The sequence below is a fragment of the Etheostoma spectabile genome, chromosome 12, assembly GCF_008692095.1.
Source record: "Etheostoma spectabile isolate EspeVRDwgs_2016 chromosome 12, UIUC_Espe_1.0, whole genome shotgun sequence".
Taxonomy (NCBI): domain Eukaryota; kingdom Metazoa; phylum Chordata; class Actinopteri; order Perciformes; family Percidae; genus Etheostoma; species Etheostoma spectabile.
Window position 1 is genome coordinate 22,423,125 of NC_045744.1, and position 72,089 is coordinate 22,495,213.

The 72,089-nt window shown below is 40.8% G+C and overlaps 1 protein-coding gene across 1 annotated transcript; it reads right to left on the bottom strand.

The window, feature by feature from the left end:
* Positions 1-203: 203 nt before the first annotated feature.
* LOC116699633 (cadherin-12) lies at positions 204-55,748 on the bottom strand. Its single transcript, XM_032532312.1, has 13 exons — positions 55,559-55,748; positions 39,607-40,285; positions 34,420-34,544; positions 33,177-33,346; positions 30,939-31,058; positions 29,171-29,338; positions 28,625-28,812; positions 21,240-21,493; positions 18,858-18,994; positions 15,629-15,750; positions 14,664-14,778; positions 13,233-13,484; positions 204-1,129 (listed from the first exon to the last, which is right to left on the bottom strand). The coding sequence occupies exons 2-13, from the start codon at positions 39,910-39,912 to the stop codon at positions 516-518; spliced, it is 2,571 nt and encodes an 856-aa protein (XP_032388203.1). The 5' UTR covers positions 39,913-40,285; positions 55,559-55,748; the 3' UTR covers positions 204-515.
* Positions 55,749-72,089: the final 16,341 nt, after the last annotated feature.

Genomic DNA, 72,089 nt, shown 5'->3' on the forward strand with positions numbered 1-72,089 from the left:
TCCAAAAATAACTGTAACAATAAAGTTAGTAACTTCGTGTTAAGTTGTTGAAAACGTCAAAAAAGTGACAAACATTGAAAAAAGTGTTGAAAAAGGTACAACCCCCCCCCCCCCCCAAAAAAAAAAAAAACATTGATTTTTGTTGTATTTCAATTTTGATGGGAAGACAACCCAAGTTTAAGAAATGTTTTGATGAGACTTAAGGACCTGTTGTTGGAAATCACATCAGATGGAGATAGTTTTTTATTAAGTAACATACAGTAAAATACATGTAAACACATAATACCTCAGGCACTTTGAGGAGCTATCAAGTTTTCCACGCGCCCGTAGCTAGGATCACCGCTCTCTCGCTAACAAGTCCACATCTCTACTTCACATGGACAGCTTTCTAAAAGAAATTCCTCACATCATTCTAGTCAGTGCCTGTCGCAGTAAAAAAAAAAAAAAACATGTCTAAAACAGAACGCCAACTCCAAGATGGCCTCCCAAAAGTCTCTCCGCTGTCCGGCTTCCTCTCAGCTCTCCCCAGTGTGAGCAGGCGGCTGTCTGTCCAGGATGATAGCCAATGTTTTGAACTGTTGTCCCCAGTTGCCGAGGGAGCTAAAATCCTCAGAATGGTCAATTACCCATGACTCTATGGAGCTGAGCGAGCCAGCCCCCGAGCCTTCGCCCTCGTAGGCGTAGGTCGCCAACGAATCGTAGGGTGGGGCAGCGTAACCCTGCTGACTCTCCTCCAGCCGATGCGCGATGAACTCCCTGATCAGTTTGGCGTCGCCATCAGTCACTTTGCCGCGGGAAGGGGGCGGGGCCTTGTCGTTCGCCGCCGCGATGACACTGGCTGTTTGCCGGTGGATGTCGGGTGACCTGACGTCGTCGCCGCGGCTGCTGCTGAGATGCAGCAGAACCCCGTCTCCGTAGCCATTTTTTTCCTTCCTGGAGGTGCTGCTGTGAATGCTCGTGCGCTGGGAGTGCGAGTTGCGCAAAGTGCCCATGTCGAAGGCCCGAGTGTCCGCCTCGCCGCCGCCCTCGTCGTCATAGTGAATGACATTGTCGCGGATGTCCTCTTTCGATGTCATCAGAGTGTCTTTCTCTTTGTGGCGCCTCTGGCCCATGTATAATGCTGCCATGACTGCAAGACACAGACAGAATGATGGGTTAGTCAAAAAAAAAAATCAGGTCCCACTGGATGTTGTTTGAAACCTGAGAGTGTACAGTTTTTTTATCTTTCAAATGATTCGGACTGCATAGGTTTTGTTTCTGGTTTAGTAAACCGTTCCCTATTCATAAAGTCAGACACAGCAACGCTAGATGCGTCTAAAGAGAGGTGTTTGATTCTCACCTTCTCATTCACTCTCTTTTTAGCTTGGTCTTAAAGACCTCATGTTATGCTCATTTTCATGTTCAAAATTGTATTTACAGGTTATATCAGATTAGGTTCACTTTCAATAAACACAATGGTTTTGAGATACTGCACATTGCTGGAGCTCCCCTTTTCACCCTGTGTGTTGAGCTTTCTGTTTTAGCTACAGAGTGAGGCATCTCACTTCTGTTTCATCTGTTTTACAGTAGCAAGGTAAGGACTACTAGCCAATCAGAAGCAGAGTATGAGGGCGGGGCATGCTAGCAGCTAAGCGAGCGTTATAACATGCGTTACAAAGTGACGCACGTTCGTCACAGAAGTAAATGTTGGACTACAATGGAGCCGATTGGAGCAGTTTGTGGTTTCTGTTGGAGATGGTACGTCCCTTTGGTGGGGGGGACTTTGGGGTTTTTCACTCTGTGAACCTATAACATGCAAAAAAAGATATATAACAAAAAGGAAAGGGAAAAAGCCAAAAAGCATAATATGAGCACTTTAAAAGACGCACCGGCGAGTCCAAGCAATGTTTGACTCCTACTCAAAAAGTATTACAAAATTTACTTTTAACGTTTATATACTATTTCATTAATACATTATTCTACTTTTGTGAACCCGGTATGTACAGTATATATATATATACACCAAAAACATTAGCATAATTATAACCGGAGGACACATCATACACCTATAGGATAGTATGTTATCGGGGAGAGTCCTGTGTTACTATGTTAATTAAATATGAGGATATCATTAAGAGAAACATTTGAAATGGGAATACAGAGTGTAGTGGGGTGGGATGGCGGCAGGAGGAGCATTGAGTTTCTTTTGTCCATATGTGTTCGTGCTAGTGTGGTAGGCCAGACCTCAGCTGCTACTTTTTTTTGCCCCTCCTGGCTCGATTGTCAAACTCCGCTTATGGTTTTAACAGCTTGTGGTATTTCTATGCAAATTAAAACATCTGTCATCAGAAGATATTAAAAGTGTAACGCATACAGGCTTTTAGATGCTATGGTGTGCTGAGAATATGCTGTAGCTCTCTGCTCCTTCCTCAGTCCTGATTCATTCATTACCTTTTAATTCACTCACGCACTCATTCTCTTCTCTTCCACTTTGATAACAGGCAACTTTATTTGTCCACTGTGGGTATTGTCCATTGCTGTATAATCAATAGGCGCAAGAAAACAAAGGCAGCTGCTTTAACCAGGCAGTCAATAAAGATTAAAGTGCCCTGTGAGGCCTCCACTTCCTGGCTAATGCCATCACCGCTGCTGCTAACTGCAATACACTAAGGCCATATTAGATAGCTGAGCACACAGAAGCCGCTGTCTTCTAAAAGACACGGGTACTTGACTGAGTTTGAGATGTCATAATGCTGTGGTTGTGTTATGTGAAATGCCTCTCTGTTGTGTATTAAAAATCCAGCACAAGTTGCACATTTTTCAAATGATGTGCCATTTTACCTTCTTAATAATTTCAATAACAGTATAGAGATTTTGGCACACAGGATTTTTTTTTTCTTAGCGTATGCTTTCTGTCCTCTTCCTGTCATTACAAACACAAGCAGCAGTGGTTTCTACAAAGAAAGTTCTGTAAGTAACACTTACACTTAGCACACAAAACTAATGTACATGTAATAGGGGTGGGAATCACCAGACGCCTCCCGACACAAAGTCCTCCCTGGAAGCCCTGCGTGCAGATGTGCTATGTCGTCCTTATATAAAAACTGCTCTCCACAGAAAACCAATCATCTGATCTGTGAAGCAGATCAGCGCACAGAAAAAAGAAACTTAACAACATCCCCTTGGGGTATGTGCTATAGAAGCTAAACAAGGTCATGGTGTTGACTAGGAGCTGGGTTAATGGAGGCTGCTGCTATGTACTCGAATATATTGATGTTTCAGCGTGTTCAGCTCTTTGGGAGACCTAATAGAAAACCATCTTGTGTTGGCATTAGGGCTTTTTGTGAACTGCTTGCTGCTGGGTGAATAAAAAGCGCACAGTATGGTACACCTAAAGACTAAAAAAGAAATAAACATGGTTCCAAGAAATAATAACAGTTGGTCAAAAGGGGAATTCAGATGAGAAAAACACTATGTATTCTGTCTGTGAAAAACCCAGCCACTGAAAGCCATGTGCTGTTTATTAGATTCCTTTGTGATTCAGGTCAAGCCAATATTGTGTTTGTTGGGGCGTGTAACTAAATTGTTTTACAAGTGGAGTCGTATAGAGACATAAAGCTGTACACTTAAAAAGGCCAGAATAATGTAAAAACACATCTGTTTCTGTTTCAGCAGCAGCACTGTATCTTGCTGCAGGTTGGAGAATAACGCTGTGTTAGCAGTAGAGGAGGATTTATTTAGTGTATGGGAAGAGGAGTAGGAGGTGGGATTGGATAAGGAAGCTACTTTCTAACATTACAGCCATATATACCTTCTGAGCCAAACCCAAATGACAAATAAAGCACTTTAAAGCAGAACGGATCTAGCCACCAGCAGCTCACCATGAATGAAACCAGGGCTGCAATTAACAATTTAGTATTTATCGTTAAATCAGTAGATTATTTTTTACAGTCAATTAGTGATTAGCTGTTAAGTCTATAAAATATCAGAACGTAATGAAAAAAGCCTGTCAAAATATCCCAAAGTGTTCAAATGCCTTGTTTTGTTCAACAGTGTAAAACCAACAGAATTAAGATATATAAATGCAGACCATTTACCATGGAGACCTGTTATAAGCTCACAAGGAATACCGTTAATGTTCATTTACAATAACTTCTAGGACTGGCGCACCACAAGGATGCTGTCTGAGCCCCCTACTGTACAGCACATAAACAGTGCATAATATCACAGCGGTTTGAGCTCATACAATCCGGCAAAACTTGGAATTGACCCAACTCTACTCTCTAGGTGCTAGCCTGGAAAGCTAGACACTAGAATTTGCAGCTAGGGTCAGTCTAGCAACTCTCCATTGGCTTGCTAGCTGGAAAAAAACAAACTCTAGTCAGGCCAATCACATCATGTATAGAGTCGGTGGGCGGGCTTAACATAAGGACGGCAGAGTTGCGACGGTTCCACGTTAATTCCCTGCTACTTGAAAACAAAGATGGTTGCTACTGCTAGCAAACAGCAGCCTTTTGAATCGGCTTTGGCCGCGACTCTGGAAGACTTGGAGTTGAAGTCATTCTTAAAAAAGGAAGCTGTATTCGGAGTTTTGCTGACCGGATTCGGCAAAAGTTGAATCTATCAACTAGCTCGTTGCTCTGGTTGGTTGTAGTGCTAGCCTATTGCGTGCAGAGGGAATGTGAAAGACAACCGTTTATCCCGCCCCTCGGATTGAGCCCAGCCAATGGTGAGTTCCCAGACCTAACATCTTGATGTGGGTCTGGCTTGTCAGGCTACTGAGGCGCCTCAAGACGAATAAAACTCAAACTGACTCCTTGCAAAATAATTAGAATAATATAAATAAAAACTATGATGTAATAAATAATATCCTCATTTTAGTCACTTAGTTTAATCTCTGAAGTGGTACTGGATTAGAATAGGGGCTTTACAGTTCACATGCTTATACAGACTTCCAACATTCAACTTTGCCTCTTTGTTGATCTGGAAAAGGTCATGTATGCCTCAGTTCTTTACGCTTGGCTTATTAGAACTCCAACAGCTGTCGCCCAGAGAGCTGCAGCCCTTTTTTTAACTAGACTAGGGTTAAACCAGGTGACAGAAATAAAGTCACTTATATTGTCCTTTTGTTAACTTTAGGATTGGTTTTAAGGTCATGCTAATAACCCTTGAGGGTCAGTAAAGTCTGGCCCTAAAGTTTGGAAACCCTTTGAGGCTTTATACGTAAGCCTGAAAGTAGCTAATAATTCATATTTTTTGGTAAATTACTTTCTTAAAGGCTTTTTTGTTATTATTATTATGTTTATTGTTGTTATCTTTATACTGTTTTTCTCTCTCCATACTGTATTTTACTGAAAACTGCTGATGTAAATTTTAATTTCCTTGCGGGAGTCATCCCAAAAGGATTAAAAAAGAGAAGTCTAAGTCTAGCCTCGGATTCTTAGAGAACACCTCTCTGACTGTGTCCAAATCCTGATACAATGTCAGAGGTGAATTAATCAGCTTTTACACTCAGAGCTGCTGGGCTTTAACTCTCTACCTTAGGAGTCATTTTAAATCCTTACCTAAAATATTTTTTTTACAGTTTCACGTTATTTTTGACTAAGTTTAACATCCATCCATCCATCTTCATCTGCTTATCCGGTATCGGGTCGCGGGGGCAGCAGCTCCAGCAGGGGACCCCAAACTTTCCTTTCCCAAGCCACATTAACCAGCTCCGACTAGGGGAACCCGAGGTGTTCCCAGACCAGGTTGGAGATGTAATCCCTCCACCTAGTCCTGGGTCTTCCCCGGGGCCTCCTCCCAACTGGAAGTATCTAGAACTCCACCCTAGGGAGGCCCCTAGAGACATCCTTACCAGATGCCTGAACCACCTCAACTGGCTCCTTTTGACGCGAAGTAGCAGCGGCTCTACTCCGAGCTCCTCTAGGATGACTGAGCGTCTCAGCGTCTCATCTCTAAGGGAGACGCCAGCCACTTGTACCCTAACTTTGATACATTTTGTTCAAAATGTTGTGACTTTTTTTACATTTTCTTTTGTATCTCTGTATCTTTATTCTTGACTTTACTTAGTTGTGCATGAGAAGCACCAGTGCTTCATAAATCCTAGCCCTAATGATAAAGTCTAGTGCCAAGCAGGTACCATGTAATGGAAATACACCATTATACTAGCTATGTTATACTATGTTTGGGTTTTAAACTGTTAGTTACACATACTTCACTATTTTCTTATATTTTGTTTACTCATTGAATCCTGTCTTGATGGCCTTCTATGTCAGGATTTGTTTTTCTTTTGGCATGGTTGTCCCTGATGCACCCACTTGTGTTTTTGCCCAGAAGGTAAAAAGCTAACAGTTAAGTCGATAAAACACAATAGGAGATGGCATTCCCTAGGGAAGACACAAAGCTTTTTAAAATCTCTCCGGTTGTTCTGTTATGTACCAGCCCTGGCATTCCCATTGTACCCGTTCCAGAGAATGTTCTTTGGCAAATAAACTCTATTTATATGTGTCATTTTAGGCACATGTTAAGATAGTAATACTTCAGTTGTTAACACCATGCCAGGATTTCTTCTACCCTGCCTTCAAGACCCTTCTTCCTCTGCACCAAAAGTGTTACATTGTTATCCTGAATCCTGTCTCCTATACAGTGAATACATGGGTGAATTCTCATATGCATGAGAAAAAAGGTGGAGAGGAGAGAAAGAAGGAAAGAAAAGAGGGTGGATGTTATGTATTAGCAGCTATTAGCCCAGCCTCCCTTCCTCTTCTTTATGTCCTCTTTTAGCTATCCTCTCGCTCAAAGGACACCAATAAAGAAGGCACAATGTCCTCGGGAAGCTGCGATTATTCTCTGATGACATGTCTACCGTCAGCCCCACACACGCACACCACACACACACACACACACACACACACACACACACACACACACACACACACACACACACACACACACACACACACACACACTGAGGAAGAGACCTATATGCTTCTCTCATGATTCGGGTGAATCCGTTGTGAGAGCAGGATAAAGAACTGCTTTCACACTGCTTTCTTTTCCTTGTCTGCTTCCTCTGTGTAAGACACACATACACGGGAAGCACGCACACACAAATTCAGACCCCCAATGTCAGCTGTGTACATGTGGCATTTTGTGGTTTCACTGCGGTTAAACAAATAGTTATGTAACTACAATTCTCTGTAACAGGGGCAAGAATTCCAGGCTGTAATAGGAGGGAAAAAGAAGGAAACACTCAGAGTTTACTTCAACACCTTCCTGTGATAATTAGATGCTTGGGATGGGTTATTTGCGCCCTCTAGTGTTACATCACATGCATTAATTGACTGGCCAAATGACTCCCCGCATCATCAGCTGCAAGCCAGAAACATTTTAGGTTTAAGTAGAAACTACAGAAGTAATGTAAAGGTTATCACACTTACAAGTATAATCTGCATAAAAGATTTTTTTTCTTTTATTTTCAGGTTACCAAGTGTGACAGAAATGTGTTATCTTATGGTGCAGTTAATCATCCTAAAATTCTCTCATAAAAACAATTCACTGTAAACCCTATAAACAATGTACTTATGCAATATGGAGTTGGGAACACTTCAGGGTAAGTTACAGTAAAATAGACACTGCACACAGCATTCGCTATTAGATTAAAGAGCCCACATTGTGGCTTTTCTTTTGAATGTTTCCCATATTTCAGTGTATTATTTAGTTTTTGTGCGTGTAATAGGTGTATAACACATTTCACTCCAAATGGAGCTTTCCTCTCCACAGACAACACTTTTTTCTCCACTGCTTAAAAATAGCTAGCCCACATTCCTCTTTAAAATACCTGAATTCATGGGCATTTCTAGGACTTGAGGAGGTTCGGGGCTTAGCCTGGACTCTTTTAAATAAACTGAATGCAATGCAAAACTACAATTGGCTTGCCCAGCTTGTTAATACCCATTTTAGCTGGCCAGTTTGTAGATGTTAGTTAGATGGCACCAACATTTGGACTGGCCTGGCAACCCAAAGGCCAAGGTTCTGTTTACAGATTTGTGTGGTGACTTTGAATTTGATGTGGAGGGTCTGGGGGGGGGGTCCTCCAGACATTTTTTTACATTAAACTCTTCATTTCCTGCATTCAGGTTAATTTCTATGCACCTATTTCTACCTTTTTCGGAATCAATGTATGCTTGAAATATTTTTATGTAAAGGGAAACATTGGGGAAAATTCTAAATATAAAAACATAATAGACTATATTGCAGTAAGGCTCTCGGGCATTCTGTATTGCTTTCATCTATTTATCCTCCTTTAGATCGACTTTTCTAATTATATCCGAGCCAGCACACATGTAGCCTAGGCACCATTTACTTTTCCCTCTTTCACCTCTTTTGTTAGGGAAGTATATCCCTTGATTGACATTAATTCATATCAATGAATTAATAAACCCCGGGACTAGGATATTTCAGATGTTTTTAAGCAAGATTTCTGCTCATGTTCCAAAATTTGGTAGACCAATCAGAGCAGACTGGGCTCAGTGTTTTAGGCAGAGGCGCTGCTGCAATGGGCAGTATGAGAAACTTGTTTTTCAATATCGAAGCATGTGAACCTATTCTCGTCAACCCCGAGAGTCCAAATATGACACCGAAAAGGAGTATAATAGGTGCTCTTTAACCCTTGTGTTGTCCTTGGGTCAAATTGACCCGTTTCTTAGTGTTTTATACCAGAAATATGGATTTCTTTCAACCAAATTGCCCAAAACTAACATGGATGATTCCATACAACATTGCTTTCATTGAATTTTAGGGGTTTTTATTTAGTCGTTTAGCATTTTAATTATTTTGTTTAATGGTTTCAAAACAGTATCCGGACTAAACTTTGACGTCTACCTATCGGAGATCCACTCAGCAGCCTCTGATCTTAGCTATTAGTCAAAATAATTCATAATTTCTGCCTTTTTAACTAAAAACGGATGAATAATTTGATCTAAATGAGGTTTGTTGACCATGAATTCCAAGAATAAGAATAAAAAAAAAATATTACTAAACCAGCTCAGGTTTTTAAAAAACACCCAAGAGCTGAAAAAAGTGACAAATAAATCAGAAAAAGCAACAAAAACATCGAAAAAGTCCAAAAAAATATTAATTTTCAATTTTGACCGGGAAGGACAAGTTCATGGTTAACAGAAAGACAACACAAGGGTTAAGGTGCTTACAGGCAGCTTTAATTTAAAGGTGCAAAGCTGTTGTGGAATTTAAAGCTAAAGTGCGTAGTTTCTGTCACCCCCATGAGGAAAAGTGGTAATAACACCACTGTTGTTGCATCAGCAGGACACAAGCCTTCCAGAATCGTGCACGCTCCCCCATCCCTACTCCACGCAGTTGCTAGTAGCTAAGGTTGACATAGAGGATTTAAAAAAAAAAACCACAATGGACTCTTCTAAAGAAGTCATTATCTTCACTCGAGCTTCTGCAACCGAAAGAAGCCAGACAACAATTTGTAAACATAGCCATGCTGAGAGAAAGAGAGAGTTGTGCGGAGCTGTGTGAAAAAACTAGGCCTTGAAGCCCACGTCCACACATGATGGCGGGGACAGGGACACACTGAGGTTGGGTGGTGATGGTATGAAAACACAGCAAACAGTGGACATGGACTGTGGTGAAAACTATAAGACATGTCATCTGCACACCACCAACCAACATAAAGACTTCTTAAAAAACAAACAAAAGTTCTCTAGCTCAATAATTCTCTGTATGCAACCTCTCAGCAAGACACTCCAGACTCTCTTTTACCTTCATCCGATGCCCTTTTAACCCAGGCGCCCCTAATCGGACCGTACCACCTACACAGGTGATTATAGGGTGAGCTAACCTGAGCAAGCAACATTAACACTTGTGTTTCTCAAAACATTACAATTGGATAGATCAGTTACTGCTGACATTACTAGTTATACATATACAGTAGATGTGCACCCACTACAATAGGCACCCCAAATATTACTGCAGAGCTATCTTACCTATTTTTCTACACCTTAGAATTGCCCAGCCCCTACCTACAGAAAGAACCTAATGAGGCAAACCTGCATCCACTCTCCCTGATTAAGTTGGTGAGCAGCTGAAGTACCCCCCCCCCACATAACAGGCAGAACCACAGCAAAACACCATGAACCCATGAACCTGCCGAACAGGCCTGTGTCAATAATAGTGACAAACTAAAACAATAACCAATAACATTACAGCAAAATTAAGAATTAAGCAGACATAAAACCGTATTCACATTGGGAGCCGGGCCTAGTGAAAAGGTTACAAAGGCAATCATGTCACAAGCAGATCTTAATTAGCTTTGTATCAACTCATTTGGCAATGGCTTGAATGTAACCGACGTTCATTAATATGAAAAAAGTAACGCACTAAAGCTTTAGAGATGTTACACAAGGTCTCCAAAAGTTTAGTGAGATGGCAACCCAAGTAAAGAAAAAAATACACTGGCAAGATCTTGGTGATGCAGAGGAAGAACCAAACCTACACTTAAACCACAGTAAAGGCGGGGGGGATGGACAACCAGAATAAGCAGCCAACAGCAGGGAGGAAAATGAGGACTAAGTGGACAAAAACAACTCGGTGTTTGACAATGACACAGATATGGTACTGGAAAAAAACTGTTGCTGGCCTTGTAACAGAGAATTGTACGACAATCGTTTACAATTTAGATCTGGAAAAAAGGTTGAGGCCCATATGAGAAAGGTGAAACGTATTCTGAAGCAACCAAGTTGACTGGAAAGGGAGGGAGCAGCAGTATGGGTAGACCTGAGAATGGAAAAGAAGGAAGAGAGAATGAAGTTGCAAGGGTTGGGAGAAACACTACTTCATGTGAGCCCTGGCAGGTGGAAGGTTTAGATAGAGGCGTGTCAGGGTCCTGACAGGAATGCAACATCAGTGCTGGAGGAGGATGCCAAGGACGATTAGGCCAAAACAGAAAGGCATTCATCCACTTTGTCAGAAGGAAGAGCGTGGCTGGTACCAACGATAGCGGCTTGCTGGGGGGGGGGGTAGGGGGGGAGCCGACGTCACAGGACGCCTCATCTTACCCAAGGGGGATTACCGTTACAGCTCTCAAGCCAGATTTACTTTTCTGGTCTAAAAGCACGAGGAATGTCATGTTCCATGGGAAGAGTGGATGGAGGAAGCATTTGAGTGAAATTACCAGACAGTGGTGAAGGAACATATTGATAAGGAGCGAAAGATTAAGTCAGGAAAGTTGAAGTTGCAAGTTTGCAAACAGGTTTTCCGGGCCAGTCACTGAATCAGCGCAGGTTCTGTGCACTTTCGGAGAGTGTTGTTGAGAACTGCAAATATGCATATAGCTTACATTTTTCTCCTTTGAGGTGCTTTTTCTCTGACCTTGTTTTGGGGAAATACAGACATTCTATAGAAAGTCCTGTGCCTTTTATATAACCGCAATCAGGTATCATTGTGTAAAACATTCACACGAACCGACAACGTAGCGTTCGGCACACCAAGCTAGTGAGCTACCCATAAAGTGAAAAGGGAAAGTTTGGCCATTTTCTCTTCTGCCCAACATGCAGATGAATGGCGCCAGTCCCCGGAGGTCTGCGCTTACCCGCCGGTAAATCTCCACTGGATCACTCGCTTCAGAAGGGTCGATAATCAGCCATTTTCCCTCTTTAGCATTTAGCTTAGCGCAGTGCCATTGCAACCACAAACAACGATGGCGACGGCCAAATTGCCAAACAAAAGGCATCTAAATGGCAGTCTACAACGGGTAACGTTACTGATGCTACATGTTATTTGTACAGTTTAAAGTGCAAACACAGAGCTTAGTTTTAGGTGCGTTGCAGTCAGCAAACCCAAACAAAATATTTGTCCCAGTGAGTAAGGGGTGGAAAAATTATTTTTTTATTATTGTGGCTTTTTTTTGTACTCTTTTTAAAAGTTACTTCAAGTTTTTTCACAATGATGCAATACTTTTTAATACGTTACTGCAGACGGCAACTACACCATATCTCTTTCTCCTACTTTCACTTTTAATTCAGTACATATTTTTGATGAGTTTAATACTTTTAGTCCAAATTTTCTGCAATTTTGACCTAATAACCGGAGTTTCCGAGACTTCAACCAATCCCAGCAGTCCCCCGTGCCAGACTTTGTCTCAGTATGTGACTCTGAGAGCCAATGACAAAACGGGAACGGGTCAAAATCCTTGTGACCTTGTCCATGTGTGACATCTCACATTTAGCAACAAAACGTACAGCGAAAGACAAAAAAATAATAATTTCAGACCGTCCTGCCAACCTGTACATATTTTAACATCAATGTACACTGTAACACTTTTACACTATCAAGCTGCTGGGGTTTTAATCCTGTTGGGTCTCTGCTGCTCAGTTCCCCCTGCGACTGACGCACACGCACACACATAAATTTGTCTAGTCCATATGGATGTCCTGTAAAAATGTCTGTCCCGACGTGCTGTAACCATGTTTTTTGTTTCTGTAGAAGAGGAACCTGCTGAAAACCAGTTTTTAAACCGAGCCAGGCCCGTTTATATTGCAATGTGATGTTACTTTCCTGTATAATAAATATGAATAAATGAACACACACACACCACACACACACACACACACACACACACACACACACACACACACAGACACACAGACACACATAGTGTATGCAGGAAAAACTGGAGATGAGACATAGTACAGAACGACCTAAATTGAGGACAGCTAAGCTCGTTATTGTAAGTGCAATGACACGTTAAAGTCCAGTAAGTACTTTGTTAAACCGTAGGAATGTGTCCCAGGCCAGGATAGGAAATGAACAATGTAAAGATCAACAAGCCACTGACACATACTCTATGTTCAGATTTGATTCATTCAATACATTGGTTTTTTTTTGTCTTAAATCCACCAGCCATTTTCATATCAGCACCCTGAGACTTTTTTCCTAAAGTTACTAGGAAGTCTCTGCCCAGAGTAGTTTTATTCTCGCCAAAACAAGTTTTCTCTTTCTTTTTAAAGAAACATACAAAAGAAATTGAAATAATATAAACAATATGACATTCAAACTTTTGATTGCTACATAACACAATGCTTGTACTTTTACTTCCAGTCCTTGAGTAGTACATTTATGTAAAGTACTTCCACTTAAAGAGCACTTACAGCAACTGGAGTAACTTACCCAACATCATGTTTATCTTATTGTTATTTTATTGTTATGTGACATAAGGATTATCTTACCAATCAGCAGAGCTACACATAGCAGGATCGCCATCAGAGCGCCAGTGCTGAGGCCCACGGGCAGGAAGATGGCCTCGGCCGAGCAGGTCAGCAGCGAGCCTCCGGTCCCGCAGGAGCACACTCGGATGGTGAGGGTGGCTGTGCTGCTCTGTGCCGGGTAACCACTGTCTTCAACCACGACAGGAAGAACATAGACTTCCTGCAGCCGCCGCTGGAAGCCTGCGCGTCGAGTCACAACGCCAGCGGTGTTGTCTGGAAACCAACGGAGGGTGACGTTACAACACTGACCCTACTGTCACACACAGTCATTATTTTCACTGTCACACCAACCTCAGCCCTGGTGTACCAAGATCAAAACGCACGTGTTTATTTGGAACATGTAGAAAAAATAAAATGAAATAAGAGCATTTCAATTTCAAGCAAGACAACCAACCAAAATATACTTTGTAAACACATAGTTCAAGGTAGTAGGAAGAAGTTAGAAACAAATTCTAGTCCTACCCCATTTTTTTACTTTTTTTTTAAAGTTACTTCAATGATTCACTTATGTATACATACAGTACACATGCACATGCATATGTGCATACTTACAGGCAAAGGCACATGGAGATGAATGCATGCAGCCTAAGCTTGGCTGAAGTGTTGGCCTTTCCACTTTTAACAGTACTTTCAATTGAAATTAAAGCTGTGTTTTCCAAGCTGGGGGGGGGGGAGTTATAACAGGAGGGGCAGGATGAGGCTAAATATATTTGTTAGGTAAGTATCGGTTCACACAGAGTCACACAGTCTGGCTCCCTTTTAAATGTGTGATTTCAGCACCTGTATGGAAAGAAAGAAAACTATACCCAACCATATCTGTTACATATAAGAACTCTTTCATGGCAGCCGTCATGTGGCACACTTTTTGTTCTCCAACACACAGGAAGCTGTATGATGCCAAGAACAGGGTGTTTAAAAGGATGATTCTATGTGTGTGTGTGTGTCAGAAAAGATCCATTTCCCCCCGCTGGACGGAGATGTAGCCTGACAAGGTAGAGAACATTAAGGCGCCTTGTTCCTGTCTCTCTCTCTCTCACACACACACCACACACACACACACACACACACACACACACACACACCACACACACACACACACACACACACAAACACAAACACACACACACGCTCCAGTTCCCCTTGGTGGCTGAAGGCCAGTGTGTCAGAATCTATCAGGCGTGATGCTGCTGTATACGTACAAACATACAAAAATATAACAATGCTTGTGGATGAGGTGTTGCAGCTGAAAAAAGGAAATGTCAGACGAGGATTTGTAAAAGCTGACCATCCCAGAATAACATTCAGATGCCAGACAGACAGTCTTCATTCTGCGAGGTTAGGAATTGGTAAGCAAGGGATTTCTTCTTTCCTTATAATCCCTCTTCTACTTACTTCCAAAATCTCGAACAGTGAAGTTTCTGTTGCGAAGCTCTCTGGGTGACTTGAAGAAGAACCTCTGGCCGACAGGAGGAAGGTCCTTGTCCACAGCGCTGACCGTCTGGATCACCTGGTCAGGGAGGGAACACACTCGGCTTGGCACAGCGAATCAGAGAGCCCACGCAGAATAGCTTGTGGCTTGGGAATTAAATATTTCTGGTTCAAGTCCCTTGGCTGGCAGGAAAATATCATTCCTCCCCTCCCTTAAATCCGATGGAGCGTGTTGTTATGTTTTATATGCGGAATTTACAGGGGGAATGGGTAGGTTACGACCCAGTGCAACCCCCCCAAAATAAGAAAAAAAAACTGTTATAATTCCTATACATCAATAAAGATGTTTGCACCATAGCTTGAAGCAGAAAAGGCACGTATTGTTGCAGAAATATTCACCAGTTTGCAATAAATTAAGTGTTTGATATGCAAAAATGATGATAAATAATATTGCTCAGAAGTGGAGAGCCCAACACAACCCCCCCCCCCATGCTGAACCCAAAGTTAAAACCTTGCATTTTTTAAAATCTGATTAATGATATAGCGCTGTGGAGAAAGGTCTAGCAACGCAATACTTAGGATATTTAAATCACTTGATCATAGGAGAGTGTTGAGTATGACTCAGATCTCAAAATAATACGTATTTATTACCCAGAGTAGCCACCTAATACCAATAATAAACCAGTAGTAAAAGTGTTCCACAGCATTTTGGTTTAGCTCGGTTCCTGGTTGTTAAAGAAGTTCTTATTGTTTTTGTCGCTTTAGGGGTAGATGGGTGAATAGAGACTATTATTATGTGTTATGTGTCTATGTCTCTGGCCCTTTGTGCCACATTTGCTTGTATGAAAAGTGTCTGAATGATTGATTGGTTAGTGTTCCCGCTTTTCATAACATCCAATCAGCAGATCGTTTTCAAGCCTGAAGTTTACCTGTCCCACTCTGGAGTTCTCACAGACGAAGGTATCTGAAGGAACCGCCAGCTCGGGAGGGAACTCGTTAACATCCAGGACGATGACGGTCACGGACACTTTGGCAGACAGCAGAGGGTTGTCTGTAAGGGGCAACATGAGTCACATATCACAATACACTCAGTGAGTTCAAACACGACCTGAAAGTCCGAACCAAGTCCTGTTACTGTACATTGTATAGCCTAGACCAATTCTATCTGTGAAGTGTCTTGAGATAACTCTTCTTGATGCTATTATTAATATTGAATTGAATTGAATGAATGAATAGATAAGCCACGGGCACACTGAATAACCTGGGCTGACTGCATGTTGTGGCCTGGTTTTCTCTCCATGTACGGCTTCTCTGTCACTTGTGTGACTTTTTCTTTTACATCGGCGCATCAAATGCTCCTGTACTACACGAGACATTTAGAATGCATGGAGTTGATTAGCAGCGAGCACATTCATTCTTGGGAACTCTGCCTTTCAAACAAAACAGTGGCATCTAAACTGGTTTTAGCAACCTGGGGGACATTTGATTCTCTGGACATACTGTCAGTAAGAGTTTCAATAAAACTTGAATGTTGTTAGTACATTTTCTGAAAATATAATGAAATCCTTTGACAAAAATATCTTTACTCAAGGTCCACTTTCTAGCTTTTCTAGAACTTCCAAAAACATGTCATGGCGTACAAGAGAGTATTATATTTTCAATGGAATTCCATTGCTAAGCAACAGCCTGGATCTTTGTTAACTTTTTGTCATATGATATCATTCACATACACTGCAACAGGAAATCAATTTGGGATTTGCGATATTGAATGTGTGTTTACAACGAGTCTTACATAATTGAAAAATACATTTAATTTTCTCCTATGTTTTTTTTTTTTTTTTTTTTTTTTTTACATTGACACCCAACCAAAATGAAATTAGTAGCTTACAGAACAAAATCCAAGAATTTATTTAGTACTGGTTCCAGTTGTATCCAAATTTACATCCCACTGTCTTACACACCTGTGTTCTGGCACGTTGATGCTATTTGAAACATCTGTTTTGGCCACTAGATGGAGCCAGATACTAATCAGATGTTTACATGATCAGTAACCCTTCTCCAATTATTCTGGATCATCTTAATTTAAACTACCAATCTGTTCAGTCAGAGGATTTAAAATGATGCTCTATCTAATGACATAGCTTGGTAGATGTGTGACTCGTCGACCCTTTTCCTTCTCAAGGAGCTTCCAGGAGGAAAGCAGTTAAGCTGCTTGCCCAAATTTACTAAATTTAGTTTCCACTACAGACACAACAGCTGCACTCCAACCAAACGTGCACAGAGAGAGAGAGAGAAAGCAAACACCAACTAAAGTTAGATCATAGGAAAATCAATGGAGGAGCTCCTTCTCTAAGAGGCTCTAACAGCTTCGATGTTGCACGGACCGTTCCTGCCATATTCCATAAAACTTCTTAGCTGTGTGTGAGATAACTCTCTCTCATCTTCGTATTTATTGATTAAAGGTCCGTGGCTGATAGAATAGTTCAGCCTAATACGTGTACTTGGCTGAAAAGGCCACTATGTGGGGATAGTGCACTGCGTTTGGGAGAACAACAGTACACATGCCCAAAGCTTTTGGTAATTAAGGCAGATGGCACAAATCTGATGCGAAGAGGGGCTGGTAAGATGGCCCAGTGCACTGTGATTGGCTATTTGCCGAGCAGTAAACATCTTGACCTGTAGTGGAGGAAATGATCAGGAAAACTGTGAAGTTTACATGATGTCTTGTTAGATGGCCTGAATTCTTATAGCTTCTATCCTAAGAAATTTACAGTTACTAAACAATGAACTGGCCTAACCAATGGGCTCTACCAGCACGCTACTATCTCTGTTACCAGTCGGACCTTTGATAAATATAGAGTACTAATTATGACCTTTCATATATTGAGCTTATTTCTTTCGCTTTGATGCACAGAGCAGATATTTACATGTTCAGACCCCTTGGGGATTTCACATTTTTTTAAGAGATAAGGCTGGTGTAAACAAGTACTGCTTTTACACCTTCTAATTTTAGAGGTAAAAACCCTGTGGAGCTGCACATGTGGTTTGTCAATGCTAACTCTCATGTCACTCAATGACAGTACCTATGTAGAAGGAGAAATATGAAATGGCAAGACATTGAATCACTATTGCAAAAAAAAACATTTGGCCCTTTTTGACGATCCAAGCGTGAAGCGCCTGGCGCAGGTGTGTTTACGGTGTGTATGAATCCAATTTTGGTAGTTTTACAGCGGAAAAAACGGGGCAGTGCGCCAGGTGTGTGTTTGAAAGATGGTGGCCCAGTGGTTAGAAATGTGGCCTCACAGCAAGCAGGAACTAGGTTTGAATCCTGGTCGTTCTGGGCCTTTCTGTGTAGAGTTTGTATGTTCTTGTATTTCCCATTTCCTATGTTTTTGTGGGTTCGCCCGGGATTCCCCCCACCATCAAAACATGTTTGCTAGGTTCTCCAGTCAATTCCCTTGATCAAGGCACTGGCTCAGATCTGGAGCTGGTCCCCGGGTGCTGTGATTGGCTGCCCACTGCTCCCTTGAGGTAAATGCAGAGAATGAACTTTGCTACATTTTCGTGTATGTCACTATAAAGTACCTTTAAAAAAAAGGGGTGTACTTATTAATCATATGTTTGCTTTGGGCGTAACATGTAATAAACCAATCACAGTGTCATCTCCCATTCCCTTGAAAAGCCAGGCGCGTTGGTACCATGATGCATTGCTGTGATGATGGAGGAAATGTTAAGCAGGAAGGAGAGATTTCCAGGAGAAGAAACTGATCTGATTGTGCATGAAAGGAAAGCGCTCAAGCAGATCATAATACTATTTCATATTGTAATATATTTATTTTTAATCTTTTGCGTCCCTGTGTGTGTAACAAGCATAGTGTGTGTGTGCTGTGCATAAGCCTAGGTGCAGTTTACTGATAAAAAATTACAATGAAATGCTACGTTATTGACTTTAGACCAGGCTTTTGTTGGTCAATGGCCCGATCACTTTCCGCTGCCTTAAGGTAGAAATACTCCAAGAATGCGACGTGGGCCCTGGAAAGCCTTAAACTAGCAAAGACACTTGCGTCGGGCTTTGCGCTGGGTCCAAGATAGGGCCCTTTTTTTTTTTCTTGATGATCAGCTCTGAGGTTTGGTTCAGATGCAGGGTGTAATACTTACTGACTTTGGTTGCCACTACAATGATGTTGTGCTGAATGGCTGTCTCTCTGTCCAGGTATTCATGAGTGGAAATGGTTCCTTCAACAGTGTCGATGTCAAAACAGCTGTCAGACTCCGGATGCCATTCCAAGGAATACCTGCAGCGACAAGAGCAGTCCAGTTGAGAGGGAACCCAGTTACAGTGATGGGCTGGGTGCTCTGTCATCAACGGGCTCCGATCTGAGAAATGCTTTGCACTCCCGCAGTGGAAGAAAACTTTAGCCACAGGATAACTCATTAAAAAACAGCGAAGTGCTAGTTTTGCCGTTTTAAAGAACCAAATTAGCAAATCACTCTGTTGTTTTGCGGTTCAGATTGGGACTCCCATAATTAAGCTGTATTGTTTTCAAACCACAACTTACATATCATTGTTAAAGCTTCAGTGCACTAGTGGTGTACGTTAATGTTTCTGCCAATGGTTAGAGACCACCGACAAGTTCTAATACAATCAGAAATTGGTTGTTTGGCAGTGCCTTTGAAAATACCAAAATGACCAAAAAACATTCAGACGGATGTTTTCTGATAAGCGAACTCTACGCTTAGATCAGAATTTTGGATAGTCGTCATGAAAACATTGAGTGGCAATGTGACAAGGACTGGGAAGATTGGCAGAACAGGCAGCCAGGGGACAGTACTCTGCACCGTTGGATATCACAATTATCAGATGGACAGCACTCTAGCGCTATGGATTGGGGGGGCAATCATATGCCTGTGCCCCCTGACCGTGACCATATCCTTGTACATTTATGGTTGAACAAAAATTAAGCTCTTCTTGATCCAAGGAACATAATCCAATCAGCAACTATGTTTTATCTCAAAACGTGATCAAGAAATTATAGAAGTAGTATAAAACCCTGTCCACTCAGAAGGCCTTTCCATTTTCAGACATCAGACATGCACATCTAATGGAGCAAATACACTTGTATATTAATAAAATACAACTGTCTGGGAGGCTGCGGAACGGCTCACATTTTACTTGCGCCTGACACGTGGAATTGCAAACCGAAACGTGTTTTATTTAAAAAGCTTCAAGTCTGTTATCTTTTTATTTATGCATGTTAACTGCTTGTTGTATTAGTCTGTGGGTGCGTGTGACCTACACCGAAGTGCAGTCTGGGTAGACACAGAGGACTGACGCTGCTGGTGAAGTGCTGCTTTCACTATGCAGCCTTTCGTAGATGGAGTTGCAATGTTGTTGCAAATTTCCATTTTTATTTAAAAAGTACTTATTTTTCCAATAAAATGGATTTGTGGTGAGATTGTTTTGGTAACTACTTTGTCCAGTATCAAGCATGGACTTTTAATTTAAGGTAGAGCTGGGCACTATATTATATTATCATATCGTGATATGAGACTAGATATTGTCTTAGATTTTAGATATCGTCATATCGTAATATGGCATAAGTGTTGTCTTTTCCTGGTTATAAAATGTTGCATTACAGTAAAGTTATGTAATTTTCCCAACTTTCTAGACTGTTCTAACTGTTGTGTTAATAGCCTTTACGCAGTTAGTCATTATATCCACATTACTGATGATTATTTATCAAAAATCTCATTGTATATATTTTGTGATAGCACCAATAGTAAACACTACAATGTTGTGGCAATATTGATATTGAGGTATTTGGTCAAAAACGTTGTGATATTTGATTTTTTTTTTTTTTTTCTGATTGAACTTCAACTTCATTGAAGGACAACAGCTAATTCCAGGACTAATGGGACTATTCTTTTTTAAAACTACATGTGTGTTGATAAAAATTGAAATACAGACTGATCATTTGTCCACTTTAAAGGATTACAGCTCAACATCCAGTTAACCTTTGCATGTGAAAGCAAAAATAACCCATGATGCATTACTCACGGCCATATCTTGAATTTTTTTTTTTTCAAAGTTTGTGCCGCTTCTTTCAGAGTTTCTTTTCAGTTTTTTTTCCCAACATTTTTTCCAAGGTTTTTGTGTCTTTTTTGAACATTTTTGTCTCCTTTTTTTTCCTGAGTTTTTTCCGACAATTTCTTGTGGTTTTTCTCAATACAAGCAGACATATTCCTGACTTCCCTGGATAGTTGAAGATTTCAACCCCCCCATATGTTGAACCCAAAGGTAAGCCCTTACCCCAATCCAAACGGACTATCACCTAAAACCTTAGTCTGCATTTCGGGAAGCGCTGGTGCAGCTGGCAACAGGACTGGAAAATGAATAATACTAACATGCAAATACTAAATCTAAAATCATACATCTTACTGAAACAATGTTCACGTCCCCTCGTGTCCTTAAACTTTGGCTGTATGGGGTACAGGGTGCGGTTAGTATTGTTCCCATTGACTACTGCGTTATCCTGTTACCTGACAGCGCTGCTGCTGACATCTAGGTCCTGAGCCGTCACAGAGCCGATGATGGTTCCTGGAGGAGTGTCCTCGTACACCTCCATGGTGTAGGACGCCTTGGTGAAGACAGGAGGCTCGTCCGTGTCCAGGACATTTACCTTGACTGTCGCTGAGTCCTTGAAGGGCCCCAGGTGGAGGAAGCGGGGGTCCAGGTGTGCGTTGGATGCCTCCACCTTGAAGGTGTATGACTTCTTGGTCTCATAGTCAAGAGTCTGCAGGAATACAAGAAGAAGGTAATGGTGAGACATGGAGGGATGACAAGAGAATGGAGCTGCTCAAATATCATGAGAAAATGATCTTGTAGTTGTCAGATACAGATGTCGTTGACAGAAAAAGTTTTCTCATTGTTCCGCGAATGAAGTGTGCTTCCATATATGTAACACACCAGTTAAAGATAATTAAAGTTAACCTTCTGCAATGAAATAGCTAAGAAAAGATATCAAAACAAAACTCATGTGGTCAGATTTCAATATTTTACTTGTTGCTTTTTAAAAATGATGCCAGGATAACCTTGTCTCATGGTGACATAGCAACCATGACTTTCACTGCATCTTGATAAATGAATTCCTTACAGTAGAGACTTCAAAGGGCAGCGTATTTGGTTATTGATGTCCAATCAATTCTGAAGAATGCACCACTGATTGATTCGTGTGTTTGTAAATGCACAAAAGAACAATGCAGGAGACTTAGAGCCACTTTGATATGGAAATGTAGCCTCAAACTGTATCACGATGCAGTCGCCTACATATCAAACTCTCACGACGCTGAGTCGATTTCACATTCCTGGGATGCGACTGTCGCTCTGTACACAGTGTTTCAGAAAGAAGACCGTGTAGATGTCTCGACTTCCCCGAAGCTTCTACCTTCCATCGTATCACATGGAATACCAACAAGGTTTTCGAAAGCTGAGCAAAAAGGAATCATTACCCACATAGTCTCCAGCCCACACATGTACACGTATGGTTCGGCCGTTTATCGAGCCAACGTGTGGGAAATACACATATTGTCGTTTCCCACACCCCTCTGTCATGCAGCTGTATCGAGAGATAATGCAATGCCTGTGTATTTAGGTTCACACACCGGTGGAATCAATGGGTTTTAGAGCAGAAAGTGTCTTATCTTGTATAGTAACAAGATAATTCATTTTATTTGAGTTTTTGAATACCTTAAGGGAGTAATTTAAAGTGACTATATGTTACTTTTTAGTGTTTGTGATTCATTTTTCATGTGAGAGTAACAGTGTGAAGAACCCTATTTTTACGTAGTTTTCATTAGTGCCGTTGCTCCAGTCCGATTTTTCCCACGAAGTAACAAACTGATTTACGGCAGCTAGACTGTGTCTTCATTTTGATCACTCTTTAGTTATTTTCCGCTTGCAGGAATAAGATAATTGTCATTTATTTTAATAAGATTAAAATGTAGAGTTGTGTTCAGAAGTTTGGCGTTTCTGAGCACAGAAAGCCAGCGGCAACAGGCGTCACCTGACTCTCATTAATAATCTTTCATCTTGTTCATTGGGTTTGTCTCATTACAGTTAGCAAATCCTCTTAGACTGGAGACGTCTACAGCCAAAACACACCACACACACACACACACACACACACACACACACACACACACACACACACACACACACACACACACACACACAAAAAGACTGTGTCTGTAACTAGTGCTGTTTATTTATTGATTTATTTTTAAAGTTGTACTTACACAAGCATCACTTCAGACACGGCTTTTATTTTTTAATTAGTTATATATTAACTACATACTGACTGTGCCACCTATGCTACGCCTATGTGGTGGCCGGGCACTTTTTTTTTGTTTAGAAAGGTAAAACTTGTTGTTTGTTATTGTCCTAACTATGTGGTATTTCTTTCTTTTTATAGTTAATTTTACTTATGTTGGGTTAAACCTATATGTGCTATACAAATAAAGCTGCCTTTCCTTGCCTATGTGCTATTATAATCCTTTTGTCTTTTTAGGTATGACATTGTACGACCCGTCCATGGACAGCAGATTATTAGTTAATTCTGGCACATTTTACATTTTATATGTATTATTAGTGTGCATTGTCCCTGTCAAATAAAAAATAAAAATAAAATACAAAAAAATTCAAATAGCTGTGCTACGGGAGTAAAGTGTCTCCTGCCCGACCTGAATTTGTCTGGTCTACACCACAGAGTTAAAACCTCTCCTGGATCAATAGAATTCACTCTGCGTTTGACTCGGCTGACACGTGGACATGTAGGGTTAAGTGAGAGGAGGGGAAAGGGGAGAGAGGGCTGATTGGCAGTGACGGAGCCAGGGGGGATTAACTGATTGGCATCTTGCCCCTGACAGCAGAGAGGAACAGGAGCCTGGAGAGTAGCTGCAGTGTAGTGAGTGTCTGACGGAGCAGCAGGTACTACCCTGTACAACTCTTGACATGTCACATGGACCATTTTGTCAGGGACAATACACAGCTATTTAGCAGTACCAGAGTTAGCTTTAAGCTAATTTGTATCGGTAGTAAAGTATGAGTAAGAGTAAGAGTGTAAGGCTTCATGGTGGATTAACTAAATCAAAGAGGCTTTAGCAATGTAAAGACTAATACAAAAGTAATCTGTCTCAATTATCACTAATGACCCACTAGAAGTGTGTGGTGGTGTCTCTATCTGCAGAGACCCTGCCCTCTGCCCTGGGTGTTCTCTTTTCTTCTTACATTGGTGTGTGCGGGACGTTTCTGGGCGTGGTCAAAGAGTTTTTGGGCCCCAGCCAATAACATTACGCAGGGTGTGCAGCCCATTGTTGTTTGCCAACCGCCATTTTGCCCCTCAGTGTCTCGTATTGGCACATCATTAGCTGTGGCTATCCTAACATGGAGTATGGATAGTGGTCAGAGAAGACAAGTGCAAAGCTAAACATTTAAAATAAAGCTCACCCTAGCATTGCTTTTTATTAACCATCCTGTTGTCCTCGGGTCAAATTTGGCCCATTTCTTTATCAGAAATTTGGGTTTCTTTAAACCAAATTGTTGCTCATAACAAGTAAAATAAACGATTAGTTCACTACTTTCATTACATTTGGTTTAAATCAATTTAGCAGCATTTGGAAAAAAAAAAGATTAAACAACGCAAAAGAAAAATGTGGAAAAAATGTCCAAAAAAGTGGAAAAAATGTGGGAAAAACCCAACAAAAACGTGAAAAGCACAGAAAAAAGGATTGAAAACATTGGACATTGAGAAAAGACAACCAAATAGTCCCAAATAGACCCAGGAAAACGAAAAGTTGTATGGTCGATTGGAAGAAAACACAAGGGTTAATTGATTTGTCTGTCGTCTGAGGCGGCTTTATGGATGCTGGCTACTGTCCCTCAGCTCTCTAAATGTCATAACTTTAACTGCCATGACTTTTCTTTAAAGTCTTTCCTTCTTTAAATACATAACATGTAGTGAATATGGCTTTATGTAAAATATGTAGCCTATTGAGTATTGACACTATTATCTTATTGTTTCACGGTGGTTATGTTCTAAAGCCCAATTACACTCACACACCTCCATGGCAAGTTGCCATATTGCTTGATTTTGATACTCTGCGATTTGATTTCGCCCTGCAGCTCGGTCTGGAAACCTGCACGTTTAGATCTCATGCTTCAGTTCACAATTTTGCGTGAACCAATCAAAAACTGGCTCCTCTACGTGGCGCGCTAATGGCGGGTTTAACACGATGACGATAGAGAGGAGACCAAGCAGCTTCTTGTTTACATTCAACAGAGCGGCCACCGAAGCGCAGCAACCCGTTGATGCCGCTGTCGCTTCTACGTCACCCGGATCGTTGGTCTGATTGGTTGAAGTACTATCCAATTGCATACATAGTCATTTGCAGTAAAAATACAGAGCAGGCTCCCCAGACCAATGCTCAATCTCAAATCTACTGAGCTCGGCTTAGTCTGGGGATAGCCAGACTAGGATTTTGAGTGAATGCTGAGTCTGTTTTTTGTATGGGTCAGTGACTTAGACCTGAGCGTCGATATCAGACCCTAATATATACAGTATAAAGACTTCTACTTCTACTATTGGACGCCTATTACCATTTTCCAATGTAACTAACTATTTTCTTTTTTTTTAAGTTTTTTTGGGCATTTTCACCTATAATGGATAGGTCAGCAAGACATGAAAGGGTAAGAGAGGGGAAAGACATGCAGGAAATTGTCACGGGTCGTACTCAAACCTTCTTTTTCGAGGCATACACCTCGCCTGTTCTACCAACTGAGCTAACCTGGCCACATAGTTATCTATTTCTTAAGACTACAGTTCAGTGATTTGCAGGGCTGTCGTACCCGAGTCTCTCTATGGTCTTGGACTTGTCTCGTACTCGCTAGTATTTGGACTCAGACTTGTCTCGGTCTCGGCCACTGGTCTTGCCAAATATGGCTTTTGGGCTTTTGGTCACAACCAAGTCCAGGTGTCTTCATTATGTTGATAATAATATTGGAGGGAAAGGGAAACCCAAAATTATTGTCTTGATACTGTCATGCAGAACCCTTTTTCCTGTCCGGACACGGTCTTGACTCAGACTCAAACCATTTTGGACTTGGTCTTGTCTTAAACTCGACAAAGGTGGTCTTGACTACAGCCCTGGTGATTTGCATGATCCACTAATTTAGATGTGATGATGGGCATTTTACAACATGTTGGAAAGCAATAGTAAAGGCTGTATTTTGGGGAGATATGAATTTCAAAATTATGAAAACTTAATGTGGGAGATGTTTGGTGGGTCTTAAAATCTCACTGACAGGACTACTACTGTAAACAGATTTTTTTTTCAAACAAATCTGACAGGCTGCTTCAGTCAGATCAGAGACATCAGAAGACTTTGCTGCATAAATAGGCCTGAACATCAGTCCAATGTTTGGCCAAGCTCTTTTATCACAGCCTGATGTATCCAGTAAATATGTTCCAAAATGCTATCATCTTGTCACTATCTTCCAAAATGTCATGATATGTAGTAAAATATTAAAGTTGTGGGAGGTATATGGCTTAAACTGTATGTTTCATTCGTCCCCCTATGCTGTTTCATTTGTCCGGTCCAGGGGGGACATATAAAACATTACGCACGTCCCACTTTTGCTGTAATAACTGTATTTGACAGATGACAGGTGTAGGTCGGTAGTGACAAAATATGTGTTAATAAGTCTTTCAACTGTCCCGGCTCTCACTATTTTCTAGATATGTGCAAGGACCGAGGGTAAAGTATGCTTTTTCTTTGTCAGTACAGATGTGTCCCATTTTTCACAATAATCCCATCCTACCTGTTCACCCTTCCTCATCCCTGCCAGTGATGCTATCCTGGATCCAGAGAGCCTTTAAACATTGCCTCCCCGTTTTCACATGCACATATTAAATGATACTGAAGGCCGAGGATGCACCAGGCAACTGCTATTGAGCCCAAATCAAAGTCTGCACTGACTGTTTTAACACATGGCTACTTTGCTTGTTTAAAGGCAACATGTATTATTAATAGATGTATGGTTTCCCTCATGTAAAAAAATAAGAGACTCAGTTGGGAAAGTCAGGTGCTCAGAAAGTAGCTGTCGTGTCTGTACTGATTTAGAGGACAGTCGGAAATAAAAGCCTCCGCAGCCCTCTGATGTTAAACTGATGTGATGTGACATGTGCGCTGTGTGTTCCAGTGTGTGTGTGTGTGTGTGTGTGTGTGTGTGTGTGTGTGTGTGTGTGTGTGTGTGTGAGTGTGGAGGTTGTATCCCTTTAGATGGAGCATTTAACCAAGAGGAAGTTTTCCCAAGTCCTCAGATGACTCATTTTGGAAGAGCTGTACTCTGAGATCTGATTTCCTGTTAAACATTTATGAGAACTTAAAGTCACTGAAACTAGATGCCGTGGTCCTCCAGGAGCAAGTGGCATATGTTTAAGATTCTAATTGTCCCCCCCTCCCTTCTCCCTCTTCTCTTTTGTTCCTTTTACTTCCCTCTACTCCTTCCGTTGTCTCTTTTCTCTTCCCCTTTCTTCAAAGATCCACCACAGATCTTAAACCATCAGGGAAATCCAATGGCTGACGCTGCAAAATAAAATCTGTTTTGTGAGCACGAGAGCGTGTGGTTGCATGCGTGAGTGAGTGTATCAAGCATTATCTGGTCTAATAGCTCGGTTCGATGGAAGGTTAAGAGGAAGAATGATTGGGATCACAGCCAGATCAGCACATTCCTCCCACTCTTAGATCACTAGCAAAATGCAGGGGTTTGCAAAAGTTGACTTTAGTTCATATTTATTCTGGTCTTTTTTATATTATGGAATACTATGGACAGATTTACATGTACTGTATGTGATAAAGGGGGGAATTGAAATCATTTTCTTCCACAGTCTGAATGGCCCTTTAAGCCATGGATCTGCAATGACAAGTAAGCTAATATCCAGAATACTAGGTTGTCTTTATGCTTCAATATTGTCTATGCAGTATACCTTATGCACATTCGACTTAAAAGCAACCGTTCTACCTAGACCAGCGGGGAATGTGTGTGTGTGTGTGTGTGTGTGTGTGTGGTGGGTGTTACCCCTTCTCTTCTCTTCTCTGCTTCTCTTCATAGTCGTCAGATTCATCTACCATATTATCAATAAAAAAAACGAGAAGGGAGGAAGGGCAGGGGAGAGTTCTAGCCAGTGGCGGAGCTAGCCGGGCAGGTACGCACACTCACCTGTCCCCTGTTTGTGGTCCATCATTTAGTTTATGAAAATAATGTACAATGTTACAAATCTCTGGGGGGTAATATCCTAGACAGGCTTGGTTCAAAGCATCCAGCGATGCTACATTAAAAAAGTCCCATTCTAATTACCACAAGTTGGCACATTATGGTGATATTGGTCCCAACTAGGGCGTAATTCCCACTAAGGACAGGGGGGACATGCCCTCCACCCACACACACACACTATTTTTTTTAAATCCAGTTTGTGTACACCTTACTTTGAAATTAGTTTGATGTTATTATATTTACTGTCCCTATTTTTAAACAATAAAGAAAGTAAGACGTCTTTTTCTTTTTTTACATAGTTAAGTACTATTCATTCTGGGCAAATTCATCGTTCAAATGAATTATTTCCTGGATTTGAATCACATTAGTTCCTAAATGTGTGTATAAATACAATAAATTGGATCACACACACACACACACACACACACGCACACACACACACACACACACACACACACACTTTTCAAACTCCCAATTAGGTCCCAGATATTATTTGAGATCTGGCTTCTTTTTTTTTTTTTTAAGAGAACTTAACCAAAGGTATTATCATGTACTGTATATCAGAGAATATGCGGTTGAAGATAAGTGAACAAACCTTTTTCAGGACTACAACTCCCTCTTGACTTTGGCCATTAGAGATGATGTCAAACATGTGTCCCTCATCTCCTGGAACAATGGCGTAATCCACCTGGGCATTGCTGCCAGCGTCCAGGTCGTGAGCTCGAATCTGGCCCACAGCTGAGCCAACTGACGCCGACTCTGGCACCCGCAGGTGGAAAACACCTGAAGAATGAGAGCGGAAAAGCAATGAAGTGCAATTTAAGAAACATATGTAGAGACTGATTTCATTCATTCCTTTTTAAATTTTTAGGGCGTAACATTTTAATGTTCATGTCCGTTACATTCAGGCTTGTATCATGTGGATGCACCGACGGTTTTAGACTTAGACTTCTCTTTATTAATCCTTTTGGGATGACTCCCGCAAGGAAATTGACTTTATTGAATTTGAATATATTGAATTGAATTTACTGTCATTACTAGGAATTCCTCATGGGGGAGACAGAAACTACGCACCATAGTTTTAATGGACAAACCAACCAACCAATCAACCAGTCCGACATCCTCATTGATAGGTCCTTACTCTTTGCGAAGCGCGGGGGGTTGTCGTTGACGTCGCCGAGGCTGATGTTGACGGTGGTGGTGGAGGCTAGCCCCCCCAGCTGACCGCCCATGTCCTTGGCCTGGAGAAGAACCTGGTATTCCCCTTTCACCTCGCGGTCCATGTTGGCTAGAGCAGTCCGGATCACTCCTGCGAGAAGGAGGAGGGGTTTGAAAAGGGGTTGTTCTGCCTGTGATTTGAAGTAGGGGGGACTCGGTTGGGACAGTATACACGTCATGTTTTTCTCTGCACCATCCTAACCGGGGCCACTGACATCAACCATGACCCGACCCACCCTGCCCACCACCTTTTAGTTTAGCTTATTGATTTACATACATTACTTCAGATTAAAATACACATAAATCAATAAAAGATGTGATGGAGAGATGCAAAGAGGGGCTTAATCTTGGCACTCCCAAATGTATACTCCAATTAAAATAGAAAGTAAGTAAAATACTGAAAAAAAGAAAAGAAGGCTCTATCCATCTTGTCGGAGATTCAGGACCATACAAGCCCAGAGTACTAGACTGAAGATGTTCCTTCCCCCTAGAAATAAAACTCTTAAATGGTTGGTTCCTTGTCTCATATCCCAAATTATCAGACAAATGTTTACACCTCCAAATTATATATTTTATCAATTTATTACTGAGGCTGCTAACTAATCAATAAAGAGCAATACCTTATCTGTTATCTATTATATGTTATGTGTAATTATCTACTTCTGTGACTTTTTCACGTCTTGGTTTTATTCAACTTCCTTTAATTTTGGTCTAAATAATTCCCCATTTCTGCTTTTCAAACTGAAAATTAGATATCATTTCCTATAGATGAGGTTTACTGACCAGAAACTCCAAAAACAACTGTAAAACTAAAGTTAATAAGTTAGTGTAATCTAGTGTTGAAAACGTCAAAACAAATGGCAAACATTGAAAAAAAGCGCTAATAGTGTTGAAAAAGGGACCAAAACGTAAGAAAAACTTAAAACTTGATTAAAAGCATCAACAAAAGTGTTGATTTTCAATTTTAATGAGAAGACAACACAAGGGTTAAGTCTACAATTAGTCTTGCATTGACAGACCTTCCTCCACAGCGCCGTGGAGGAGGGTCTAGCTAGTCCACACAGCATTCCAGGATGGGAGAAAAACGTGCTCTGGTTTATTGGCATTTCTTTTAACCAATCACAATCGTCCTAGGCGGTGCTATGCGCCAGACGGTGCCTCTGCAAATGCCAACAAAAAGAAAGAAAGGAGGTATAGAAGGCGCAACATAGAAACTTTTTTAGACTTCTTAAACCTGATGGCTTCCAACGTTCTGCTGCCATTTTCACCAGCTTAACCACCTTTGTTTCGTACCTTGATCTTTGATGCGGTTTATAATGTACTCTAAAGAGGCAGGAGGGTGACGCATACTTCTCCTCAGGGGGAAAATGAAACATGATTCTCCGTGTTCAGAGTCATAACCGCTCAGTTGAGATGTCCGTTAAAGGACTGAAAATCTTTGAGCCCCTTCTTAGTGCTGGTTTTAGCATTCAGGCGCAGGCCTGAGGAGAAGCGCACTCTAAGAGCCCTCTCACTGTGTGTCATGACCGGTTGAGTTTCATGCATTTGTAGACAGCCGGCACTGTGAGCTGTAGGGTTCACACAAAAGTCAGAGACCTGTCATCCAACCGGGGATGAATATGAATAACTCACGGTCTGGAAGATGTAATGGAAGAGGGCATTGCATTACGGAAATGTGGCGATCCTCTCACCTGTCTTGGGGTCCACAGAGAAGTACGGCTGGCCGTGCAGGATGCTGTAGACGATGCGGGCGCTGTTGCCGTATGTGGGGTCGTCTGCATCTGTGGCGGTCACCTGTGTGACGTAGGTTCCTGAACACACACACACACACGCGCACACACACACACACACACACACACACACATGCGAAAGCTGATTGATTGAAAGTGTCTATTTTGAATATGTGAAGAACAGAAACAACAGACAACAAATACATTTAAACAGACAATGTATAAATACTAATAATCAAATACTGGCGCTTGTTGCGAGGCTCCAGTGATCACCCTTTAGCATCTGCATGGGACGGTCCCATTGCATTTGGTATCGTGCACTATTCAGTCCCTCCAGAAAAACGCGAATATGCGATCGCATGATTCAATGCATAATCAGTCAAAGTCAACATTTATGCGGAGGCCGCATTTTTTCAAATACGCCACACTTTCACCGCATAAATTGCCAATTTCCAAAATATTGCGGGACTTGCATTATTTCACATTCCCTGGCTTTTCGTTGCAAAAAAAGTCACATATGTCTCAGCAGAAAGTTGATAAATGTTGCATTTACTTTAAACAAAAGCAGCCATTTCCCCCTGTTGCCATGGGAACATTACTCTTTTTCAGCAAACCACCGTTTTTTGCAAGTTCCTGCAATTTCATTGCATAAAAGTGCATTCATATCTTGCATATTCCATCGCATTTTTTTAAGAAAACGTGCCGCATATTCAAGGATTTTTGCCAGCAGCAAATACAAAAAAACCCTGCATGTTTCTGGAAGGACTGATAAAAACACGGACTGACTGATGGACTTTGTGTTGCATAAACTGATGACCTCCTCACCAGGCTTATATCTCAGTGAAACTGGCTTTGAATATATGTTACAACACAGTCAACAACACAGATAAATCTCACTCTCTGAACACGTGAAACTCATAATTCTCATAATTCTGACATTAAAGTTCTGAAAATTATCACAAAAAAAGTCTTAATTCTGACTTCAAACTTGAAACTCAGAACCCAAATCCCATGTTGCACTTATCCTCTTCCGTGTGTACCCAACTTTTGTTTGCCACAGAGCATTTTTTCTGCTTATGATCATACCATTATGTAACTAACTAGTTTATCAGCAAGCTCAGTAGTCATCTCCACTTGACGGGTAAAGCGGGCGTCGTGTGTAGGGTACGGTGCCCCTTTAAGAAACGGCATAGAGTTGGACATTTATGTATATAAATGCATACAGTACGTTTTGACACAAACAAAATAGGTGAACCTGTGAGGCTCATATTCAAAGCATATCAGAAAGTCAGAAAACAGTGCAAACAGGAGCTTTTCTGTTCTTCTCATAGATGGGATTATGTTTTATGTTTTCATCATATGGATATGCCGTTTCTTACCAAAGCTAATCCGCTACACAGTTCCCTGCAACAGAGACATACTGGGGTCACACTTGTGTTCTATTAGAGCACTTTGGACCTCAGCTGAAGCATTAACAGCTTAAAGCCTAAAGACCTTGACTGTTAAATTACCTCTCAGTAAGGGCATTTAACAGACAGATGGGCTACTAAGTCTGGCTTAGCGTGTGTGTGTGTGTGTGTGTGTGTGTGTGTGTGTGTGTGTGTGTGTGTGTGTGTGTGTGTGTTGTGTGTGTGTGTGCGCGCGTTGTGACCATCAGATACAACTTGATAAATCCAAGCTGAACCCAGAATTGAGCCAAACCAAAATCCTTGAAAAAAAAAAAATTCTGTAGATGAATTTCAGTTAGTCCAACAAACCATAAGCACATGATAAATCATTTCAGCTTCTCTTACATGTAAAAACATTACATTACATAACATTTAGCCGATGCTTTTATACAAAGCGACTTCCAATAAGTGCATTTAACCATGAAGGAACCAACTGAGAACAGCAAGGATCAAGTGCAAGCACATAAGCCAAAATACAAAGAGCCACATGTAAGAGCTATTTTTTATTATCATTTTATATCTTCTTAGCCGAGGTACAGTCGGGAGAGATGTATTTTTAGCCTGCAGCCAAAGATGTAGAGGACATTTGGTGTCAGACAACATGTACTTGCAAATACACTATGATATGATTTAAAGCTTCTAGAATGAATAATGTGTGGTTTCCCTATTTTTTGCAGTTTTTTTTATGATCACCGTTTTCTTCCCTCTAGTGTTGAGCACTAATGATGAAGATGTCATCTGGCAGTCCTACCTGTTGGAGACATCTCGGGGACACTGGCGCTGTACGGACCATCGGGGAATCGGGGCTCGTTGTCGTTGATGTCCTGCACCTTGATGATGAACTCAGACTGGGGCTCCAGAGGCAGGCCCGTGTGGATGTCAACAACCTGGGCCTTCAGCGTGTAGTAGGTCTTTTCCTCCCTGTGAAATATCCCAGATTACATGTTCTCATATATGCATGGATGTTAATAACATGTCTAATCAACAGAGACTACATGATGATTTTGAAGTGAGGCTTTAACATATCTGTTAGATGGTGCTTAGGTGTCCACATGGTTTTGGTGTCAGCCATATTTTCCATATGTGTTCAGATCAGACAATAATATCTAAATTATACATCTATAATACCTAATTAAATGAGCATCACACAATACTTTAATTTTCAAAATTTACAATTTTCTCATAATCAACTATCATTGATAATTAATTTTGTCTTTGAGCAAAGCAAAGGCAGAGGTAGTGTGTCGTTGTTATAATGTCACAAACATGTCTTATTTTAACCAAATTTCATGATAGGGTGTTTTTTTCTAATCATAACCATGCTTTTTTCACGTATATATTTAACTAATCTTTACCAAAAGAGGTTTCTGGAGAGAAAAAAAGCTTTTGGAACACAAATAAGTCAATTTGGAAGGTACTGATAGAACGGTCTCCTCCTTCCTCTACTACCCACTTGTGACATCGTGTCACCTGCCCCCCCTCCCCCCCCTCCCATTAGCTAATTTTTGTAGCCTATTAATTTGTCATTCTGTAAAACATACAGTAGCAACCTCACAGGAGGGATGTGTTGCTACTCCAACCTGGCAACACGCCAGAAAGAAGAAAAAAAGGCACACAGGCTGTTGACACAGGCTGTGTGGCCCGGGTGTGAGGCATCCTGGGAAAATTGCCACAGTGGTTTCATCCAACCTAGTACAGAATGTTACATTTCAATTGCAACAATCAACAACAATCAAATTTTATTACTTTACATAACAGTACATAAAGAAATATGCCAAGAAAGTGTGCTTGCTCATATTTTATTGCCTTTTTTTTTTTTTTTTTTTTTTTACAAATAGGCCACTTTATTTTGCTATAATTTGCTGACATCCTATTATTGTATTTTTTCAGACATTTTGTTTTTGGAAAACATACTCCCCCTGGGACTGTGAGGACCCCCTAGCTCGGCGTTGCACCTTATTACAGTATTGTCATAATTATTGATGAGTACTCACCTGTCAAGCCCCACCAGTGCATGTATGTCGCCTGTGATGTGATCGATGGTAAATATGGAGCCGGCTCCTTCTCCTGACAGAGTGTACTTGACTGCACTGTCTCCATGGTCCATGTCTGTGTGGAGCTGCAGGCGGAGAAGCATACAACACTCAATCATGCAGCTCCTGAACACTCCAACACCAGCAGCAGTCAGTTACAATACAACTTGATTAATTGCTTAGTTCTATGCCATTAGCAACAATGTGTAAACTACTGGGTAAATCAGAACGTGTGCCATTTACTAAAAGCTTTCATCAGCTAAACATGAATTACCTGTATTGTCATTTTCAGCGTTTGTTGTTACAGAAAATGAAAAAACACGGGTCCAAAACACAGCAAAGCATGGCAAAGGAGATTTTATATGGCAATGATATAAACAAAGATGAATGACAGATCTGTGACAGAAAGGAGGAGTACTGCAGAGCTCTTTTGCCATCGATGTCTTAATCAACACATTCTCACTCCAATCGCATCAAAAAGTGACGCATGGTCAGGGGCCTTTGGCCTTTGTTCTGGACGCAAAAAGTCTCCTTCAGCGTCATATTCAGACATCCTTTGTCAAGACCCTTGGCGTCACTGTTTGACGCTCTCGGGACCCGCGTCTAGCCCTTTGGCATCATATGTACGGTAGACGGGCTTGGTCGGCACCCTTGGCGTCACTTTTTTACACTCTAGGTCGGGTTGTACGTTAAACTGTCATGCGTCACAAGAATAGTGTAGGAAAATATCGTGGGTAGGGTTACAACATGTATGTTTCAGTGACACGCGGGACAAGAACAGGCCACGGACCCCGGTGTCCTGGGTGACAGTCCTGTGTTGTTTGTCCCATCCACAACCCAAACCAACGTCCTTAAGCGGATTGTCTGTCTTTCATATTACTCCCTACTGTTATCGCTCTCAATACTATGTCATGCTACAGCGCCATGTTCGAGCTACTGCTAGGCCATTCCATACAGAAGCTAAAGGAGCTACTGACCAATCGTCAGTATTCTACACGAGTTGGGAGTGAGCATGGGTTGTCTTAATCAACATGTGACTTCAAATCTGGTGACAGTGGATGCTTATGCTGCCAGCACTGTCAATCTGATCAAACCACATGCACAAAGTCCTGGTGTAGCAGATTAGATTAGTTTTCTGACCGTTGAACTCTAATTAAATAATCGCTAAATCGGTTGTCTTCTGTTGTCAAAACAACGGACGTGTTTCAAAGCGGGATCTAGTAGCAGTGTTTTGGATTGGTGACCAAAGATTTCCCCGCAAGGTTTGTCTACTTTAATCTGGGACAGACCAAGGCCCAGGTTACCCAAAATACTTGATTCTAAGATAAAAAAACACACACACGCACGCACACACACACACACACACACACACACACACACACACACACACACACACACACACACACACACACACGCACACGTGCACACACAGCACCATGCAGCATTACTTCCAGGATTTGACCCTGAATAGAATGCATTATTGCATTAATAAATTATAACCAACTCAAGCCATTATCATCCTTGCAACAATTTAAATCACTAAATCTCAATCTTTAATCACTGCTTTATTAATTCTTCATTCCAGTTAGTCAGATTTGACGGCTTGTGTGGAAGGATTTCAGAAGGGAGACCTGGTACTCTGATGTAATGTGTAATTTTGCTAAAAATAGGACATTCGTTTGTCTCTAGATCCATCAGCTATCCAGGTTTAGATTGATGCATCCTTTTGATTCCTGATTGTGTGTAACACAGAAGGATGAGGACCATTCTAAAAAAGCACATGTATTCTCACTTTGAGATAGATGGTGTTGTTGTTAGCTCTGAATGTACATATTGCAAACTTGACTTTAGGACCCCTGCCAGTCATGGCCGACAGATACAGACGGAAACGCCACTGTAAAGGTCGGGCAGACATGTGTAATGAGGTGATATATATCTAAGACTACTGCAGCAACACAACCAAGTCTGCTGTGTTATGATATGAAGTCATGGTATAACCTGGGTTTATTGTTGTATTTCATCTATTCTAAGGATCTTCCACAGAAGGCTTAGTTTGAGAAATACGCACACACACACACACACCTATACACACACACACACACACCACACACACACACACACACACACACACACACACACACTCCTGCTGGGCTTGCATTCTGAAAAACACAACCTTGTTTGTCACAGATGGCCATTGAGGTGAGAAATCCAGCGAGGATTTACCTCAACCTTTTCTCAGGATATGTATTCCAGCTGTGTTTGTTTATGTGTGTGTGTGTGTGTTTTTGTGTGTGTGCGTGTGTGTGTGTGTGCTTATCCAGTGCAGTGGATCTGTGACGCCCAGAGTAAAGTAACCTTTTCTTTTGTGCTTTGTGCCTTTTACATTTCATTACCTGCCTGGTTTGAAAAAAATAAAAATAATGTCCTGATTATTTTTCACTCACAGGATGTAGAACGCGAGTATAACCCTGCTATTAGCCGTTCACTTGCATTGTAAAATAAGGCAGGCCCTCTTAAGGCTGAATATAGCATCACCCTATTGGGGTTCTAATGTGTAATACTGATCGGCTCACTCTACATTCTCCCTTACTTATACCTTTTTAGTAGACATGAAATCAGACATTTAGCCATAGCAACCTCCTGACCAACTTCAAACACGCAAGACTTTCTGTAACTTCATCATCATCCCCTGTCTCAGCCAGACATGCGGCCTGTCGGTTCTGTTCAGTGTATTCTTCTAAACCTGCCTGCCTGCCTCCACAGATCCAACCAGCAGTTTTAGCACTAAAAGCCCTGACTCAAACTCAAAGTGGCATAAGGTCATTGGATTCCCTCTTCCACCCTCCTTCCACGCAGCCCTGCCTCCTGCGGTGATAATCAAGCTGTAGCCCTGCTATTAGCACCAACAGCAGATTAATCAGGGACCCGGGTGGAGCCCAGCTTACTCGGTCTGACGGGCTCTTCAGGCCCTGCACGTGTTCTCCTCTCTGTTTTTAGTGGGAACAACAGAGAACTTGCTTGCTTTTAAAAGTACTCTCTATATTCCCAACCAACTACTACTGTGTCCTGCCAATAGTGCAAAACCCCTGCACACGTTTTTGCACATTTTTCATTGCAATTACAATTTTTTTTCGGAGCCACATGTAATGTTGATATGTTTTGACACAGATCTGGGTTATTTGTTTTTTTCTCTACCCGTCTCTCACACATCCTCTGACTGCCAGCAGGAGGTCTCGAGGCCCCCTGCAGGGAAGAAGCGGTGCCAGTCAACTGTGGTAGGCAGGCTGTGTGAAAGTGTGCAAACCTGGTCACATCTACAGTCCCATCCTGAGCTCCTCTTAATACTTTTACCACATGTCATTGTAGTTGGTGTGGGGAAGTGCTTCTCACAGCTCACGCCTCTCTGGTTAGAAATGACAGAGCAGAGAAAGTTCTATACCTAACGCTGTATGTATTTTTTTTTTCCTATTTGGGTTTCTGCCAAAAGCTGGAAAAGTATGTGATTGTATACATTCTTCCTGCTCCTTTATCAGAAAGTATTTTAATTTTGAATCTATAGAAGCTTGAAGGTGTCATTCGAATATTTCTACAGGATGTCCATTCATTCATTTATTCAACTGTTGCTTTAACCACAATAGATCTCTTTTGCTGCTGTACAGTTTCTGTTTCGTCCTGAAGGTCGAGCCCACAGAGCAGCCATGTGGATTTTATCCATACATTGAACCAATGATGTGTGAACAATGCATCTGGTGGCTTTGTCGATATTATTGAAGAGCCCGGTTGGATGCACTATGTTGTCCAAGGCTTGCCCTGAGTAAGTCCTTTGGGTCATTTCATCTCCTACACTTTCTTACTTCCTCCCTGTAGATGCTGTCTTTAATTAGCGAGCAGTGGCCATTGATCTTTACAGAGGAGAATCAGACAACAAAGAAAAGGGAAAGGCTTCAGATCCCCCTCCTCAGCGTGACCCTCGCTGCACTGGGAATCTGCGGCCATCAACAAAACTGTAACAAAATGCAGGTTATGGGAATTGTGGTGAATCACTGATTAAAGAAAAGCTAATTTATAAACATATTTAGCAAATTACCTTCTGACTACACCATAAGAAGAGGACTTTTCAGACATACTAAATGAATACAAGTGTAGTTGCTGCTTGTGACCAAGAGGTTATTTAAATGGGAAAAGATCATAGGGTGCATGGAACGTTTTGCAGCATGATTTGGTAGGCCTTCTCTAAAACGTCTAAATGCATGTAAGTTTGCTTTTGCAACCTTGCTCATCAATTTCACATGCTTCTCAAAATTGAACAGCCAATCTTATACAAGGCTGAGATATTGAGGACTGAGCTCTAGAAGAAGAAAAAACTGACACAATATTGAGTGTATATGAGTTTTCAAACCATATGAGTTTTCAAACCATGCTGCTATGGACTGTGAATGTCATAACAGCTGTGTGAAAACTGACTGAGAGAATTCTACCAGATACATGTTTAACCCTATCATCTGCATTCATCTGAAAACCTACTCCAAGACATCATTGTAGTAGGTAATTTATATATTAACTAAAAAGAAGTGGACCAAGAACAGAACCCTGTGGGACTCCTGTTTTAGTCTTTCAACAAGATGTTTTATTAATAATAATAACACTTTAATCATGGTTGGAAAGGTACAATTTAAAGTTGTGACGTCCAAATGAATGTTTATCAACCATTGGTTGTATTTGTTGAATCCAATAAATGGCGCTATTGTTTCACAAAAGTCTCAAGTAATAGCAATTCAGCGAGTTCTAAACCCAGTTACTCACACAGTTTCTGTGTAATTAACATTGTTTCAACATACTTCCTTAACTGGTGAGCAATCCAAACAATCAATGTTAAAATCCCCAGAAACTAAAACTTAAGATTCATGGGAGGTTGTTTCTGTTGTTCTCTAAATTTCACAAACAAGTCACAATCACAAGGAATATATGAAGTACATTGGAGGGGATAGAAAAACATTAAGACAGATGTGCAATATGCTCACAATTTCTGGACATTTAATTTAATTTAAATAAGCCATTGAGTTTTAAAGTTGCACTTCAATGGAAGCTGGTTGAAAAACTGACACATTTCAAAACTTTAAACCTCAGATTTTAACAATATTCACTTACTTTTCCAACATACTGTGGTTCAGAGCCCATGTACTCCTCCAGGACAAAGAACTGGTTCCACACCCATCCTCTTTTAATACGCTGGACCCTCGTTCTCCCATGTCTCCTTAGCCTCGTCCTGCCCTTTAAGGATGTCCATTCTCCGAAAGCTGTTCTTACAGTCTTACCTACAGTCCCTCCCCTGGCCAAAATCACTCCAGCCTTAGTTCTGCTCGGGAGCAGAGTCTGCAGGGGAATTTGGGAGCTGTAGTCCAACAGGAAACAGGAGCCCACCAGAAACATGATGACATATTCCCTTGTGATCATCAGGGAGTGTCGCTGCTAAAAAAAAAAAAAGCTAGATAAAAGTTACAAAAGCTGGCTATTTCCAGGTTGGGAATTCACATGCATCCAAAACTGGATTTGTCCTGAAGGTAAGCATCGGGCAAAGTGTTTAAATTCCAATATAGTCCAATGATGAGAGGAATCTTTTAATATGCTATTCTTGCTGAAGAGTGAGAGTTACTGAAGATCGTTATGTTGGACAAAGCATTCTGTGTTGGTTTGATGTTGACTGAGGTTCCGTCAGAAGGCTTGTGTTAACAGTCAAACCTCTTTGGTCTGTTCTTGTGATATCCAGATGCTTTTGGAGTTTGACTGCAGAGAAACTTCTCTTCTCTTCAGTCCTCAGCTTAGACACCTGGAGGAAAAGATGAAGACAACAATGTTGAGCATAAAAGTTCATTCTTGACTTTGGAAACAGTAGAAACCCTATCTCGAGGAGATAAACTGCCATATACTCTCACCTGTTATCACATAAACAAAGTTTCATTCTTATGTCACTTGTGATGACAGTTGTGCTATCTCCGTGACCGGTGAACAATTTGATATCACAAAAAAACATCAGTTTGACTTCATGATATGTAATTTGCTTTGCTTTCAATTAGGACCTCCTTCCAGTTTATGGACATTTTGATGTGCTGGGCTAGACATACCCATGGCACCTAGTTTTAATTTTAAGATATTCTAAAGAACCTGACTTTCATTTATGAGTGTCCAATAATATTTAGTGATCCAATTTTCACTTCAAAGATATGTATGAATATTTTTTTTTATTTGACAGCTGAATAGATCTGCATTTAAAATTAAGCAACAATCCCGCTGGTTCCCTATAACATTTTGTAAAGTGTGAGTTGAGGGTCACCGGTAAAATTTAAATGAAATAGTCACACAATTTTCTTTTTTTTTAAACCGTAGAGCAGATCTGCTCACATATCTTGCTAACATACTAATACATCCTGATTAGTACACATAAGGCACTACATGACCTATCCCCAAGTCACATTTCTTATGTTCTCGTCCCTCATTGTACTTCTCGACCACTGTTATCATCTCGGCATGTTATCCCCCGCTCCAACTGCAGAACAAAAGGTGACCGGGCATTTGCTGTTTTAGCCCCAACCATCTGGAATCATTTTCCCCAATCTATCAGATTTCCTAAATCTTTGGATGTTTTAAGCGGCTTTTAAGAAAAAAAAGATCTATCTTTAGAGGTAAGCCTTTTATAGATCTCCATCCCTGTCTTGTGTTTTGGGTTGTTTTAGTTTGGTCTCTCATTGTGCTGTGTGTGTGTATGTGTGTATAAAGATTTGTAACTGTGTTTTAAAATGTGCTATATAAATAAAGCTTTAATTACTTACTTAATGCTAACTATCATATAGTATTTCTGTAGCTGCTGTCCACTGTCACTGTATTTTTCGGCTGAATAAAATTAATTTTAACATTCTTGGACTGGTCCTTGTCTCAATCCTGCAAAGTTGGAGCCCCAGCATGATGACTTAAATGTCAGCCCAATTCTTTCAACGTGTGCCAAAGCTTAATTCGGTACAATCAACATGTCAATCGGTACTTTACTCTCATATTAGTTGGAAACAAGCACATGCTTCATGAAAGACTGGAAGTGAACACTAGACGCAACACCTACTCTTTCACATGGTAATTTATGCAAGACATTTGAAAGGTGATGTGTTTACTTAGTGTGAATTACTGCTATCATTGGTGCAGTCCCCAGCACATCAGGCCAAGGACCACATCAGATCACAGGGCTCTAATTAGAAAAAGGCTTTAGCATGCAAGGCTGGCAGCCTGGCTGAATTAGTCTGACAGCAGATGCATGGTACTGGCACGTGCAGAGGTTGATGAAGAGGGTTTGCCTATGCAGGGCACTTAAGATCAGATGAGATTACATATACTGGTACTGTTCCTTTGGGAAAACCTTTCTTGTACCGAGCATCGCTGCACTACAGAACATTAATTTCCAGACATTTTGAGCAGCATCCTTGCAATCGTTCATATATTAAATTACAATAACCCCTAACTCTAACCCCTAACCCAATGTTCATAACTTCAAAAACTAAACCCAATTGACCAATACAGCAATTAAAAAAGTAACATCTTAATATTGTAAGTACTATACGTTGCACCACAATATTGTAAAACTTCAATTGTAAATTGACAAGTAGAGTATTGGACATGCTGATGCGTACCCTACTATGAAGTGCTGTGTGATTACGTATTGAAACCTACGAAGGCCGAATTAGATCTTACAGTTCCTCTTTGCAATGTACCCACAGATGCACGGACAACTCTCACTGGATTACTTAGACACTGACGAAAACGTGATAACCCTGACACAAGGTCAGAAGTTATAAGGAGCGTCTTTATTATTATGCACGTTTATTTAGGATGGACCAACACATTCTCATTGGAACAACTTGTAAAATATGGACGCTTGGTCAGGTGCCTTTGTCGTTGTCATTGACGCTAAAAGTGTCCTTTAGCGTCATAGAGCATGCACTTGGTCGGGACTATTGGCGTCCCTTTTGATGCTGTTAGGTTAAGGAAAACTTTGTGGGTGGGCTTACGGTTCCGTGACACGCGGGAATAACGGGACGGTTAACCCTCTATTGCATGTTGTTGCCATATGGCAACAAATTCTTTTTCTTAGTGTTTTTCACAATAAACCATGTAAAATGCATTGTTTTTTGTTTAATTGTGTAAATAGGTCTTTTATTTTGAAGTTGTACCCATTTGATGACTTCACATACCCCCAGAATCCTGTCCCCCCCTCCCTTTTTCTGGACATGTGCCACACTAAGGCTCACGCTCCAGGATGAGCCAAAATGTCGTTGTTTTTCTCAATTTTAGAAGCATTTCTTTGAAGAAAAAAAAATTCAACTGTTATCTGGAATAAGTCAACTTTAATTTTTCATCATTTAAACCAGTTAAAATTTTGTATTTTTTCTGTAAAAGGCTCAAATTAATTTGTTGCCATATGGCAACATTATGCAAATATTGACGTGAAATGTGTACATTTTGCCTAATGGGCTCAATTGAATTACTATAACTTTAGGCTACTCTAACACTATGTTTGCAATTAATTATAGTATTTTCAAAGAAAAACATAAAATGTATATATATTATGTTATTTCAGCCATTTTGTAATTAATATATTTTCTAAATTATTAATTACACACTAATGTAAATGAATTGCTCACCAATAAAAATGAGTTATTCCAAAGGAAATCATGTTGGCGCACTCAAATTATCGGTGTGTCCAATGACATTTATAGTCAATATACCCTTCTGGTTTAAATAAGGAGTTCCTAAAGGAAGATTATGTATCAGAAATATGTTTTCAGTGGCCATATAGTTCAGTAATTGTAAGTTTAGTCAGTGTGTTGTACTTATTTTGCCCCTAATCAAGTACATTGTATCCGTGTGTCTTCTTTCAGGTGTACATGACAGACTTATTACAGGGTTATTATTAATTATCAAAAACTACAATTAAAACTAAACTAATTTGACTGTAAACACATTGGGCTATACATGTAGATACATATAAGTTGAATTTGTTTGGTAATTATTTCAATAAAAGCATGTTTTTAAAGAAATAATGGACTTTTTAGAACTTTCCACGAATGCGCGTTGTTGCCATATGGCAACAAATTACCAACTACCCCCCCTTCAATTTAAAAAAAAAAAATTCTTTGCAATTGCATTATTTAAGCATCCTGGAGTAATAAAAACACATCAAGACATTTTTACCATGTTTAAAAAATAATTCATGCAATAGAGGGTTGGGACACACGTGGGACACAAACCCCACTCTCCGGCTTGAATCCCTGTGTTTGACCCATCCCCGCCCCGACCAATCTCCCTATGAGGAATTTCTTCCTGACATACTGGTCGTTAAACCCCGTCTAGATGCTGCTCTCCTGCGTTCTACACAGACACTGAAGGCATCACACGCAGACAGCCACTGTCCAAACATCCGTGTTTTACGCGTTCGGAGTGAGAACGGGTGTTCGAAAAGTCACTGAGTCTACAAACATGTGCATCGTGTCTGTTTTTTACAATTCAGGAGGCTCAGAGTGAGTACGGATTTTGAAAATATGTATCTGTATTCGGCCTCACATTCAAACTCCACTCTTTCATCCGCTGTTTCTTGTCAGCTGGGAAGAACTGTCCCTCATGTTTACCACAAAATAGAATAAAACTGACACGCCATCACTCAACATAATAAGGGCAGAATGATTCCTCTCACTTCTCAACCTACTCTGAACTCCATATACTTAGTTTTTTTTACACAGTGTGTACGTGATTCTCCCAAAGCCATTTTTAACAAATATCTTAGAATAACGCCTAGACATTATGCAGTGTGAAGAGCAGGTACCCACAGTCCTCATAAATCCACCGGAGTTTAGAATTTCAACACAAAGATAGCAGAAAGTGATGGGACATCTGGCAGAATTTCCAGTGGCACCTGAAGAATCCCAGAAACAAAACATTGCTGATACAGACTAGAAGACTGACGACTTTTGTATCCTTTTGCACTTTTTGCAAAATATGTCATCACGTCATTTTTGGCTCATGTACCGTCTCTCAGGGACACTAAACACAAAAATGAGTGCCCTAGCTTCTGTCTTGTCAACAGTATTCAATCGATCACCCAGTGTAATTTACTTTTCCAAGACGTTTACACTGTACAGAGCAACTGAAATATACTGACAGTCTTCCCTATAAATTAAGGAGGCTATTCTAAACCACTGTCAGTACTGTAGGTATACTTCACATTGACAGGTAAAGCACAAGCAAAATAAATTCGACTTGACAAAGGAAAATCAAATGTGAAAACAGAAGAACTGTTGGAGAGCTGCCACAAAGAATATTGCAATGTTTTCCGAAGAATCCGCATTCCTCTTCAGGTCATGAAAGAAATGTTTGTGCTCTGCTGCCCCTTACACCCTCACACATGACAGGCTGCCATGAATCAGTGCTCCCTGAAACAAGAGAAGTCAAAAATGCCTCTCGGGAATGGCTTCTCTGTGTGTGGTGTGTGTGTGTGTGTGTGTGTGTGTGTGTGTGTGTGTGTGTGTGTGTGTGTGTGTGTGTGTGTGTGGTGTGTGTGTGTGTGTGTTCTCCAGAGAGCCTTTAGCCCAGTCAGGCACATAACCTAAAACCATTGTTAAAGGAATATGCATGTGGAGCAGTACTACAGAGTGGATAACCTACTTGCAGACCTCTATGCCCTGAAACGATTATGGCTCACAGCAAGTATTTTGTATTATGACATACTCAAAATATCAAGTGTATCTTGTATATTCTCACATATCTGAAGATCTGTGAAGATCAGACGATGTATTGACGTGGTAAGTTGTAGCATCCTGACATGTAAAAAGTGGGTTTAAATCTGCAGTGTTTTGCTTGTTTTGACTGATGCCTGCATGTCATTGGCTGGCACCGCTGACCAATGCCATTACATGCGCCCCAGTGTGTGCTATATTGACTGAGAAACCAAGTGTTCCTTGCTCGCACGGCAGTGGCAGCTACGTGTGCCTACGTGTACCAGGATGCATTGCGAACGCGAGGCCACTTCACCCAGCTCTCTTTGCTTTTTAAGTAAACAAAATTAATCACAAAATGTCAAGACGGAAATACAACCTTCTAAATTTAAGTTAGAGAGTAGACTTTTGTCAATGAAGTTAAAAGACTGTGGAATTTGCAGCAAGATGCAAGAGACAATTTCTCACGTTGAGCACACGAATGCGTGGCCCGTTTATTCAACACGGAAAAACCATAAAAACAGAATTATGAATGCCAACCGCCATAACGTCCCACGCATTCCCAACATTTAAAGGGGCCGTGTTCCCCAGACAGTTAGCATTACCTGCGGTGGCTAAGGGTAGTAAATTACATGTCTAATCAAAGGAATTATGTATGTCAAGACCACTTAAATACTGCAAATGCCTCACGCAAATGGGAAGCGCTTGATGAGCCACCCAGAGGCTGATCGATCCTGCAGAGCAGCCTGATGGACACTGATGGAGCGTCCATGTACCGCACGTGAGAAATGCCACTTGGAATAAGCTGCTTGGAATTTTTTACGGTTAAACCTCTCAGCCAAATGGACAGGTGTCTCCCGTATTAATCCGTGCACCACTTAACACTCACTAGCTCATGAGTGACCCTGGCAATCACACATCAGAGGCGACACCCGGGGAGGAGCAGAGTAGTATTTTTCCAAACTTTCCCTTATACTGAGTGTTTTAACCAGGAAACTATGATGAAACATTAAATCATGACATCTGTAAGAAATACTGGCATTCAACCAACATAATAAACACAGTTGTGTTATTCATGACAACTGTTATCAAATACTTTATCGTGGTTTATAACTTTATTCAATAGTTTGCAATGGAAAGGTGCAAACACCTGTAGCTTTCTATTTCTATTAATTTCAAGAGATTATTTAAAATGAATATATTAAAGGGATGCAAAAAGGATTTGAAGTGATAGTATTGTATAATGACTGTATGGTTTCTTGGCCTCTGTGTACTAATATATCTGTATACTAAGTCTAGTATGGATGTGTTATTTAATCTGCTATAGATAGAGGGTATAGAAAGAAGAAGACAGGGAAGAAAAGAAACAAAAACAGTGTAAATGTGTGGAGGTATGTATGTATGTATGTATGCATCTGTTTCTATGATGTATAAATAAGTGAAGCATAAGATTTTGTATTTATTTACTGTATGTTTTTGAAGATGGGAATTTTTTGTTTGAATGACTTTCATTCATTTTCATTCATTCATGACCTTTTCTGTCTGTCATTTTAATTATATGTACTTTATGTATGCATGGATGTATGTATATACTGTATATATTTCTATTTTTATGTTTTACATGTTCAAATAAACTAATCAACTAAACTAACTAAAGTGTATAGCTTTCTATTGTGTTTTAAATTCCCAATTGTGAGTTTACTGTAGTGTTAATGTAGTAAAGATTTATCTGACCGTGGTATAGATAGGACCAGCAATTTAAAAGGTCTAGAAACTCTAGAAACTATCTCATGAAATGATTTTAACTTTAGAAAAGGAACACTTTTAGTAAAGCAACTAAATAACATTTTTAAAATTCTGTGTTGACGTAAATACATACTAAATTTTATTTATTTTAACATATGTTAAGGCAAATCCCTGTGTGTAACAGCAGACGTTTGTGTGTGTGTGTGTGTGTGTGTGTGTGTGTGTGTGTGTGTGTGTGTGTGTGTGTGTGTGTGTGTGTGTGTGTGTGTGTGTGTGTGTGTGTTTATTGAGGCCCAGTTCCACTGCACTGATATTTAAAGACCCACACAGCGCCACAGTGATTCAGGCTCAGCAGCCAGACAGGCAAATTGTAACTTTTACCTAAGACTGTGTGTGTGTGTGTGTGTGTGTGTGTGTGTGTGTGTGTGTGTGTGTGTGTGTGTGTGTGTGTGTGTGTGTGTGTGTGTGAGAGAGAGACTGGGAAGAGGTGTCTAATTGGGCATCAAAAAGCCATCGTGTTTTCACTGCTCTACACTGGCATTACGGACTAAAATAAATAATCTATATTACAGAGGACAAGTATATTACAACACCACCCACTGCCACATCCAGAAGTTCTCTGATGACACAGCTGTTGTTGGTTGTGTCTCTGAGGGGAACGATCTGGAATACAGGTCGGTTATCAAGGACTTTGTCAGCTGGTGTGAGCTCAACCAGCTTCAGCTTAACACCAGCAAGACAAAGGAGATGATAGTCGACTTCAGAAGGAAAACATCCCCTTTCTCACCAGTGAGCATCCAGGGATTGGACATTGATGTAGTGGAGAGCTACAAATTCCTGGGTGTTCACCTAAACAATAAACTGAACTGGACTGATAACACCCAAGCACTCTACAAGAAGGGCCAGAGTCGCCTCCATCTGCTGAGGAGACTCAGGTCCTTTGGAGTGTGTAGGACTCTCCTCAGGACCTTCTATGACTCTGTGGTGGCCTCTGCCATCCTCTACGCTGTGGTCTGCTGGAGGGGGGGCAGCTCGGACCGGGACAGGAGCAGACTCAATAGACTGATCAGGAGAGCGAGCTCTGTCCTGGACTGTCCTCTGGACCCCATAGAGAAAGTAGGGGAGAGGAGGATGTTAGTCAAGCTGACATCCATCATGGACAACACCTCTCACCCCCTACATGACACTGTGGGGTCCCTGAGCAGCTCCTTCAGCAGCAGACTGATACACCCCCGGTGCAAGAAGGAGAGGTACCGCAGGTCCTTCATCCCGGCCGCTGTCAGACTCTACAACGCCTGCACTACCTGATAGTGTTGTAGTTTCTGTTCCTGTTTTTCTCCCATCTACATCACACACTTTCTGTTTATCTTTAACATTGGTATTTATATTATTTTATTACAAGTACTTACTTTTCAATATTTATGGTCTCAGGTTAATATAATTTAAATTATGCTACCGACTCTTGCTTCTTTGCTCTAATTACACATTCAACTTAATTTTTAACGTCACTTACACCGCAATATTGTTTCTCTTATCATGGCAACTGCACTTTAAAATTCCTTTTGTTTGACGGCATTTTACTTACTCAGTCTACCATATTTTCATTGTCTATTTCTTGCCTGTATTTCTTGCCTTGTATTTCTTTCGTGCTTACTTGTTTGTGTGTTATTGTTTTGTTTTTTGTTTTTTGCTGTTGCTGCTATGCTGCTACTTGTAACGACAGAATTTCCCCGTCGTGGGATAAATAAAGTATAATCTAATCTAATCTAATCTAATCTAATCTATATCAAATCAAAAAACGGAAAACACCTGTGAAAAAAATTACTTTACATAAACCAGTATATTAGCCCCTATTTCTACGGACGTTTCTAACAGTGTAGAAAGACACCGTCCAACTCCAATGGGAAGCTTAGCTCTGTCTGAGGTGCCAACAGGGAGGAGGGATGGATGGAAAGAGCCAAGGCGTAGACCGAGACCCTGTTGCAGGAATCTGGGCCACTGTGCTTCCAGCGCTGCTGACACGCTGTCTCTCCCAGTGGAGGTCACCGGCTAACTCCTGGGCTCGTGAGATGTGTGATCAGTAGAGGGTCATTCTTTTTTGTAAGAAATCAAACGACCTATTTGTGCATAGCATAACATTAGAGAGATAGTATCACTGTCTTACAAATACAGTCATTGATAATTACTCTAAGCTGAGAAAATGTCAGTGTTTGCAAAACATTTCATCCAAAAGGCCAAAAAACTAATTGAAACAAAGTACAATATGCATTATAGTATGCGTGTGTGTGTGTGTTAGTGTGTGTGTTAGTATGTGTGTGTGTGTTTCAGTATGTGTGTGTGTGGAGATGTGGGTGTGTGTGTGTGTTTTAGTATGTATGTTTGTATGTGTGTCTGTGTTTTAGCGTGTGTGTGTTTTAGTATGTTTGTGTGTTAGGATGTGTGTGTGTGTGTTTTGGTATGAATGTGTGTGTGTGTCAGTATGTGTGTTGGTCAGTGTGTGTCTGTGTTTTAGTGTGTGTGTGTTTTACTATGTGTGTGTGTTTTAGTATGTTTGTGTGTTAGGATGTGTGTGTGTGTTTTGGTATGAATGTGTGTGTGTGTCAGTATGTGTGTTGGTCAGTGTGTGTGTGTGTGTGTGTGTGTGTGTGTGTGTGTTGTAGTATGTTTCTGTGTTAGTATGTGTGTGTTTTATTGTGTGTGTGTGTGTGTGTGTTAGTATGCGTGTGTGTCAGTATGTTTGTGTGTGTTTGATTGTGGAGAGGTGTCTAATTGGGCATCAAAAAGCCATGGTGTTTGCACTGCCATTGCATTCAACACTAGTAAACTGCTCTACACTGGCAATGCAGACTAAAATAATAATCTGTAAAAGTGTTCATAAGATAAAATGACAGAAGCCAGCGTGGGCTTGACATTTTCATATTCACTGCTCTCTTTCCGGGACTGATGAAAGACTCTGCATCTCTACCTTTCAACACCAAGTGTCTGTCTCTTTTTGTTTCGTTTGTTTTTCTACAGAAGACCGGAGGAAGCTCCTCAACATGAATGTGACATTTTCAACACTTACAAACTACAAACATGGAATCAATGTTCACGGCACCTCTGCTGATGGAACCCATGTGATCCCTGAAAGGATGCTGATGCTCTACATGATTTGTTATTCATGTGAAATATTGTTAGCCAATATTAATAAGGTGCATACATTCACCATGCCTGAGTAGTGAATATGTAAATACGATGAAATGGGGAAAAAACAACAACTTTGCACAACAGCCAACCAGGTACTTCAATGGGTGAAGATATAATGGAAAGTAGCCTGCGCAGGCCCAAATCTAAGACAGTGTATCATAGGCATGGCAGTGACAAAGAACAAAGAAATAGAAAACTCCAGCGCTCACAGATCAATTATTATCAATCAGTTATTAATGTGGGTGAAAAAGAAAAAAACGCTTAGAAGCCGCCAGCGTAATCAAAACCAGCAGACAAGGGAATGAACCTACACAGGTGAGGTTCAAACATCAATCAGCATAAAGGATGTATAATAGAAATAACAGGATCCATACGCAGATGTACCACCCAGAAATAGCCTCTCCTGCTAAAGGAGGAGCAGGGTTGGGTATCGTTTTCTGGGGGGGGGGTTCGATATCGGTGGAAAAACAATACTTTAAATCGATAGGTAAAAAAATAAATAAAATAAAAACCCTAACCTGTCACAAACCCTGACTGTAAACCTTCTTTAATACACCAATACATAACACTGTCATACTTTGTCAATCCATATCAGACATGTGCAAACGTGGGTTCAACCTGGAAAAAAATTCAATCTTCATACATTACATTTTAAAAATGACGATAAAAACAACTGAGCCAAAGTAGATGGAGAGAGGAGAGCATGTAGAGGGAAAGACAGGGAAGGGGGGGAGGGAGAGACGGCAGGTGCAAATCCCAGAACCCAGGAGTCATCAATCTTCCACTGAGGTGGAACAAGACGAGCTGCCCCAGTTGGAGCTACCCAGAAACTCTCCACATTGCCAATGTATTACTCTCGCTCATTTCCATTTATCACCAGCCTTTCCTTCACCATGGCGAGAGGAATTTGACAGGAGACAATGTTTTTTTCCACATTCATTGAGTGGCAGCCTTGATTTGAAAAAAATGCAATCTGCACTGTAGCCTTGAAAGCTCATCACATTTGGAAAGGCCAAAACACGTCCTTTATAAATTCAGTATTTTTTTCGACTCTTTGGTATAACCTGCGTTTTTTTTTTTTCACTGTTATTTGAACATATTCCACGTATTTATTGCTTTATGCACCACATTGACTGCTGCAGTAGAAGACCGCCCTGGGCTGTGCAGGGCGTTGGTCGGGGGGGATGGATGGGTCATAAAATCCAGGGCTTTGAGCAGGGGAGCAGAGGTTGTGTCCCTACAAACTGGTGTTTGTGTCCCAGGAATACTCCTTTAACCCTCATGTTGTCCTCGGGTCAAACTGACCCGTTTTCCTATATCAGTGTTCTTTTTAATTCCCCAAAATAACAGGATTGATTCCACACAACGATCTTTGGCAAGTACAAATCTCTACTTTCATTCATTTAACAATTTCATTTGAAAAAACAAATTGAAGTGTTTCTGAAATAGTATTGAGTAAAAGTTGACATATTCCAGTCTGATTATCCATCAACATCCATTCCTTTAATGTTAGTCTAAATAGTTCCTAACTTCTGCTTTTCTAACTCAAACATTAGGTGTAATTTTCTAAAAATTAGGTTTATTGACCGTAATTTCCCAAAATAACTATAAAACTAAAGTTAATAAGTTAGTGTAACGTAGTGTTGAAAATGTCAAAAAAAGTGTCAAAAATAAAAAAGATTGGTTGAAAAAAGGGCCAAAGACGTAAGAAAACGTTAAAAACATCCAAAAAAAGTGTTGATTTTCAAATTTTGACGGAAAGACAGCACAAGGGTTAAACGCCGCCGTTCAAACGCTGTTATGAGGAACATTCCAGTGGCCCCCTCCATGATGGTTTGTTTTTGTTATGTGGCGCTAAAGTCAAGTGATGTTGCCGCGCTTACCCCTCCTACCTGTTCCTTTGGCCACTTGGCCAGTGTGAATGTAAATGACAAAACCAGTTTTGGGGGAGAATAGTTAGTAAAACTGTTTAAAAATGGACCTATGACTACGTTCCTGTAACTACTAGGCCGGAAAGACGCTATTGTAGTTGTAAAAACACTAGATACAAGTATTAGTATTATAGTATTATAGGTGTCCTTTACAGGTGTGCTATGTCCTTAAGAAGAACGACTTCAGCCTGTTTTGGGGCATTTTTACATTGTTGTATTGGTACTTTTTTCTGTATTGGTACTTTTACTGTACTTAACTGAATACTTCTATCACTGCTGTGGACATGATTGATAGATAGATAGATAGATAGATAGATAGATAGATATTTATTGATCCCAAAAAAAGGGGAAATTATGGTGTTACATGGACATGTCCCCTGCTGCTACCACATGACACAGTCCGAGACCCTAATTAGACCCTTAATCAGTTGTTTCCCATGAAACATTTCTGTATTTACTGCTTAAGTTGTGTTTCATTAATGTGTGTTCTACTTAGAAGTGTGCTCTCTGTAGCCATGACTGGAGCCCGACCAACCAGCAGAGCTTCAGAAGACACATATAGGATTTGACTGTGTCCTCGGACAGAGGAACAACATTAATTCCATTATGAATGACCACATCTGTGTTCCCCTGTTGCTGCGGGCAAACACCACTGAATTAGCAGCAACATCACAGCTGTTTACATCTGGCTGGTCCACTGGGGCACAAACAAGCACTGACCAGGATCTCTACATGAAAAATGTATAATGTCGATAGATAGAGTATTGCACTTTGTTGTTGCTATGAACGTTATGGAAGAGGTACCATTTTTTATCAGACTGTCTCAGTGGAAAGGTCATTAGCACCATTCATCTCATGTTTACACCTTCACACCATTGAGTAATTTGCTTTAGCACAGATCTTATTCCACATGTGTGATAATGAGCTTGGGAACAGGGTAAGACTGCAGGGAGTTAGACATTTCAAGAGCAGTTTTGAGCCACAGCTGAAATGTTTCTGGTCATTGCACCATGACTTTCTCACCAGGATCCACACTACCCTGAGGTTGCAGTTGCAGCAAGCACGAAGCCCAGAGTAAAACCAGGGCAGCTATCTTTTCTTCTTCACCTTTTAAATGTGATTCATCCATTGCTGGCTTTTAAATATGACACATAACTGCCACATTATTATTTTGTTTGCATTTGTGCAAGTGCTGCAGCCACGACCCGTAAAACACGGATGCCATTCATCACTGTAACAATTTATTTGCTATCGTGCTCCCACTGTGAGCGTGGGTTAGCTTAGAACAAGTGCCTTTGTGACCTTATTAATGGTAGTTTGACAACATATTTACCAGCTTTTTACATTTCTTTCAATATTTTTTTTTTTTTAAACTAACCTGTACAACAAGTCCTCCTTAGCATTGGGCTGATATAATGAAATTATTGTTGGGTCTTTGTAAATTATAGAGTGTGGTCTAGATCTACTCTATCTGTAAAGTGTCTTGAGATAACTCTTGTTATGATTTGATACTATAAATAAAATGGAATTGAATCAAATTAATGCCCATGGTTTTCAAATAACACGGTCACCAATCACTAATGGCATGCACTCATACATGCTGACAGAAATTACTATGCATTTGGTATTCATTATGTCTATTTTAGAACACAAGCATCTGTGAACACCATCATCTATACTGGGACCAGAATCTTCAATTCCAACAGGTTGATCTAATGTAGGAGGTTAGTAAATCCTCAGATACTAAAATCCTCCACCTAAGACTAAGACCCAGGTGCTATTGGATATCAGGGCAGAGACACTTGATATGATCTACACCGTACAGGGAGACAGTCTTCATATATAGCTAAGAGGAAAATCAGTCATGCATTTTCCCATGTCCAACATCACACTCCAGTTCTGTTATTTCATTTAGTACAAGTAGACTGTTCAGGCAAGACGCAGGGCTGTTGTACTTGAGACTCAAGTCCTACAGTACGACATCCCTGCAAGACACTTTTATGTTGTCTCGGACTCGTTGCTGACTCATTGGTATTTGGACTCGGACTCGTCTCGGACTCGGCATTGAACTCGTCAAATATTCTAGTTGGTCTCGACCGAGTCCAGCTCTGCATGCTTTTGTTCTGGAGTAACGTCCTCCATCAAAACAAAACCGTTGATTAAGCGCGTTGTTCAGGAACAGGTTTTAGTTTGATACCGCTGACTTTGTCACCTGTTCCTGTACGATACTTTTTTCGATACCGATTTTATAAAATCCATATGAACCAAAAACGAGATAACAACATTACACAATACGTTACAAATCTTTTTATTTATTTTGTGGTTCCTACGACACAAGCGCTGTCTCTGTGTGTAACGTAGATTTTTGTCCTGCATCTACAATGTGTAACCTAAACCCTAACCCTCCGAACCAGCCTCCAACTCATTCACTGTGTCCTTTGTTGTATCCTCCGATTTTTACTTCTGTCCATCCTTTTCATTGAGCCATATCCATAACTCCACTTCATTAACATCCAAAAATATTTTCCTCTTCACACAATGGCAATATTACAATGACTCTGAAAGTTACCATGTTTCTGTGAGTAGACTATAATTGCTCATTTGAAAAAGGTGCAATGCAACTCTTCGAGTAACATAATGTACACAAATAATTACATAATCAGGTGTCAATATATTGCATTGCATTCAGAGAAGCTTCACCTTTCATTTTCCCAGAGTACAGCTACCACATGTATGCAATGTAAATTAATAAAGAAAAGGGTTATTCCATTATTGTAGAGAAGTTTGTGTTACATCACTGGGAAATGTAAATGATGCATTTAAATTAAATGTAAATGACGTACTGTACAAGCTGAGATATGTATCTGGAATTTTGTGAGTGTTACATTTCCCCCTCACATCTCACAGTCAAGTTATAAAAAAAAAAAACAGTCAACTTCAAGCAATTGTTGTTTTAAGGGGGGGGTGATAAAACTTAATGTGTAAATGTATCTTTCATGTGTTAACCAACCAATCTGCCACACTAAAGTCCTGACTTCTCCTGTCCACTAACCCTATTAACCAGCCCTGCAGCCGGCTGAATGGATGCTGAACCTCCTGACGGTTCAAGCGTCCCATCATAAAATCATGAACTGATCAAAGGGCTTAAACCACGGACATGGTCTTCCACCGAGTGCACAGGCTGTCCTGCTTAGGAATGCACAACATGTCCCAATGGCAGCTCCTCTTCTTCAGCTGTCACTTCTTTAATTGATTTAAGAGAGCCTATAGAGGCTCCCCGACCCCACACTGGCTTACTGTCCCACCTCTCCCGTTAAATACTTTGGGAATATCCTCGATACTTGGCAACATATGAATGTTAATCCATCATTAAGAGACGGACAAGTACCTCAGAGACTTCGTTTGAGAACTCGAGTGTAGAGTCAGTGCTCTTGTGTTCGTTTTCTGATCAACAAGCGTGTTAGGAGTGAAAAGCAGAGCAGTTACCTCATACAAGCCTCTCTGTGTCCCTCCGAGCTGCTGCCGAGTAGACTAAGTCCACACATTTCCTGTGACTCTCCGTGGCGATATGTCTCCCCTTTAGTTTACCCTGTTGAACTAAAAGCCTGCTCCATCTGCCCTTCTCCCTCTCTTCCTTCGACTCTCTTCTCTGTGTATCCTCTCAGCTCTCTTTATCTTTCTCCCTCTAAGTCCCTCCCTCTCTCATCCTCTCTCTCATACATCCCTTGACCCCCCCCCCCCTCTCTCTTCTCTCTCTTTTAGTACTTTCATCCAATCCTCTCTCCATTCTGTCTACTTATCATTCACTCTCTAGGTTTGTCTCTAAAATGTAAATTTGCCTAATTGGCAGAACCTTAATTAAGTGCTGTGTTGCAAAATCAGGTTGAATGTAAAATAAAATGATTTTTAATGGAGTCAGAATCAGATTCAGAAAATAATTTATTGCCATGTGACAATTACAAGTAATTTCTGGTGGTGGATGGTGACTACATAAAATAAATAATAATAATGAAAAATTCAAATGCATTAGAAACAATAACATAAATCAACAAACACATACAGTATAACTGCTTAACAATAAGAAAATAAGGCCGTATGATTCAGTGCATGATGAGCAAAGATGATGTGGTATGTGCAAAAGTTCAGTATACATATTATGTGTAACGGACAGATTGTAGTCCAGGATGTCTGTTGTATTATGTATAATGTGTCCAGGGATGGGTGGGGATATTGTCGTCAGAATGGGAAGAACTGGAAAAACCTTGATTAGTGTTCATTTTGGATTTCATTTGGTGCAATTTTGTCACTGACTTGCTGACAATTCTGTAGTTTTCACATTTTCAAGTGTGAGGCAACGTTTATTTCCAGACGGTAGTTAACTAGGAGGCTGACATGAACTTGTAATCATGGTCTGTATGACTATATACAAACAGTGCAGAGTTGCAGTCAGGACATGTTGATTTTAGCACATTGACTGTAAAGAAATAGTGAGCGTAGCATCAGTGACGTTACACATTGGTTTGTGGATTGCCATTTCGAAGCTGGGGGCATTTTGACCATCGCCATCTTGGTATTTTGGAGCCTTGAGTGACCATATTTGGACAGAAGCGTGGAGTTGGGGAGGATGACGCGGCTAAGCCAGTGTCTCTATTGTTTCAATGGCGCTGATATAGGCTAAATGCTAATGAAAGAAAGTTTTTTTTTTTAACCCTTCTGAAGCGAGCAGGATTTTGCCGGCAGGTGAACACGGACCTGCAGGTACTGGTGCTGTACATCTGAATGTACGGCAGTACACAGAGCCGGTATAAAATCTACAAAATAATCCCTCAAGTTACCAGCTAACGCTAGCGCTAGCTAGCTTGGTTGGAAGAACACTGAACAAGACTTTGATGTTAAAACACAGTGAGAGCGTGAAAGTGTAAGATGAAAACACGGACAGCACCTAAAACTGAAAAATGTTCACAAGGTTTTTATGTTTTCTTGTTAGGAGGCGGTACGGAAGCAGTTGGTTAGAGCTAGCTGTGTAGCATAGCCTCCAGTCCTCAAGCTAAACTAGGCTAACCACGTCCGGACTCCAGCTTCATACTTGATCCTCCTCTGAACACTGATATTGGTCTTGTCCTGTCACTGTTGAACACTCTTTGAACATTTACTAATTGTATTCTATGATAGAAGTAATATTGAGCAACAACATTACATTTTTATTGTAATGTATTCTCTCTTTATGTTGCTGTTTCTCATTCTACACGCTGTTGTTGAAAATGTCACTAAACTTGGATATCTCCCTCTCTTGCAGCAGTCTCTCCCTCTGCCTCTTCTTCTATTTTCATTTGTTTTATTCCCTTGCCCCGAACCCCCCCCCAATCCCTCCTAGTAAAGATAGTTCAGAGATGTTGACAGAGTATCAGTCGAGAAGATTCCAGGCAAACGATCTGTTCCTCTGCCGGCTGTGTGTTTTTTTTTTTAAACTTTTTTTTTGCTGTATTGTAGCAAAGACGCTCTCTGACTGCATCTCCCCCGAGCTTCTCAAGCAGGGTTCTCTCCCAGCACTTAATCTCTCACATACACACACACACACAATATCTTACAAGTATGCCTCTTCTATGACAACCTAGCACACAGTGATTCCTGCATAAACATGAGCGGAGGATGACTTTACCTGTAAGTGTGGTTGTGTATGGAAAAAAAGAAAAAAAAATTACATCTCAATCTCGTATATATATATATATATATATATATATATATATGCACACACGCACACACACACACACACACACGTAACCCAAATATTTGATATGTATGACATGTACTATGCTGACACACTGAAAACACCTCTGATGTGACATTCTACACTTGCAGCAGGTGAACACACAAACACACATACACGAAGAATAAATTGTGGATTAGTGTCATCCCCTCCCCCGTCTTGAAGCTCGACACTTCAGGGCTCTCTGGTGTCACGAATACCCTCATCCTAGCTCTCATCTTGACCAATTACACGCTTAGCATGAGATAAGAACTTTATTGTCTGTTTACACGTCATTTTTTCGTCCTTCATCTGCTCCAACAATCAACGCAATAACCAAAACACAAAAGCATCAAACAAATCTGTAAGCTAACCCTCCAATAACATGTGGCGCTGTGTGTTTACAGCAAATACATATTAATAAATGTGTGTGTACTGTGGCCAATCACATGCAGCCTCATTACCCAACGGCACAGCGCTCGGTCTCGCTGGATGAGTAGTTTGACAGATGATCAGAGCTGTTCTATATGTGTCTTTAATCCAACTGCTAATCATGTCACAGTGGAGGACAGAACTCACTGGGATTTGGTGTACAAGAATCTGTTTATTGGACAGTGGGAGTGGGTTGGTTGTGAGGGGTTCTGGGTCCGAAGCAGGCTGGTGGCTGGCAGTAGTGGTGGTGATCTGCCCTGTAAAGTGGCTTTGAGTTAGTTAAAAACGCCTTATAAATTCAAGTTATTATTATTATTATTATCATCATCATCATGATAAGGAACTGGTGGCAGGTGCGTAGAGAGAAACAGCAAGAGGGGGCGTGTCCACACTGTGGAAAATGAAGGTGACAAACAGAAAACATCATCCGCACTGCAGGCATGCGCACACACACACACACACACACACACACACACACACACACACACACACACACACACACACACACCAGGCTGTCACTGGGATGTGACAAATCAGAAAAAAGCTGCTATTGTTGCCTTTTCGATAGAGCTTTGATGGATGAATGTCCCTCACTGCTGACTGACCTATATACAACCTTGCTCTCGTATTGCTCCCTCGCTTTCTCTGTCCGACTTTTTCTTTTATCTCTTTGACAGACTACCGTGGTGACCCACCGTCTCTGCCCGGGTTACTTCCACTTTGTCTCTCTCTTATCTCTCTCGCTCCTTGCTTATTTTTTTTCTCCAAATCTAAAGCAGAGACCAAAACAGGTGAGAGGGACCAATGTTCATTCTAACTGGATGTATTGATCTTAACAATCTCTTTGCCCAGTGGTTTTACAATTCCAAGAAGGATCAAAGACCTTGAGATTGTGTTCGATCTATTGTAAATGATAGGCAGCAGGTAATTTGACATCTTACCTTGCATGGGAGCTGAATTCTCACAACATCACGTCATCACGTCAGACTTGTGGGATCACATATAACACAAAATCTCAGCTTTGAGAAATGGGTTTGTGTCTACCAGATACCAGCTCACGGAACCAATCAGCATCCGGTGAGGTGCTACTGGCAGCTGCAGGCGTGGTTTAGGTGTGAGTGACGGTGGGGAGACTTGTTGTTTTGAACAAACAGTCGCGGCCTTCTCTCTCTCTCACACACACGCACACATATACATACACACACACACACACACACACACACACACACACACACATTCATTGTCTGACTGAGGTTTGTGCAACTTAGAACCTATGGCCCCGACCATGGCTCTGAAATAACACTAGCTTAGTCTCGCTTTGCCAGACCGTCCTCCAAAGCGCCCTGAAGGAGGGTCTGGCTACTCCACATAGCATTCGGGGATCTGCTGTAGTTTAATGGCATTTCTTTAAACCAATCAGAATTGTTATTGGGCGGTGCTAAGCTCATTGCAGAGCTGTTGCAAAATAGTTTGATTGGACACGCATCCGGTGGAATTTCCTGCAGCACCGGAGCAATCCCGGAAGTGGAAAACAAAGGACATAGACTATCACTAGTCTAACTGTGCTGTGTATTTAAGAAGCCATGCCGCTGTCCGCGGTGCTAAAGTAGCAGATGGATTTGTAATTGTAACTTTTCCTGATTCACGCCCTTCTTTTAGTATCCATACACACGTTTTCATAAGCTAGAGCTGTGTCCAACACACGTCCAAACTAATGGAAAGCAGGTTTCAGTCTGTGACATGTTCACGCTGTGAAACTGTCACAATGGAATACCTGGAGCAAGGCTGACAGCCACGCTAAATGCTAACTAATGATAACATGCTCACAATCAATTGAAGGTACACTGTAGTACACCTCAATAGTATGGAAATTATAGATATTACAGTATTATAGAATAATATTCTATACCATACCTTTAAGATTGCATTATCCTTGATTGCTGTTATTTAACAATATTTCTAGGAATTACTATAGTTTTTTTTTGGTTTGTACAAAGAAGAGTAAAACTCCTAACCAATGAGTTAAGGCCATTTAAATGTGTCACGTGTCAACGCCACCTACAGATGAAACGCTCTCAAACTGTGTAGGATTGCTCAGAAATGTACATGTGTAGAGGTGCTGTTTTCAAAAGAATCAACAGAGACACAAGCATCTGGCTTTCAAACTTGAGACTAAACAACACACCTTTTGAAGGAGATGCATCCCTAGTCATTAATGGCTGTGGTGATAAACATCCACACTCTCTCATGGCCAGAAATCGAGTGTTAAGTAAATGTAAACATTGTGTTTAGGATGCAGAATTCAGACAATAAATGAATAGCATGCAAATGGTGGAGGTCAGAGGTAAGATTCGAAAAGTCTGTGTTGTCCAAGATTTTAGTAAAGCTATCTGTGTTTTTTTTTGTTTGTTTTTTACTAAGAGTAATCCTTCCTCTTAATTAGATCCAGACTCAGTGGGAAATGTACAACATACAGTAACTCTAGGAATTCTGTACTAGTTTTTCATTCAGACAGATCTAAATTCACTTCACACATGCAGTGTTGCCAACTTTTTTCCAATGAAAGTAGCTACTAGCACTAGCTCTAAAAGTTGCCAAATTACATCAGGAGCTCATTTGCGTATTGGTGACGTCATCGTGTCTTATTTACATTAACTTCCTGCTGCTCTTATTTACATTAACTTCCTGCGGCCAAAGGGCAGAGGGGGAAGTACAGCCGTGGACTGTGATTACTCTTTTACAGCATGCACGGGATTGAATCACAATATAACAGCAGAGTTATCATACATCTGTGAAAGGCATTAGTAAATCAAATGCACAATCTCCTCCATGAGCACAAAGGAATTACTGTAAACACAGCCTTTAGATCACACTGCGCACACCGCCATACTGCATAATCCCTGTTGCTGCTGCTGCTGTGTGTAAGTGTGTGTACATTTGTGAGCACTTTCCTCCACAAGTGCACATGTACAGTGAAGTAGATGTTCAGCATTAGCATGCAATCCAGGCCAAACCATGCATGCTACTGCTGTTTTGTCTTCATTATAAAGTCAATTAAGGTGGTGTACGATCAAGTGATTATGAGTAGACTCAAGAGTGCAAGTGTGTGTGTGTATGTGTGTGTGTGTGTGTGTGTGTGTTCATTCGTTTGTTTTGGTCAGCTCCAGCACAGATGGTATGGCGTGCCCCTTTAGAGATGCACAACTTAATCCCTGAAACACATGGTAGGATTAATCGGAGTGTGTGTGTGTGTGTGTGTGTGTGTGTGTGTGTGTGTGTGTGTGTGTGTGTGTGTGGTAATGTGGACAGCATGCTGCACCCATGGCTGTGAAAATGAAATGTTAGTGTTGGCCTTCTGTGTGTGACAGTAGTTCACACAAACGTTAATTAACAAAGAAACTTGCTGCATGAAAGTATGCTCGTTGGGATTTCATTAGATCGATGAACTAAGATTGGTCCATTTGTTTCTGTGCTCCACATACACAAACACGTACACACAGACCAGACACAGCTTTTCACAGGAAAAGAATACATTGGTTTTTCAGTAATATCATAAATGAATGCCTCCAACTTGGCAATATCTGGAGGACCATCGCCTCCCCAACACCGCCAAAAAGTCCCCAGTTCCCACCTTGGGTCACGTTGTGCAAACAGGGCAGACGGCTAATGTCATGATTTGGCTCTTAGCCGATTCCAAATGAGAATGTGATGCAGTTATTTTTTAACAAAAAAACCCAACTGTAAACGTGGGCTGGGATTGCCTCCACATGGCTCACAAAGATCGTTTTCTGACTTAAAATAGCAACGTTTTGTCACGGCCCGCGGTGACTTATATCGACTGTAAAAGACGTCCTTTCAGTTTCCGTTTTGTTAGAGCTTTCCGTATTGGAAAAGCACATGAGCACACTAAAGCGTATTAAGTGTATATGCACATTATTTAAGTAATGATAAGGAAAACAATTATTACATTTAAAAACCATTATTGGATGGTCTGTCAATAGTTTGTACCTCCTGCGTTTAACCTGTGTTTTAGATGCCAGGTAATCAGATGGCCACGCCCACCCGCGGAAGATACTGTAACTATGGTGGCGATTAGATTTAGATTTGAGCCAATTAGATTTGGCTCAGAACATTGAATGAATGAATCAAATTCATAGTTATTTTGTATTCTGTCTGAGGTGGGAAAAACATTTCAGGTATATTTGCTAGCTTTTAAAGGGGTTAATGGATGTAATGTACATATTTTGCTGTTTTGTATATATTTAATTAAGTTTTATTGAATCGATCAGTGATTACCATCCAGCCGTTCTGTCTGGATTTGTGGACTGCAGCAGTATTCCCTTTTTTGTTCCTCATTCATTTTTAATAGTAAGCACTGCTCAGTCTCTGTAAAGGTTTCTGTGAATGTAACCCCGGTCACTCAAATGCATGTAAACCATAAACTGTTACTGTTTATGCCGAGTCGCCAAGTTTGCCGTTACGGGCGCAGCCATTTGGGTTGCGGATGTGACGATTTTAGACGAGAGGGAGGAGTGAGGGAGGAGCCATAGACTGTTGGGCGGTATCTGACTGTTATATTAGCTTTGCTAGGTTTTAAAATATGTCTTTGTCCCACGGTTATATAACACAGACCGCAAATTGTCAACTACATCATAGCCACGCCCTAAAACACCCCATGCTTTATAGTCGATTTTAAAATCGAGACCGTTATTCAAAAAATGAACATCATTCTATGTTGCAGAAGACTTAAAACTAGTGATTGAGACCATAAAATCATTATGGAGATGTTTACTGAGGTGATAAATCAAGTGAGAAGTGGGTCACTTTCTCATAGACTTCAACAGAAACCAACCTCCTATTGTCGCCCCCTGCTGGAAATCAAATAGAATGCAGGTTTAAGGCACTTCCGCATTTGCAGTACTCACTGAACCAGATGCCTTGTCCATTAATATTAACAGTCTATGATGTAAACACACTGAGAGGCATATTCCTAAAGAATGGATTACCATTGGATTGGATCCACCATGAATTGTGCATCACTTGTGAATGCTGTCGGCATCGTCTCAAGGTCTGATTCACGAAAGATCTCGGGCTAATGACATGAAAGTGCAAACGCATATAGTCATGCAAGTTATGCAGTCGTAATGTTTTGCAGCTGAGTGCAAATTATCCAAGTGGCAAAGTATAGATGTTGTTCCAAGAACACAGTCGGCAGAACAATGGCAGAGAGAAAAAGAATTATGGCATTTTTCAGAGCGTGAGCTACAGCTCCTGACCGACAAGGTTCAGAGGCATTCCTCCAAACGTCAGCCAACTTCAAAGGTGACAGAGAGATTTATTATCCCATTTTGTCTGTTGCTGTTGCCAAAGGTACACCTTCAGACTGTAAAAGAAGATGGCAGGATTTGGAGCGGAGGACACTCCTTATAAATGTGCTTCATTACCACAAACTCTCTGAGGATGCTCATATTTTAACTGTAACTGCAGTGGCTTTTTCAACCAGAAAAAAAAAAAAACTTTATTTAAAGTGAAAATAAGTTTAATTGAGATGTTACACAATAGGTTGAAATTTGAGAGTCTTTGGTAATTAGAATCCATTGCTAAGTCCCTCAGGAACAGCCTGCCCATTCACATCTGTCTATACTGATCTGGAAACATTCAAAATACTCATCGACAGTGGTGGAATGTAACAAAGTACACATTTTTTGTTACTATACTTAAAAAGGTACCATGACATGGTGATCTTTGAATGTTTTTATATAGACCTTAGTGGTCCCCTAATACTCTATTTGAAGACTCTTTTATATAGACCTTAGTGGTCCTCTAATACTGTATCTGAAGTCTCTTTTATATAGACTTTAGTGGTCCCCTAATACTGTATCTGAAGTCTCTTTTATATAGACCTTAGTGGTCCCCTAATACTGTATCTGAAGTCTCTTTTATATAGACCTTAGTGGTCCCGTAATACTGTATCTGAAGCCTCTTTTATATAGACCTTAGTGGTCCCCTAACACTGTATCTGAAGTCTCTTTTATATAGACCTTAGTGGTCCCTAATACTGTATCTGAAGTCTCTTTTATATAGACCTTAGTGGTCCCTAATACTGTATCTGAAGTCTCTTTTATATAGACCTTAGTGGTCCCTAATACTGTATCTGAAGACTCTTTTATATAGACCTTAGTGGTCCCTAATACTGTATCTGAAGCCTCTTTTATATAGACCTTAGTGGTCCCTAATACTGTATCTGAAGCCTCTTTTATATAGACCTTAGTGGTCCCTAATACTGTATCTGAAGTCTCTTTTATATAGACCTTAGTGGTCCCCTAACACTGTATCTGAAGTCTCTTTTATATAGACCTTAGTGGTCCCCTAACACTGTATCTGAAGTCTCTTTTATATAGACCTTAGTGGTCCCTAATACTGTATCTGAAGTCTCTTTTATATAGACCTTAGTGGTCCCTAATACTGTATCTGAAGTCTCTTTTATATAGACCTTAGTGGTCCCTAATACTGTATCTGAAGTCTCTTTTATATAGACCTTAGTGGTCCTTAATACTGTATCTGAAGTCTCTTTATATAGACCTTAGTGGTCCCCTAATACTGTATCTGAAGTCTCTTTTATATAGACCTTAGTGGTCCCCTAACACTGTATCTGAAGTCTCTTTTATATAGACCTTAGTGGTCCCTAATACTGTATCTGAAGTCTCTTTTATATAGACCTTAGTGGATTTATCTTAAGAACATTTCCGGTCCTCCTCAGCTGTGAAACCACTACTTGTTGTCCAAGCCCTTGTTTTCACTAGAGAAATGTGTGCAGCTTTCACTGTCCTGTGGGAAATAATGCAAAATTGAGCTTCATGCAGATAGATAACCAGAATTGTAAGTCAGAAAGGAAACTGGGCCACAGTTTTAGGTTTATGTAATCGTGCTTACCATCTAACTTAATTAAAATGCCACAGTCACTACTGTTTTTTTAGTTATTGGAATATAGACATTAAGAAAATAAATCGTTATGCAAGTACTTTGATTTTTAATACTTAAAGTGCATTTAAAATCAGTTTTTTTACTCTTTTAAGTGGGGTTGTCATTGTGGTACTTCTACTTGTATTAAAATAAATGTGTCTCTGGTTATTTGTACTTTTACTTCAGTACTGAGATTCAGTACTTCCTCCACCACTGCTGATCAAAATACACCTCTTCAGATCAGGCTCACGTATTATCAACTCTTACTGGTTTTATTGTTTCAATTGCTTTTTTTTTTTTTACCCGTGTGTTGTCCTCCCATTGACTATACCTTTTGTTTTCCTGGGTCAAAACTGTGTAATAAAACTTTCCAACATGTTCAATCATGTTCTTTTGAGACACCTGTCATACTTTCCCCAAACTTTATGTTGAAAAGTTGTTAAAAAGATTTGGCTTCTTTTTCTGACATTTCTGTCACTTTTTCTGATGTTTAGTCAATTTCTTTCTAAGGTTTTTTGTCAATTTTTTGGATTTTTTATTTTTAATGCAGTTGATTTTTTTACCCTGCAATTTTAAGCTTCATCCAACATATTTGTCACTTTCCAAAGTAACCCACATTTCTGGAATAGAATCTTTTTGAAAACAGGAGGATTTAAATTCTTGGTTTATGTGTTGGTTTAATGGCTTTTTTCATTTTTAATGTGGGTAAATGTGCTGGTTTTACTGTAAGGGGTCTTTGAGTACCATGTAAAGCAATATGTAAGAATATGTAAAAAGAATATGTAAAAAAGGGAGGCCAGGGGAAGACAGCAATATCCCCCGCTGGAGCCTGAAGACCTGGGTGGATGTGATGTGGAGCGGGGATTCTGATGATGGAGGAACCCTGGGCGCTGAAGGGCTGTTAACACTTCTTGAGAGCTGGATTTGTTTGGTTCCTAACAAATTAATCATAGTATTATGTAATGTAAGCAATTATCAAATTTGAATTCACTAACATTTCGTGTTTTTTTTGTTTGTTTTTTTAATTTAGGTTTGCACTCTGCAGTTACTATTAAAAGTTACAACATTTTGAGCCTGAGTTTTGAGTGCTACTTAAAACTCACGGAGTACAGAAAGGCCTGCTTTTTTAAAGCTGGAACACAATCTTTATCTTTTTCTGTTTCATGTTCGATAAATCCCCAAGAGCACCATCATTCCTTGTTTTCCGCTCTGTCTGTCTGTCTCCTTCCTCTCACCACGTATTGCTCTTTATTTGTTTGTCTCTGCTTCGTGACCTGAAGTGGCCTGCCTCCATCTCAGCAGACACAGTGACATTTTGATCGAAGAGTTCTCTCCGCTCAGTTATTGGGTCTTGTGGTACAGACAGACCTGGAATGGAAGTAGACACACCCTTTAAGCTGATTCAGTTGTTCGTCACATCAGAGTTACGTCTTATTTTCATGTACTCCCCCACAGGTTCACATTTCATCAGTCTTGCTTGTTACCAGACATCTTTTCAAGTAGAAGAAAAGTTGGTTGACTTTTTACCTTTGATGTCTGTGCATTTTTGTGCAATGTCTTTTTATATGAAAAATGTCTGGAAAGAGGAGAGAGAGAGAGAGAGGAGAGAGAGAGAGGAGAGAGAGAGAGAGAGAGAGAGAGAATAGTTGTTTTATTCATAGTGCTGTGGGATAAGAACACTGATGCAGTGCATGGATGCCCTTGTGCCCTAACATTGGCATGGTAACATTTTTTAAAGCTCTGGACATGGGTTAGCTTGTACCTGTGTGATTGACTTGGAAAATCAGATCACTACAGTTTAGAATACAACTGATGAGCACATCGTTAGCAAGTCATTTACTGGCTACATGATAATATCTCAAAATCAGTTTTTATGGCAGAGAGTCCTTATTGTCCTTATATTGGGGCCGTAACCATACACCAAACCCAGAATTTGGGGGGTTGTATAAAACGTAATACAACTTTTTTTCTGCCACATGGCATCCTTTTGTCAGATTACATCCCACTTTGCAACACAGTTCTACAACAGAGACCTTACTTATTGATATTGATTGATTGATTTTAATGTCGGTAGATCCAACACCAAAGAGTTCGTTGTTCGTTAACAACCTTTTGAATGAGACATAAGAATAATGGTAATGGTAACTGTAATGGACAATTCTTCTTCCGACCTGTAGGGGGACCAAAGAGGAAAAGTGCTTTGGTAACTACTGTAAAGCTGTTAGTTGACAAGCAAGTAGCTAATGCTAATGTAAATTTTGGTGGGTAACATCAGATTGCAACATCGTTCACCGGTGTGTCTCCCCCCCTTGCTTTTAACCGCCTGTACAGTTAGCTAAATTTACCAGACAAAACGGGAATACGGCACCAAAAGGACTACTAGTAAGAAGTAAGCTCCTGGTTGTTTACATACACTACATTGTTACCGGTTGGTTTTGCTTAGTCTCGCTTTGCCAGATCCTCCTCCAAAGCGCGTTAAAGGAGGGTCCTACTCTGGTTTAACCCTCTGAGCCCACGAGTAAAAAAGTACCTCTGATTCATAGTTTGATAACTTTTGAACCATACAAGCGATTTATCACTTTCGGTTTTGTTTAAATCCTGACGTTTTCGCGTTTACGGAGGTCTTTTCCGTGTCTTTCTAGCCTCTACAGGGGATTTTCTATCCAGCCTGGAACTTCAGCCTCTTTGGGCTTTAAATCCATACTGTTATATCCAAGATTGATCCACTTTATATCCATAATTCATCGCGTTTTGGCTCATTTCTGCCGCTGGCTTGCTCATCCGTCTCTCTCTCTGTCTGTCCTGTCTATTTTTCAGGAAGTTCATGCCCATATATGGGAGATAAAAGCACCCCTCTTGTATGGAAGGCCAGAGGGGACAAAAATGCCTATATACTCTATAGAAGGCCAAATGGTGCACTATTTAGACACATATTTGCTTGTATAACATTGCTGTGGGTGTAATATCAATAAATATGACATTATTATGTTATTATTGGCATAAGTAAATGTCATGAGAGCAAAACGTCTTGACTTTTTTGGAAATAAATGCATGTATTTTGTCAACTGTATAAGTTATAATGATTATTTCTTCACAGTGTGACTCCCAAGACATATGAGAAGTGTTTTAGAATGGAAAATGGCTCATTCATTACTTATCTGTCTGTGATATCAATACATATCTGGAAGATTCATTTATTTATTTATTTATTTATCTTTAAGGCCCTACAACCATTTTTAACATGCAAGTGACCTCACTGCAACCCAAATATTCCAATAACCCAGTTTGTCCTAAAAAAATGATGTTTATATCTTGACTGTAGACAACAGGATTGATGTTTTACAAGCTTTTTTATAAAATAAATCCAGACGGAAATTAAACTGTAAAAATGGCCTCAGGGCCCCCAGGGTTAATGGCATTTCTTTAAGCCAATCAGAATTGTCACAGGCGGCACAAAGCTCTGCACAGAGATGTTGCATAATAATTATGGGAGAGAAAACTCTGATTGGCCAGATAGTCTGGCTGTGTCTCCTTTTACCCTGCAGAGATCTGAGAAGCCGTCAACCATAGTCTCACTGAATTTAAATTCCAACACAAAGAAACCGGAGGGAAACGGAAGTTAATCTGGGGAATTTCCTGCGGCACCGGAGCAATCCCGGAAGTGGATGTCAAGGATATAGACTAGTTACAGATGGGGGTTCAGGAACACATACAGGTTTAAGACAGATGGCTGGAATGCAAGGCACGAAGGAAATTTGACACTCTTGCAACTGACTGGAGAAAAGGGGGTTGGTACCGTCATGTCTAGATCCCGCTCACAAGGTCATGTTATTTTTCTCTTTTCTGTATTTTTTTGCCACTTCCTGGTTTATTTTTACACCTACCGTCTTGACTTGTTTAAGGTAATTTCATTCATTCATTAATTACCTGATATTGGCCTCATCATCAATAATGGACTGCCTCTCCTCACTGACTGTCAAACGTGTGAACATGTGGGGTCGAGCAGAGTGCAGCTTGTCAAACACCTGAACCGATTCAAACACGTTTGTTGTTGTTCACTCTGTTGACCACGGCGGCCCTCTCTCTTCACAGCAGCGGTTATTGTGCACTGTGCTGTGTGTGGACAGCAGTGAGCAAATACACTCCGTTTGTCTCAAGACATTTGCCTTTCTTTACTTGACTTATTTTGCACTGAAGGGGCAGAAATACAATGTTACAACAATGGAACACAATGACAGGAAAAGATTAACACTGCATGAGCCGTTACCCTTGGCTCTGATTGGCTGGCATTCATCCATTCAAAATCGTGTCAGTGGATACCTCAAACATCAAACCATCCATCCATCCATCCATCCATCCATCCGGGTTACCCGGGGTTTGGTCGAGGGGTCATCAGTTCCAGCAGGGGACCCCTAACTTCCCTTTCCCGAGCCACATTAACCAGCTCCGACTGGGGGATCCCGACGCGTTCCCAGACCAATTTGGAGATATAACCCCTCCACCTAGTCCTGGGTCTTCCCCGGGGTCTCCTCCCAGCTGGACGTGCCTGGACCACCTCCCTAGGGAAGCGCCCAGGAGACATCCTTACCAGATGCCCGAACCACCTCAACTGGCTCCTTTAGACTTGAAGGAGCAGCGGCTCTACTCCGAGCTCTTCTCGGATGACTGAGCTCCTCACCCTATCTCTAAGGGAGACACCAGCCCCCCCCCCCCTCCTGAGGAAATCCATTTCTGCTGTTTGAACCTAAAACATGGTTTTGTTAAATGGCTTTTAAATCACTGCATAAGGTATATTTAGCTGGAAGTGGCAACAAAAACATAATACCCACAGGCGAAATGAACATCACCATAAGGTAACAACACAAATGCAAATGCACACAGGCACATCCGCACACTACTCAAACCTCAGCAGTTTGAGTAGAACCATTCAGTTTTAAATGTAAATAAAACTAAATGGCAATATCTCACAATTTACATTTTCAGAGCTGCAGTTTGTCACTTGGCCACCGCTTATCTTCTCATCACCTGACCCAGCCACCCACAATCTATAGTCTTGCATTGCCAGACCTTCCTCCCCAGCCCTGCTGAGTCTACAAAGCATTCCCGGGATGGGTGGAAAATGTTCTCCGGTTAATTGGCATTTCTTTAAACCAATCACATTTGTCAAGGGCACTAGGCATCGTCTGAGCATTAGGCACAATGACAGTGTTGCAGCTAAACAGCTTCGGGAAGGAACTTGTTTTGGTGGAACATGTGTACGTTCAAAAGTGGTTTCAGTCGTGCAACAGAAAACGCCGATTGGACAGATGGTCCAGCTAGCTGTCTGGATTTACCCTGCAAAGATCTGAGGAGCAGGAGTTTAAAATTCCAACTCAAAGACAGAAGAAGGTAACGGACATCCGGCTTAAAAGAGTGAAACCTGGCAGAATTTCTGCCGGCAACAGAGCAATCTCAGAAGTGGAGTCTTATGGATATAGACTAATGAATGTGTGTGAATTACTTTGTTTATATAGGCAGCAGCCATATAGCTCTTTTTGTGTTTTGTACTTTGATTATTAATTAAAAATCCTTTCTTTTTACCGTGACCTCTTCTCCCTTTTTGCACTGGTTCTGCCAAATTCATCCATTTTATGTTACGCACAATATTACAACGTACATGGAGGGTACAGTACATTTGTTTTAAAAGAACTGAGTGCAACTTTTATTATGTTTTGTATTAATATAATAAGGAAAAGTTTTAATGTAGTGTATCTGCCAATTTGCTAAATGTCATCACTGGACGTATCTGCTGAACAATTCATCCCCATTATTTTTCAATATTATTTTTCCTACTCGGGTAAATTAAACTCCAAACACTTGTTAAGATAGGGGAAAAATTGTTGACCTTTTCAATATTTAAACAAGATGACAGTGTTTTTCTTTTCAACATTTTATTTCATCTACATTTTAAGTGACTTTTTTTCCCCAATATCTACCCAAAACCATGATCTTTCCCTACCCTCAGTTGAAGTTCTTTTGAGGTACACACCTAACCACACGTTGGACGCAGGACTCAAACTCCAATCTCTGAACCTGTCGGACCTTTTAATCGTTTCCTTTCTCTGCTGCTGTCAGCTGTCAATTCAGAGTCAGATCAACGGGACCACCTCCAGTTTTTATCCAACATAGGAACCAACGGGTCAGTGAGATCTGACTTTCATTCTTCAATTCTTCCTGTTGTAGCACACTATATGAAATTAATTGATGTAAAACCCTGTATACCCTGCTTTATATTAGTATCTCCTAAACATCATCATGTTAGCATTATCATTGTTAGCATGTTGATGTTGGCTTTAAGAAGCAGCTGTACAAACTCAGGATTCATGCTAGAATGGATGGTCCAAAGGGATCGGCAAAGGCATGACCCGCCTCTGATTGGTTGATCAGTTAGTTGGGCTTAGGCCTGAGGAGTGAGATGGGTTACTGTAACCTCAGGGTAAGCCAATCAGAGGCAGAGTAGGGCGGGTAAGGCCTTCGCCTGTCCCTCCGGACCATCCATTCTAGCATCAACTATCACAGAGCCATTACCATGACTCTTATTGATAGAGAACAGGCTAAAGCTTGATTTGTGGTTCAGCCTGCATAACTGGCAGGAAGTTTATACTTGTGCGTTGGTGTGTGCGTCGATCTTTAGAACCAGCAGGGTCAGCATGTTGTGTGTGTGTGTGTGTGTGTGTGTGTGTGTGTGTGTGTGTGTGTGTGTGTGTGTGTGTTTGTGTGTGTGTGTGTAGACATTGGTACATTGGTTATGGAGAAGGAGAACCAGGAAATGAGTTGGGGGGAAATGCAATGCTACCAAGCCACAGCCATGTGTCGCCGCAACGTGCAGTTAATTTT

Coding starts and splice junctions, on each gene's coding strand:
- LOC116699633 (XM_032532312.1), bottom strand. CDS start 39,912: ATGATCACAAGGGAATATGTCATCATGTTTCTGGTGGGCTCCTGTTTC. Junction 21,494..28,624: donor GAGTTGTAGTCCTGAAAAAG/GTTTGTTCACTT, acceptor GTATTCCTGCAG/ACTCTTGACTATGAGACCAA. Junction 13,485..14,663: donor CACTGTTCGAGATTTTGGAA/GTAAGTAGAAGA, acceptor GTTGGTTTCCAG/ACAACACCGCTGGCGTTGTG.